General features: G+C 47.1%; 1 protein-coding gene across 2 annotated transcripts; it reads left to right on the top strand.

The window, feature by feature from the left end:
* Positions 1-7,478: 7,478 nt before the first annotated feature.
* PMP22 (peripheral myelin protein 22) lies at positions 7,479-35,414 on the top strand. Of its 2 annotated transcripts, none has more exons than XM_068530076.1 (5): positions 7,479-7,649; positions 11,741-11,852; positions 13,080-13,179; positions 26,533-26,673; positions 34,101-35,414. In XM_068530076.1, the coding sequence occupies exons 2-5, from the start codon at positions 11,775-11,777 to the stop codon at positions 34,262-34,264; spliced, it is 483 nt and encodes a 160-aa protein (XP_068386177.1). In that variant the 5' UTR covers positions 7,479-7,649; positions 11,741-11,774; the 3' UTR covers positions 34,265-35,414. The 2 variants fall into 2 exon arrangements, with proteins under 2 accessions (XP_068386177.1, XP_068386176.1); XM_068530075.1 differs by lacking the exon at positions 7,479-7,649 and adding an exon at positions 10,018-10,201.
* The last annotated feature ends 32,387 nt before the right edge of the window (positions 35,415-67,801 follow it).

The raw sequence follows: 67,801 nt of genomic DNA, 5'->3' as shown, positions 1-67,801 counted from the left end.
TCAGAGGGGCCTGGGGCTGATCTAGGAAAAAAAGATATGACCACAAGAAGCTGTAACACACAGCAAGCTTCATTAGGCTCTTGGACAGGGTTGCGTGAGAGACAAGGTCCGTCACAGCATGAGACTCTGCATAGGGACCACCATCCAGAAAGGGAAGAGGGAAAGGAACTCCTCAGGAGGGGGGGGTCCCGCTGAGGCTGCCCAGCTGCCCAGGGTCAGAGGACTGAAGGACCGAAGCGGTTTGGGGGTCTTAACAACCAACCACAAGGCTCTCATCAATAGCCTGCAGACGTGAGGTGAGGTTTCATGGGGTATGCAAAGCAGGCAGGTTCTAAATAACTAAAACTTTACTCATTCTGGCTATTTTCAAACTGATTGGCTGTGTAAAAATTGGCATTAGATGCCAGCAAGCTTTCAGGTAATGGGTCTCAGCCTACGCCCAAGATATAAACCACTGAGGGGCCAATACCCAGAGGCCACCTTCGGATCACTCCTATAACCCCGTAACTGGGTTCTGGGGTGTTCTTCTGAAGACCATGATGAGGCCACTCCGAGTTAAGATGCTGTGGTCCCCCTAAAAGGAGAATAAACGTATGACGGGGGAGAGCCTGAGTGGCGATTGGGAACCACGTCGCTCTGATGACCTCAGACCACATCCAGCCGATTCTTTACTCAGGATCACAGCCTCTGCGGAAGCTGTCTCTTCCCTGCTGGGGGGAAGTTAGCTGGCCTGCGGGCCTTAGCCGATGGCTGCTACCTTCACATCGCCTCTTCCTTTCCTGAAATGCCTGGAGCCAGTTTGAGGAAATGTCGTCTCTTCCATTTGTCTCCACTGATTGAGGCTAGAACGTCAGGGCCGGGGAGGGTCACGTAGCCCAGAGTTTCCAGTAGTGAGCTCCAGGGCAGAGTTTCCAGTAGTGAGCTCCAGGGAATCTAAGTCTCGGGAAGAAATCTGGGAACAAACGTTCCATGGTACCATACATTTAGAACAAGCTCCATCACATAGTTCCCTCCTAGGGATTCCCAAGACACGGTTATAAGTTCAGGGATCCAAGACTATAGAGAAGTGAGTATGTCATGTAGAGCATCCTTTGGGGAGACTCTTGAAGATCTATCACTTGGGAGGAAAATTCAAAAGGGTCCTGAGGTCTTCCAAGGATTTAGGAACTCACAGGGTACTGAAGTTCAGATATTAAGGGTATTTTGATTTCATTATGGTTGCACGGCATAAAGGACAGATGAGGTGAGAGAGAGAGAGAAAGAGAGAGAGAGAGGGAGAGAGAGAGATTCTGAGAAATAAGATAATAAGACGAGGGGGTCAGTTTAATCCCCTTGGTTGAATGAACCACAGTTTTCATCTGAACCAGGTCTGACCTTGCTTTTGCTGAGGGTTGTAGGGATTCTCAGATTCAAAGTCACATGCTAAACTAAAGAACTGTTGGCTTATTCAGGGTCCCTAAGGAGCAACCGAAGTCCAGGCCACTCCCCCCCCCCTTTTTTTTTTTCTGAGTCTCCTGATGTATTTACACATGAACAACATAAGGTTGCCAAACTCATGGTCCATGTAAATGCTTCCATTTGACCATCAACGTTGTAAGATGCACATTGTATTTCATTTGTAATTCAGCGGTGTCCTACCACCTCCGTGCCTGGGTGTGTTAGTCCCATCTGGAGACAGCACAAAAGATGAGGCGAGGCCTGGCCCGAGGCCCTGCTGACCCCTCCCTGGGGTGGGCCGAGTGCAAATTCCTCCACTGACACCAGAAAAGTCAGAGGCTCATCCTGAGGGAGGCACGAGGCTGAGATCTGTGATGATTAATCACGAATAACCCTGTGATATGCTCAGTTGCATGCAACCTTATTTTTCCCATTTTATGTTAGAAGTTGGAAACTTCTAAGGACAGACGTTGGCTGTCGTTCTCCAAGATTTGCAGTCTTTCATTTTTGTCGCTGTGGAACCTGGGATGAGTCTAAGGTGGCACATTTGATGGAATTTAGTGACGTATGGTCCAAGTTTACATTTGGGCTCCACCATCTGCAAGCTCTGTGCCCTTGGGCACTCGGTTAGCCTTGCGGGGCTGCAGGGGTCACGGCGGTCCACCCATCCTGGGATCGTTGTAGGTATTAAATGCGAGGTTTTAGCACAGCACCTGGGGAGTGCCGATCAATTATAGGGATGGTATTTTGTAACTCCCCCCTCCAACCACGCGTTGTTGACTTTTCCTCATTTCATTAAATCATCTTCCTCAACGTTATGTTTAATATCTACACGGCATTTCATCTGAGGACTGTACCGACTTTTGTCCCGTCGCTCCCCTATTGTTCGAGATTTAGGACATTCATGTCTTCCTTCGTTATAAAAGTGCTGAAACATATAGCTGCATTTTTTGTGTAGCACATCCACATTTCTAGATAGAATTTTAACGTCTAGATCAGAATTCTAAGGTAGTTGCCGCATGAAGCCCAGGCCTTATCACTGACGTCCCCTGGAGAGAAATTTCCTAGTCTTCAACAGTAAAGAGTCAAAATACTTGAAGCTTTGCCCGGTCCTGCCTTGAACCTCTGCAAAGGTTTTGACCTCGATCTGTGAACATCCTTGGCTTCCGCTGAGGTTTCACGCTGGGTAAGTGGTTTGAGGAGTCGTGAAGAGGAAAACCTCTGCTCTCAAGTTCACTTGAAGTGCAACCTCGTTCCTCCAGCTCAGAGGCACTCAAGGAACAGAAGCAAGCACCGTGGAGGCAGCGAGGCTTCGCGGGTGTGCCCCCCCAGGTCCCCTGCGGGATGGTCTGCGTGCACCCTTTCTTTAAAAAAAAATTTTTTATTGGAGTATAGTTAACTTACAATACTGTGTTAGTTTCAGGTGTACCTTTTTTGTTTTGTTTTGCTTTTTTTTTTTTGTTTTGCTGGTGATGAATGCCCCACAGCCGGGTGTGGTCCCATCTGCCTGAATCAAGCATTCCCTCGGCTTTTAGTGGACTTTCCTGTACACCTCCCTCAAAAACTACCAACATTGGCATTGTCGCACCTGGTCTCCACGGGGCTTGGAAAGTCCATCCACGCCTTTCCTAGCCCATCATCGTGATGTGGCAAGATTGTCCCCTTCCCCACCTCCGGGAGCCTCTCCCCACCCAGAGCGGAAAAATGTCCCTTAGGAGTAAGAGTTTTTAGGAGAGCTTCAGAGTTTTCAATCCCAAGTACAAATCCATCCAGACCCTCTCTTGCTTGAGTTGTTTCCACATCCTCTCTCTGCCAGCTCGTGAGATGTCAGAGAAAAGACCGCCTTCCCCCCTCCGCTTGCGTCTATGGAATCTGGCCTTCCTAAGCAACAGTGCATTTGGGAACAAAGAATTCTTTGTACTTTGTATCATGCCAGTGGCTCCGCATGATAAGTCTGTGCTTTCTCTCTCCCACAGGTGAAGGAGCTAAAGGTACAATTTATCCCATGATACGTTGTATATTTGTGTAATTTAGGGAACGGCCTTGGGCCAGCCAGAGTTTGTGTCTTGGGCCAACCAGAGTTTGTGTCTCGTATTCTGCTTTTCACCTGCTTCTCTGTTGCTCATTGAGAACATCTTCCAGGGACTTGGAGATGACATAATTTCAGACACGTCCAGTTCTAGCGGGATCTGCTCACGGAAGTCACACCGGCTTCGTTCCTTCCCCTTTCCCCTCTCCTCCTCCCCCTCCCTCCCTCGCCCCCTCCTCCCTCCCTCCCTTCCTTCCTTCCCTCCGCTCTGCCTTCTTTCCCCTCCTTTGCTTGCTCTCTTAATAATAAGCTGCTCAGAAGAGTCTGGGTGGGTCTGGACGGGGCAGTAGCCGGCCTTTGGAGGACCCTTTCAGTCCAGCTGAGTCCGGGCCTCGCCAGGAACGCCCACAACAGGCTGCTGGCTGTCATGAGACAGGAAAGTCCTCCCTGGTCGAGTAAACACTCCCCAGACATTGACCGAGTGCCTGGTGACAGGCCGATGCTCCAACAACCACTTCATCCACTGGACAAATGCCCAGTTGAGACTCACCTCTGTTTTTCCTTTGGGGAATCTGCATAATGGAAAAAAAAAAAAAATCACAGGTTTGGAAATCGGAGGAGCTGGTTGCAGGTCCCAGCCCCGGCAGGTACTCGCTGGCCCCTGGAGGAAACACTGTCAATTCTCCAAGCCTCAGTTTCCAGCTAGAAAAATGGTCACAATTCCCTTCAAATAAGACACTATATGAAACAGCATTTTCGCCACTGTAAGTGCAGAAAATAAGGGCTGCCTCTCTCACTTTCAGAATCTGCTCAGATTCTCCTCCCCGTAGAGGACAGTGATGGTCTTATGAAATCAAACTGTCAGCCACGTGCTGGTTCCACCCGGTGCTGGCCGCACGGGACGGTGAAACTGACACCTCCGAGGCAGGGTAAGTCAGGGCGCTGGAAAGGGGGGCGCACAAGACTGGGGCAGGTGGTGGAAGCTTTAGGACATTCTCTTCCTTTTTTTTTTTTAAAGTATTTGTTTATTTATTTATTTATGGCTGTGTTGGGTCTTCGTTTCTGTGCGAGGGCTTTCTCTAGTTGCGGCGAGCGGGGGCCACTCTTCATCGCGGTGCGCGGGCCTCTCACTATCGCGGCTTCTCTTGCTGCGGAGCACAGGCTCCAGACGCGCAGGCTCAGTAATTGTGGCTCACGGGCCCAGGGGCTCCGCGGCACGTGGGATCTTCCCAGACCAGGGCTCGAACCCGTGTCCCCTGCATTGGTAGGCAGATTCTCAACCACTGCGCCACCAGGGAAGCCCTCTCTTCCTTTTTTAATGAGAAAAGAAACCCGGATGTGTAAATGGATAAAACGTGTCAGTATCTTTGGTGAGAAAAGGGAATTAGATTATATAACATCTATGGAAGCGCCATGAAAAAGGTACAGATGTGCTATGAACATCGGACACCAATAAGAGACTCCAAACAGCCCTGGGTACCGAGCATGGGCTCTGCAGCCAGGTGCCTGGTTTGAATCTGGCCTCTGCCGTTTCTTCGCGGGGTGTCTTGAGAAAGTCACTCAGTGTCTTACTGTGTCTTGGTTTCCCTGTTGTAAAAAAAGAGGCTGATGGGGTGCCTGTTTCCAAAGGCTGTTGTAAGGATAAAATGATCTGATTCACACAAAATGTTCAGAATGACGCCTCACGCACAGGAAGCACCAAGTAAAGGTGAACTATTCTTGCTGTTATTACCTTGGTCAGTGACTTGTGGATGACTTACCTCTAGTGAGCTGAGGTAGCACTGTGCAGCCAGGTGTTGGGACGAGCTAGTCTGATGTGACTTCACTTTCTTTCCTCAGGGAGCTTGCCCAATTCTCATTTTCCCTAGCTAGAAGATGGGAGGAGATAATTAATAATAATAATAATAATAATCATAAATGTGATCTGGTGATGATTCTATTTATTATCATGGCAAGTAGCCCAGTGGGTACTCTCCATGGTCCTCAGGATACATTGCTCAGCACAGATGCCTGGAGTGGGGTCCCATCTGGCTGAAGAGGGGCCTCTAGAAGCGGGGAGAGAGGTCTCGGCAGGCGTTTTCCTCGGCTGACTGTGGGGAGGCAGAGACCCTGGCCCAGGTTGGTGGGACAGCGTGTTGCGACCCACGAAGGGGCCAGCAGAGCATAGCAGTGACCGGCTCCCATGCCTCGAAGCCTCCAGAAGCGTGTCAAACAGGTCACAGCCAAAGCCAGCGGGTCCTCAGGGCTTGGCTGCAGGGGGCCGTGTGGAAGGAGGCACAAGGCTGGGAGAGCAGGTCCTGGATGCAGAGCTCATGCAAGGATGGAGGGCTGATGAGATTGGCCCAATTCAGCCAGAAGCAAGATCCATTCCCCACACCCCACCCTACGCGAGCCTTCTTCCTCTGAATCCTTAGGGCTCGGAGCAGGAACGAGCTTCTCAGACATCTCCAGGCTTAGTCCTGGCCTGAGGGGCAGCGGCCTCTGTCATGCAGGCTTCAGAGTCGGATCATGGGGGCACCCAGGAAGGGGGCTGTCTGGGGAGGCCGGGAAATCATGCTCATCGGTCCCCATCACCACCGTGTCAGCGGAGGATTGTGGGAATCTCCTCTGTCTGTCTGTCTGTCTGTCTGTCTCACACGCACGCGCACACACACACACACCAAATATACACACACGCCCCCTGCTGTGCCTGGCAAGACTCTGACCACAGCTTGTGTAACGCTGCAGCCTGCACTAGGACTTACCTCGATTTGGGTTCCACAAGAGAAGGCAGCTGGAAGGAAGCCCGGGACCGCCTGACACCATATGACAATCTGGCTGGATGCTGGAACATCCGGGGGTCGTTAGAAATGACCCACACCTGAGCCCCCTCCCAGGCCACCGCGTCCACGGCTCTGGGCCCGGGCAAGGATATTCCCAAGCTCTCGGGTGATTCTAAGGAACAGCCGAGGCTGAGATCTGACATACGAAAAGAGGCTAAATTGTTTCCCTGGGCCTAGAAAGATGCTGGCTGTGGGTAGGACAGGGGGGAAGGCCAGCAGGCCACCTCCTGACTGCGGAGGCCAACAGAACGCAAAGCATCTGTGGCAGAGAGGGATGTCCCCGCATGCATGGGCGCTCCGGATGGGGGACCCTCGACATAAGAGGGGGAGAAACTGCCAGAACTCCAGGAAACTCATTCAATGAAACCAAGTCCCGTTGCCTTGAAGCTTCCACCCAGGAGGACTCGCTAGAGATGGAGGACGCTTTCCGAGCTTGAAGGGGGACAAGCTGCAAAGAGCCCGAGGAACACCTGCTTTCATTTGTCTACCTCTCCGCGGCTTTTCAATTGTTCTTCCAGTCTGTCCTGCCTGACAGGTTAGAATGTTCTCAACAGAGCTTTGCTTATTTGAGTTATCTCATGAAGGTCAACATTTAATCACGACTCGATTAAAGGCCCATGGAAGACAGAGCTGAAAGAACCCATTTCTTGGAGCTGGGTTCCAGTACCTGCCCATGTGGTGGGGCACAGAGGGGTCTAGCCAGACAGGGCAGGTAGCAGGGCCCCTCTGCTGTTGGGGGCTGGGACTGTGGACGTGATTTGGTTCCCTGCAGAGATGCTGTGAAGAGATGACCTGTGCAATGTCTGAGCCCCTTAAAATGATGTTGTTGATCAAGGATGAAACCTACCTGCACGCACGTGTTATACACACAGTGTATTTCATCTTTGCAGACTCCCCTGGGAGGGGAGGGGGATGGGACTGAGGCCTGGGGGACCTCTTTGTTCTCGCACAGGCTGCCCCTTGCGGTGAGAATGGGCACACCCAAAGCTCCTCTCCAGGCTGAGTCCAGGCTCTCCACGCCCCCCAGGGCCTCTAGGGATCATTGTGTTTACTCTCAAATACGCAAAGCTGGGCGCTGTCTCTTTAAATAGTAGAGGCTGAGAGGCTCTCAGGCCACCCTGACATATCCCAGCATTGGACCAGCCCCTGAATAAACTGGATGGACGCCGGGTCTGGCTTCAGTTACAGGGAGCACCGCCAGGGCACATCTCGAGGATCCTGGCTGGAAGCAGCGGGGCTAGATCTGCCAGCTGCCGGTCTCTCCACTGCCCTGTCCCCAGGGGGGGGGCCTTGCCTGGGCATCCGTCACGTTTGACTGCAAAGAGAGCCGCGTGGAGGAAGGGGTTACACTGTTTGGCCTGGTGAGTTGTCTTGGCAAACTATGCCTCTGGATGGTGTGTGCTTATGCTTTACAGAGAGCTGCCCAGCCCCACGCCCTGCCAACCACAAATGGAAAGGGTGGCAGGGGAGATGGCACGTGTGTGTTGGAATTCACCGGGGAGTCAGAGGATTTCTAAAATCCTTGGTTAAGAGCTGGATATATACTCTGGCTGGGGAGGCGAGAAGGACCCTCTGGGAGCATCTAGAAACCTCAGTGTACCCAGAGTGGAAGAGAGAAAGGGGACCAGATGCGCCTTCCCTGACGGGAAACAGCTCTGCACGCACAGCTGGCAGGTGACCTTGGATTGGTAAGCAGGTTAGGGAGAAACCTAACCTCCGCTCCGGAGCCCTGGCCGGGCTCTGGGTGTGGCCGAGCTGGTGACACCAGCCACACTGGGTGGTATCCTGTCTTCCACCCCTCGGGGCTGAGTAGGCAGGACACAGGCGAGAGGCAGTGAGGTGACCTCCAGGGACGGGTGTGTTCAGGTGTCCCGCAGTGTGGTATGACCTGGTTATTGATTAAAACATTGGGTTCAAAAGAAAGGAAGAAATGAGCTCTACCTGACCACGTGTGCACTTTTCTAGATGTATATACTTCATTTAAAAGTTTAGTTGGAAAAAAAGAAAGGAAGGGAAAGAAACTCCTGAGTTAAATATGCTAATATTTATAAAGTGCGTAGAATAGTCCCGGGTACATGGTGATCATGTGAATATTGGTTAAATAAATAAAAATGTCTGAATGGCATATGCAGGGGGGCAATAATTCCCAGGGCAAACCCGGCCTAGACCGTGACCCAGCAGGCGAGAGGTCACTCCCATTTGTAGGTAGAAGGTAGTCCTTCTACCTACATATGTGCTTTCAATCTATGGGATTGATAAGCAATTTTAGTTTAGGGGGTCAGGTTTTCCTTAAAAGGTTGTTGTGAGGATTAAATGTGAAATCATAATAATAATAGTGACAATTTACTGGGTACTGATCCTTTACTTTTTTCCAGACGCTATGCTAATTGCTTCACACACTTTTAATCAACACCATAACCCTTTAAAATGGCCACTCTCAGTCCTGTTTCCAGATGAGAAAACCGAAGCGCCCCAAACTTCAGCTAAGTGCCCAAATCCACAACCCTGAGTAAGCAGGGTAATCGGGTTCATCTGAGCCCAGTGTCAACGTGCCTATCCATTGGACCACACCACCTCTCACAGAGGTGTCATGGGCACTGAGCGAAAAATTTACAATGAGTCTTCTTTTTAATCTAAGGATTTTTGAAAGCCCATCGTTGGAAGATTTTTTTCAAATTATTTTTACTTGAAGAATGTACAATTAGCAACAATAAGCAGCTGCTTTCATATAGTAAAATAAGTAGCGTGGGAGTATTTGACTCATTCAGAGCGACGATGTTTTGTGACACAAACGCTGGCAGGTGGAGGTGTCTTGTGTATGACCTGCTGCACCCACCTTCCGGCTCCGGGTTCCTGCCTCAAAGCTGGACCCCCAGAGCGTCTTATTGGGGCGCGCCTATCGTGCGCCCGGAAGGGCTATCCTCTCTCCCCGTGACGCTGGGCGGACCCCGTTCAGGCGGCTATGAATCAGCTGATTTCCCTGGCTGCTCTTCCCCCACCTCAAATGGCCAACTCCCCACCCTGTGGCCAGGGACGCGAGCCGAGGCCGGGCGCCAAGCCAGGCAAACTCTCCTGGAGCGTTCCGGGTTGTGGTCTGGATTTCCCCAGCGACCCCAGGGCGCGCTGTCCTGCAGTGGGCAGGCCTCTCCCTCCTCCCCCAACCCTCACCCAAGCAGGCCCGCTAGATCGGTCCCGGGAATCCGAGGCACCCGGCGCACGGCCTGGGCGCAGACCTGATTGCGCGGGCGGGCTTGGCGCGGGTGCGCCCCGCTAGGACTGCAGGGCAGGCCAGGGACGCCAGGACCCGAGGGGAGGGAGGGAGGCCTGCCAGCGCTTAAGTGCCATCTCCCCCTACCCGTGGGAGGGGCGTCCAGGCTGGCTCTCCGCGCGGGCGCGGTCCGACTGCGTGCGCCCCAGAGCCCCGCGCTGGTCACCCACGGAGGCGACCTCTGGCGGGCTTTCCCACGTGGGCAGAGGGGCCAGTATATCGGTCAACTCTTGGTCTCCGTGAACTCCGCGGAGCCAGGGAAGCGGAGGTGAGAAAGCTCGCTGCCTCCTAGTTTCGAGGACAAGTCACCGCTGTTTTGCAGTCATCGACTTTCTCCTGGGGCGCAGTGAAGGCCGAGGAACTGACTCCTGCCCTGCCTCCCTCCTCACTGCCCTCTCCCCTCCCCGAGTCCCGCCCCCCTGCACAAGCTGACCCAGGGACACACCCTACTGCAGCGACGCAGACAGGGCGTTGTTCCCGTTAAAGGGGAACGCCGGGAGCCTCCCTCCGGCCCCTCGCTCGGCGCACGCAGCCCCGCAGAGCAGCTGTCTTTCCGGACGCCAGCCTCCGAGCGGACGCACGCAGTTTGTGCCCGAGGCCACTCTGAGGATCTCCGAGGATCGGGGACAGCTATCCCTTTGGGCTGTAAGTGCTTTTGGCAGGGAAAGTGGAGGAGATGGATGAGGAACGTGAGCATCTTCCGTAGACGGTGACAGAACGCGCGGAGCAGGGGGCCCCGGGCTGGCGCGGTCCCCGATCGCGGGTAGACCACCGCCTGTCTCGCGTCCTTCCTACGGGGCTTGTAGGGATCCATTGCGGGGTGCCTGGTGGTCTATAAGCCGCCGGGGACGTGGGTGCTGGTGTCCGGGTATGGGGCAGGGGCGGAGCACTTTTCGCCTCGCTGGACTCATTGGCAAAGCGGTCCCTGCGGTGGACATCTCCGGGGTACAGGACCCCCGTGCCCCCCCCCCCCAGCCCCCGCCCTCGGCATTAGGAGTCACTGGATTTAATTTAAACCTTCTGGGAGACATCAGAAAATCGTGCTTATTTCCTCCTGCACATTCCAGAGTTTCACTGAACGTGTTGCTTAAGGGGAGGAACGGAGAGGTTTGCGATTGGGTATTTTAAAGACCGAGTTATTGAAACGATGTCTCTGGCCCAAGATTCTGTCCTGAAGTAGCCCCCGAAACGCAGCTCATCTTCGCAGACGTGCAAATCCTCCCACAGGTCGGCGGGTCTCAGTCCCTAAGGTCTGCAAAATGTGGGGCTAGGACCACACCGTGGCGGAGAGAAGAGGTCCTGCCGGCTCCGTCCGGCTGCGCTTCTCCTGGGACCCAACCCGTTCCCTCCGCCTCTCCTTCCCACCGGACACTGGCTCCCCTCCATCCAGGCTCCTGGGCCCCGGTCCCGGGAGCGCAACGGCCCGGCCCGCAGGGCTGCCTGGGGAAGCGCGCGCGGTGGGCAGGAGGCGCCGGCCCCAGCAGTGCTCTCCGGCCGTCCTTTCCTCTCCGCTCTACCCCGCTCTGCGCCTTCTCTCCGGGGCCGCTGGTGTCGATGCCAAGCTGTGCTGGGGCCGGGCCGGCTCGCCTGCGCGGGAGGAACTGGGTGGAAACTTGGGAGTCTAACGGAATGCGGAGCGCCCTGGAGTCTGGGAACCCGGCTTCCCGCCGCGCGCTCTCCCTCCCAGCTCGCCGCTGGCGTCCCCGGGCCTCTCGCAGAAATCTGGGCCCCTTCCGCTCACCCCCGGCTCCACCCCACGGCGGAACGCGAGCTCTCGCCCTCCGCCCCCCTTCTCCTCGTTGGGCTGCCCCCGGAACCCCCAGGTGGGTGGAGGCGCGCTGCGGCCTCTGCTTGGCGCTCTGGAAAAACCTCGCCTCCCGGGGTGACTTCGACGTGCGTCGTGCGTACCACTTGTTTTGTTCCAAAAGCAAAAGATGTTCGGTCGCAGGCGGGCTCGACGGACTGCGGGGCGGGGATGCCGCGGTCGGCTGCTGCCCTCTCTCGGCGGTCGCCGGGCGGGGTGGGCGGCCGGGCGCGGCGCCAGGCCCGGGCCTTCCGAGCGCAGGACCCTCCCTCCGCGTCCCTCCCTCCTTTCCTCCCTCCTTCCTTTCCTGCCTCCGCTCGCTCGCTCGCGCAGGCCGGTTCGCTCGGCCTCACGTCCAGTTCGGCTCTCTCTCCGGCCAGGCAGAGACTCCGCCGAGCAGAACTCGCCGCCAGAATGCTGCTTCTGCTGCTGGGTATTATCGTCCTCCACGTCGCGGTGCTCGTGCTGCTGTTCGTCTCCACGATCGTCAGCGTGAGTCTCCGGCGGGCGGCGGGCGGGAGGGGCGCCCGGGGCTCACCCCGAGCCCGGCCTCCGGATGGCCATTCCAACCGTGCCCCCTCCAGTTTGCAGACAAAGCGTCTCCGACACCCCAGGGCCTTTTGCAGTTTCTGGCAATCCGCGCCTTTCCAAAAGTAGTTTTGCGAAAACCAGAGCAGATTCAGGGGGAGGAAGGAAGCGAGCGCGGGGCTAGGTTAAGCCGCGCAGGCCTCTCTTTAAGCCAAAGAATTTAGGTACAGATCCAGGGGTTCCCCCACCCCGCCCTTCATTTGATAAGCTTGTGTAGCATTTTCCTTAATGCAGGGTCGTTGAGGAAGGAAGTGGAGTATTTAGGGAGGTTTGTTTTTTCTCCAAATGGCATCCATCAGATGGGCGGTTTAGTTCATAGAACAGCCTTTAGGCCTTGAAATTGGAAAGTTCAAATTGACTTTTCCCTAAGAGTTCACAGCCCCAGGTCTGCTTTGCGCTGTGGACATGGCACCTTCTTAGAAAAGCCTCCTCCAGTACAGACAGGTCACTGGGATAACTTGTGTTGCAAAACCATCAGACATCAAGCTCATTAGCTTTTAAACTTATTTTCTTGAAGCTGAGCCCAGACTCGGGCAGTTATGCGACCGTGGACTTAACGTCTGTATATACAGCAAGTCCCAGGCGTGATGTTCTGGCCTGGTTCAAAGGTTGAGAAATAATTATGTTGGGGATTGGTGAGTTGGTTCATCATTTACCAGCATCCTCCCAACATCTTAAGTGTGCCTTATGGCGATCTTGTCCGGTTGATAGGAATTGTAAGTAAGGAAATGGGCTCAGAGTGGCTGCGGCTTTGGGAATGATACCCGGGAGATCGGGGGTGGGGGGAGACGGCTTGGATGAAGGTGTCCTGGGTTAAGTCCACGGCTCCTTCTACTACAGCACACACCTCGGCACAGAGCAACTTGTGTGTGTGTGGTACTTTTCCACTTACAGAGTGCTTTTCACTAGCAAAGCCCCGGCCCTCCCCTCTGGATGTCTGGGCCAGACCACCACCTCTCCGCTTTCTCAAGCACGACCCTGGGCTCTGGCTAGGCAGCCCCGGGGCAGGGCAGGGGCAGGCCCCGTAGACGGCTTGATGAGGTTGCTCTTTGCCTGCCCTTGGCCTTCTCCCTCCCCCTTTCCGTCCCTCCTCACGGACTCCCCTGATTCACCACGTCTGGTTCTTTCCAGCAATGGATGGTGGGCAATGGACACGCGACCGACCTCTGGCAAAACTGTAGCACCTCTTCGTCGAGCAACGTCCAACACTGTTTCACATCCTCAGCAAACGGTGAGAATGGTTTTTTGCTCCACAAGTTCGTCCTGATCTGTCCGCGGCATGTTTCTCTGTCCAGACCTGGAAGCACTTGTTCTTGGAAGACACAAGCTAGAGAGTTGTTGCCAGGGTGGGGTGGGACGTGGCCAAGCCGTCCCAAGGCAAAAGGGGAGGGGCAGTCGCTTCACTGGCTACACTGAGATCCGGGGGAGTCTTTGTGCATTCTCTCTACCTACAGAGAAGCCCTGGGGCACCACACCCCCTGCTTCCCATCACTTGTGTAAGGCTTCTTGTGAGCCAAGAAATGCGGACACACGTAAGCAGTGATGATGCAAAAGCGTAGGCAGACCCCACTGGGGGTTTCAATCCAATTAGCGTCTTTGGTTTGGTGGTAGAATATCCAGGAATGTCCTGTGTCTTCCTGGTGCAGTGACGGAGGGGCTGTCCTAAGGATAGATGGGCCAGCTTCTGGTCTCCAGTTATAGGATTTCCTCTCTGCCTCTTGGGCCTCAGGGGTGCCATTTAGTATCATAGCTGTTGAGTGATTCCTCGTTGCAAGATGGGGCATTGACGCTATTTGCACAACCCCAAGCTGAGCCCGGGAGTATTTCTGCTCTGTCCTTAGCATCTTTTCTGTGAGATATTGGAAACCAGGCTTTCTTGGGTTCAGGTTAAGGGGTTAATTGGCCATGGAAGCACACACCAGATACTTCCAGCACCGGAGGGAAGGAGGGCTCAGCGGGGACCTGGTGTCTTTGGATGTGGAGAGGCAGAGATAAATAGGATGCATTCTTGTGACTGGGAGGTGCCTGGTGGCAGCGTGGACCCTGGCAGGGGCCACAGTGCCTGGCGTTGAGGACGCAGTGGGCCAGGCTCTGCACGGTCTCATGTTCCAAAGGACATGTCCTGAGCCTGGAGAGGGAAGTACCTATAGATGTGACAGAGCTTTCCTGACATCTTGGGTTTAAAGACCAGCAAAGTACACATCTTGATGAGGCTGCAGCAGCCCCTAGATCAAGTATTTCTGTTGAAGATGTTACGCTCAGTGAGAGAAACCAGTTCAGATGCAGCTCAACAAAGCAGGGAGGGCAGTGGCCCTTCGTTCTGGATTTGCACAGTCCAGTTTCTTTGCTGGACTCTTCTCCTCGGGGCTCTGCACCCAGCAGTACTCAAGCTATCCCTGAAGCATCACCAACGAAATATCTCCAACCTCAGTATAAAGAGAGACTGCTCGAACTACTGTGGGGAGGATAGGCAAGGTCTAGAAGACCCTGCTTTATGTTTCCACTTTCCTGGGGGGAAGAAAAGAGAGACCCCAGTCTTTGTTGAAGGGAGCAGTCCTTAAACTTTTCTCTGAGTCTGTGAAGGATATTGAATTCAAACCACCCTAGAGGTTGCGTTGTGAGTTGGCAATCAAATAACTGAAACACTCAGGAGTGTCTGCGCATGTGGCCACAGCACTGCTTGGCCCCAAAGCCACAGCATCCGGTCTCCGGGGCAGGGTTTGGCTGAAGTTCCCTGAAGCTCAGGACGGGAGGCTCCCTGCTCGCTACTGACACCTGGTGGCCACGAGTGGTGACTCCGCCCACAAGGGCCGGCTTTCCCTGAGACCCGGCCCCCCCCAGGTGTCCACCTGGACATTGCCCAACTGGCATTTGGCCATGTGGGGTTGGCAGGGGATTCTCGACTCTTAGTCCCGGAAGGGGCAGTTTTGGCAGGCATACTCCAACCCGGCTGGGTTTCAAGAGGGATGAGTCGGCAGAGGCGCAGTGATCTAAATTGTCCTCCCTGCAGAACAGTGATGTTTGCCTGCTGCTGACCTGCCTTCTGCATCTTCTGCGGTCAGGAGTGGCTGCTCCGCCCTCGCAGCAGCTCTCAAAGAGGCACCGGCGTTATTCCTATCGCTCAGCCGGGCTCTCTGTGTCCAAGCTCATCTTCCCGGGTTCGGTGACAGTGACTTTGGGGTGTGCATCGCGGGTCTTTATCCAAATCCGCGCGGTTGCTTCCATGGGGGGGGTCCCAGATCGTGCTTCCCCTCCACATCTGCCTTCTCGTCTCTCTCAGGAAGGGCGTTCCGAGGAACTCTGGACAAGCTGGGTTTGTCTGCACTTGGGCTGATTCTAAGTCAGAACTTTCCATTTAAGCTTCCCCAGTGGTCGGTATCTCTGTTCTCATCTTCTGATGGGTCAGCTTGCGTTACAACCTCAGCTCTGATGGGGGTGAAGCCTCTGGGCCTCGTTTGCCTTTTCGATTGGGTTTAACCATTTCTGTGACAAACAAGAGGTGAAAAAAATACAGAATTAAAAAAATTAGACTGCCTTTACAGATGAACTCTGCTAGTTGGAAACCAGTCACCTTGGTCCGTATTTGCTCTTAGAATGTTTCAAACATACTTTTTATTTGAGTAATTGAAAGTAATTCGTTACTGATGCCAATTTGTGAAGAATACGTTGCAAGCATGTTATGTGAAAACGCGTTGGTTTACATGACTTGCTATGTTTGCTGAAGGGGCTTGTTTTCGCATGTGCGGGGCTGGGGCAGTGCACCTCTGCAAGGCGTCATTCGCTTTTTTTTCTTATATGGATGGTGCTTATTGCCACATTAACTGCACGGCAGTCAAACGTCTATGTTATACAGTTGGAAGGAAACAGATTAGATTTTTCCCCTCAAACTCTTTCTTGATATTAAAGTAGTTTTAGATTCCTTACTAAATGCCCTCAACTCTGTCTGCTTTTCCATTTTCTAAATGTATTTACACACCCTCTGGCCCCATCCTGATCCTGGCTGCAGGTAGAGGTGAAGGAGGCTTAGTGGGGGAATATCTATCATGACCTTGTTTTGAATGCCTTTCGGCCTGAGGAATATAAGGACTTGGAGAATATGGACGTTGGCCTTGACAGTCCTGAGCTCTGTGCAGGGGGATGAATCACCCAAGGAGTGGGGGCAGGCGGGCAGCACCAGAGTTCAGGGGAGGAAGTGGAAGGCAGGTCTCATGTGGGAGGGGGGATTTGATCCATCCTCCAAAGGATGGGCAGGATTTAAATAAATACAGGCAAGGAGGAGGCGATTCCCTATTGAGGCAATGATGACCTAAAGCAAGGGGAAGGCAATGGAAGGACATATTAGACCAGCTGGCTAGCGTTCCGACTGGGATTAAGATTGACTGCATAAAACAGTACATCTTTAAATGGTAGTGGCCTAAATAAGATAGTTTATTTCTCTCTCTTTCAAAAGAAGTGTGGAAGTAGGCAGCCTGAGATAGGTATGGTTGTTCCATGAAATTGTCAGAGCCCCAGGCACTTTCTAGCTTATTTCTTTGCCATCTCTCAGATTTGGTCCTCGTCCTCATGGACCAAAAAAGGCTGCTAGAGCACCAGCCATTTTGCTACCCTTCAAGCAAGGGTAGAGAAAGGAGGAGGAGAAGAATGTGTCCCCCTCCCTTTTAATGAAATGTCTCCAGATAGACCACACACTTCTGCTTTTATCTTTTCCTGGAAGTTCATCACAGAACCACACCTAGTGACAAGGGAGGCTGAGAATGGAGTCATTTGGCTTCATGGGAAGCATGGCTTCTCGATTCATAGAAATTTAATAGCAAGTACCTCCCAGTAAGCCTGGCTTGAAACTCTTCTCTTCAGGGCTTTGACTACCCTCCTCCATACCAATCATACTCTTTTACAAGAGCTCTGCTGTGTCCTATGCAGTTTCAGAGCAGAGCCCAATTACTTTAGGATTCTCCAAATAGCCCATCTCCGCTGTGTCCTGGGCCCCATCAGCCAGACAGTGACCCATATTGGAAACTTGATATTCCTTCGACTTCCCTCTCTTTCTTTCCACCTCCCAAGTCATTAACAAGTCTTACTGTTTCATGATGTCTCTTGAATCCTTGTTTCCGTCCTGTCCGGACCTCTCTTCTGACCTCCAGACGAGCATACACAGCTACCTACCTGACAGTTTGGCTGGGATGTCCAGAGGCACCTCCAAACCAGCCAGCCTTTGCCCCCCTCCACCCATTCTCCCTCTTTGATGGTTTCTAGAGTTTTAGTGGATGCCGCTTCACCAAACAGTGAGCTTCATGCTCAGAGTCTGCCAGGATGTGTTTCCTTCTCTCCCTTCCCAGAATCATCCTAGGTCCCACTGGTCACCCTTCATCCCCATGCCCGTCACCATGCCTGCAGTTACTGTCGGGGCCATTGCCGCAGCCTCCTAACTCCTGACCTGCCTTCCTTCCTTGTAACTCGTTTTGCATATTGACTCAAGGATGAAGTTTAAAAGTACAAAATACCTCATCATATTACTCTCAATTTAAAACCTCTCAGAGGTCCTTTACTGCTCTCCATCCTCAGATGAGCATCTTTGCCAAGGTCCATACCTGAACGACCTGCTCCTGTTTCCCATTAAGCCTCGCCTCCCATCTCTCCTCCCCTTCATCTTGGAATTTCAGCCTTCTCTCACTTCCTTGATCCTGAACTTCCCACCTCAGGACTCCCCCTGCCCTCCTTTCCCCCCTCCCTCTGTTCTTTCATGCAGGACTATTCACTGAACACCTGCCCCGTAGAAGATTCCACCGCGGACACCAAGGCTGCAAGAGTGGATAAGAGCTTCCGTTTTACTGGGCGGAACTGTCCATAAACGTGGATAATCAGGGGCAGTGATAGGAAGGATAAAGAGAATAAAGCAGGGTGATGTGTCAGGAGGGACGGGGGTGAGGAAGGGTGTCCTCTTGGAGAAATGGCCGCTTGAGGATGACCAGGAAGGAGTCAGCCACAGGGACATCTGGGGCAGGTTCTAGCCAGCGGGACCTGCCGAGGACAAGATCTCTGGGGCGGGAAGGAACCTGGCAGAGTTGAGGAACAGAGAGCACAGGAGATGAAGCAGCAGGCCAGCCTGCAGGGCCTTCTAGACCCCAGAAAGGAGTTTGGTGCACATGGATGGGCTTCTAATTTCTATGATTTCATTTAGACCTGCTCTGTCTTATATGCGTTTCTCAGATGTTTTATTCCAAGATGGAGTAACAGTCTTGTGCGTTTATAAGGCAGAATACATCAGAAATCTTCCAAAGTAGAAATGCACCTATCTATTTCCAGCAGCAGCAGCGACCTCGTGGCCGTTAAGTTGTGGGCAGCGTTAGACCAATGCTTCGGATTGAAAATTAGAAAAAAATAAGTCTTGCCGGTCTCAGGAGCCCCCGACTTGAGCCCTCGGTGCTCTCCTGTGTCTGTGTCTTCTGTGATCCCAGATTTATCTCGTTTATCCACTTGGTGGCATTGTCATTTCTGCAAGGACATCATACCATTTCCTCATCTGTGGCTCAGCTTTTGGTCAGAATTTAGAAAACGCAGGAGGCCCTCTGCACTTATGGGTTCATGTTGTGCAACTTAAAATCTCTGTGGCTCCCTGGGCCAACCCGCAAGCTCTGACCCAGTAATGGCTCTTGATTTTACAGGCCCTTGTGGGATGAGGAGGTCCTGGCAGGCCAGGGAGGTGCAGGGAGTGGGACGTGGTGTCACAATGATGCAGTTTCAACCCTTGGAGTCTCTCATCAGATGCCAGCATCCATGAGTTAATTCAGAAGGCTTGCTCAGACCTGTGTCTGTACCATATGGCCCTTGAAGCTCAGGCTTTGCTTTTTAAAAAATTTAAATTGCATTCCCAGGATTTTACCAGAGTCGAGAAAGCATCCCTTGTAGTTCAGGAGCAGGGATTGGCCGTGGGGTGGCCTGAGGGTGTGGATGTCGGTCTTTGGTGCCTGAGGAGAGGAAGTCTGGCACGAAGACTTCTGAGTATGTGCTCATCAGCACACACGTAGGCTCTGACGTTGGCGGGGACCTGGGAGGTCATCAGATTCATCCCCCTTCCCATCCCACTAGCTTCGGACTCTCTGCAACGTGCCCACCACATGCACATGCTACCAGTGATGGGGAGCTCACTGCCTTTCAAGAGAACCTCTTTCATTTTCAAAGAGCTGCCAGCGTGGTCCATTCATCCATTCTTCTTCAAATATATGGAGCGCATCCTAGGTGCTGGGCAGACAGAGCTCAACAAGAAAGACCAGTCCCTGCCCTGATGGATGGAGCTCACAGTTACGCAGGGGAGACGGAGGATAGACAATGAATGAGTCATTGTGGGCAGTGGGCAGCGCTCTGCAGGAGACAGAGAGAGCGATGGAATAGCAAGTCACCACTGGGGAGGAAGCAGCTGGTCACGGCAGGCCTCTTCCTGCCAGAGTCACGTGGACGGAGGCTTAAAAGATGGGAGAGACCAGCCGTATGAAGAACAGCAGGAGGAGAATTCCAGGAGGTGATGGAAAGGGCCAGGGTCCTGAGGCGGGAAGAGTTTGCTGTGTCCACCAGTGCCAGGCTGGCGTCGCTGAGTGTGCTGGCTACAGGCAGGAGAGGACGGGCCGACGGCTCGGGCCATGATGCTGAAGGGTTTGGAGCAGAAGAGTGGCGTGACTTGATTTGTGTTTTGAAAGCTCATTCTGGCCGTTACACTGAGAACGTAGAATGTCAGCAAAGCACTTGGATTTGGGAATCTGTGGCTCAGGGCAGAGGTCTGGGCTGGAAATTCAGATTTGGAGTCCTCCGTGTCTGCGGAGGGTATTTAATGTCGTGGTGCTGGGGAGTTGATGAGAGGAGAGGCAGAAGGAGCAGAGGGGTCCAGAGTGAGTCTCGTGACACTCCGGCAGCTGATGGGTACAGGAAGGAGTTGGCAGAGAGGTTGGGGAGGAGGGCCCGGTGATGCGGGGGAAATGCCATGGGATGCTGTCATTAACAAATTACATAGCTGAGGCCACGACTGTCCCCTGAATTTCCAGTCGTTTCTGGTTGTCTTCATTCATGCCTGGTGGGCTGGACCTGGATTTTACAGGTTGCAGGCTTGTCCTCAAGGACTTTAAACCCCCATCGTGTCCCCAGACTGACTCTTGAAATATTTGGAGGCTGCGGTTTTATCTCCCCGGGGTCGTCCTTTCTCTGGGTGATGCCTTCTTCTTGCAGTGGCTTTTCTGGTGCGGGTGACGGTCCTCTGCTGTCCCAGCTGGCTAACGTGTTGCCTCTGGATGACAAGCATTGGCCTCTTGCCGCTTCTCTGCAGATGGCTCGTGGTTTGGCTTGGCAGGTGGGTGAGCAGAGAAGGGGAAACTCTCTCCCTTTGCCGTCCCATTCTTCCTCCTTCCTCCCTGTGTTCTGTGGACGCCAAACCTAAAGGAGGGCAGCAGGATCATTGAATTTGTTAGATTTCAAACATGCTTTTCAACTTCTCAGCACCCCAGTGGACGGGTACCAGGAGTCCCTGCTTTTCTGCACTGGGTCTGCCTCTTCCAAGCTGGTTACCTGGGGCAGGTGCCCTGGTGGCCTAATAGGGTGAGCGTGGGGGTGGGACCTTGAATAGGCACCCATCGCATCCCAAGGGTCCTGGAGCCTCTTCCTCTTCAGGATATCATTGTGACAGCAGGTGCAGGGAGGGGAACCTTTGAGGTGGGCCTTGGAAATTGGGTAGAACTTCAGTAGGCACGGGGAGGAGAGAAGAGTGGGTGCTTTACTATGACTGGTGGGCTGGGGGCTCTTAATTTCCGTGATGCTTGGCTTCCTTTTTATATTTTAGGATTAAAAAGGAGAGGGGACCTCTGATTATTTTTATATGGAGGATACCTTTTAAAGCCAAAGGTCTTGAGCCCCCTCCCCGCAGGCATACCCTCCTTCCCTGTACATTTCCATCAGCACAGCTTGTGATCGGGCAGTTAAAATGCCTTTCTCCTTTCCACTGTCATTGTGTGTGGCCAAACCCCGCATGTCCAGGTGGCCTGTCCTTAACAACACCAACAAAAAAGGTTCTCCAATAAGTCAATTTGGAAAACACCATTTAAAAGTTACCCAGGCTATTTTTTTAATGGTAAGACTTCTCAGAGCCTTGAGTGCGTCATTGTACGTTTCAGTGTCGGAGGAGGGAGGTTAATATACTTGACCATGGAACCACTCCCTCTGTTTTTCTGTTTAATTAGCAGCAAGTCTTTGGGAAACACAGCCTAACCTGACCCTCCTGTTACTGGAGTTTTCCAACCAGGGAATAGAGGAAGGCTGAAACAGCTGAATATTTTCAGTAACCTCAGAACCTCAATGGCTGTATTATATTCCCTGTTCAAGTCTAAAGACTAGTGAGAATAAGACTTGTGGTATCAAACCACACATATAAATTAGACTCTGGAAAACTAGTTCCTGTGCCCATCAGGAAGCCTCTTGGTTAGGAGGGCAGTTAATTGAGTGATGGTGTCAGGTGCAGCCAGAGCGCCTTGAACTTCTATTCACTAGTCATCAGCCAGAGGTTCTGCTGGAGTTGAAATGCCCTCGTGATTGTGAGTTGAAAGAGCCTCCCCCGTGGTCTTCCTCATCCGCGTGAGCTCCTGGCCAGAGGGAGCTGAAAGCCCCTGTGTAGCTTGCCCCTCTGGCAAGCATCCTGCGTGCGTCACGGGCAAAGTTAGCCCGAGCCCTGGGCCCGATTTCAAAGCTCCCACTGGACTGAATGGGAAGAAGCTGGAGCCCTGGGCGAGGACCACGCGGGGCCCTGTATAGGCTCCCACCTGGGCGAAGCTTAACAGCCAAGGCCACCTGGATAGGAGGCAGGCCGCTCGGCAAGTCAGCCGTCTCTGGGATGACATTCATCCCGAGGAGGAAGGAAAGTGGCGGTTTGTGGGATGGCAGTGGGTAGCGAGGTTTGAGGGTGGGGATCGAGGCCTGGGGGGTCACGTGCTTTGGAAAGCAGCACAGCATTATGCAAATGGGTGGCACTTACTCCTGCAGTGGTGACTCACCCCCATGGCCTCTTTCCTCCTGGCTTGGCTTCCCCCAGTTTATGCTCTGACTCAACTGCCACTGTCCTTCCGTTCACTTTCCGGAAAACCTGTTCTCTCGATGGAGTCAGAGAGCTTTTATGAACTGCCTGAGTGGAATGCAAGGTGGGGAGGGGCTGCCAGGGGCGTGGCTCCAGGCTGGGAGTGAAAGATGCACAAGAACGCAGAGGGGCTGGTGCACTCAAGAGGCTTGCATCCCTTCTGAGCTCTTACCTCACCAGATCGTTGGCCCTGGGCTAAGAATACAGCTGAGGGGGCAGATGTATTTCCTTCATTGCTTAGCTGCCGCTGGGGCAGGAATCTGACCTTGGGTCATTGGGCATCTCCAGCTTTCCCTTCTGCGGGGGGAGCGGGTGTGCTGACAGCCACGGCCTGGCCCACGTCAGAGAGCTCTCAGCAGCCCTGTTACCTGACACGCGCATCAGAACAGCAGGTCTGCGACAGGCTTTTAATTCCTGTGCTTGGCACCAACGTTGGAGGTTACAACGCTGCCCCCGGGGATTCCACGAATAGTTCTCAGGCACTGAGCAAGGCCTGGAGAATGACAGTGGGTGCTGATCATGGGCTCTGCTAATGACCCTGAACTTGTGATTTGGGAGAAAAGAGTATCACTGCCTTGGGGCTTGGGTAGAAGTTCAGACTCACCACTTGGCACGGTGGCCTCACATTAAGGTTGATCTGTATGAAACAGGACTGCAGTCGACAGGGCTTTCCCTTCCGTCCAGGTCTCTCCACTCTAACAATTGTTTTCTGTACATCGGATGTGCTTGTCTGTAGCAGAGGTTGGCAAACGATAGCCTGCAGGTCCAGTCGGGTCCCCGGCCTGATTTTGTAAATAAGATTTTATTAGGTGAACAGGCCACACCCACTCATTTACATATTGACTAAGGCTGATTTTCTGCTAAGGTGGCAAACTTGAGTAGTTGCCACGGAGACCATATGGCCTGCGAAGCCTAAACTGTTTACAATCTGACTCGTCACAGATAATTTGCCAACCTCTGTGCTGAAGATTCCGTATGAATTGATGGCAGGGTTGTATTAAAACACTTTTTGGTGTTCCTGTTGGCACCTTATAATAATATGGCTCATGTGGACACGGTTGTCCCCGTTATACATTTACTTGGTGCGGCCCAGATGGAGATACCCCAGGAACCACCCCTGGAACAGTCTGTAGGTGCTTATTTACCTGCCCCTCAGCTCAGCCTTTGAATGGGGTTATTTGTACTGTACAGAGCTTTTATATCAACACTTTTATTTGATCGTTACAACAATCCTCTGAGATAGTTAATCCCACTTGTTACAGGAGAGGGATTCGGGGGCAAAAATATGCAAGTAGCCAGTTAAGCCGGGGGTACCCAGGCCTTTTCTAATGGAGTGCATGGCCTGAGCACGGCTGGGACCACAGCCTGTAGGTTTAACACACGTACTGTCAATATCATTCCTTGCTGAAGAAATTTTTACTTCTCATCTTGATTTCTTTATCCAAGGGATTTTCTGGAATACTATTTTAAAATTTCCGAATTTATTTTGGCTGGTTTGTTTTGAATTTCTACTTTCTGTTTGCCTTTAGCTGTGTTTACATCATGTCTGCTTTTTTTTGAGATTTATTGAGATTTTTTGGTTGTTGTCTGCTGCATAGCTTGCAAGACTGTCCCATGTGTGTTTGAAAATAATTTGTAGTCTTGGTTATAGGGACATAAGTTTTCTACATAGCTATTAAACTGAATTGGTTAATGCTGTAATACAAATAATCTATATCTTACCGTATTTTTGATCTAACTTGATTTATCTATTCTGACAGAGCTATGCTTAAGTCTTCCACTATGATTGTTAGCCTTATCAATTTCTTCTCATATTTCAGTTATTTTTTGCTTTATATTTTTTCCAGGCCATGCTATTATATGCATAGAGATTTATGACTTTTATTTCTTCATGATAAACTGGATCTTTCCTCACTATGAAATATCCCTCTTTGGCCATTTTCATCTTTTTCAATTTGAATTCCGTCCGCCTGATGCTATTATTACCGTACGTTTTTGTTAATATTTGCCTGGTGTCTCTTTTAAAAATCTTTTGATTTTCAACTGCTGTTGGTTTTAGGTATATCTCTTGTATCAGACTATAGATACGAATTACGTAATTCAAGATGGAATTCCACATCTTATAATGAGCGACCTGAACCCATTCACACATGCTGTGATTGATATAGTTGGACTTGCTCTCATCGTGTATGTGTATTACTTATTGTGCTTAAGGTTGAAAACTTTCTTCTTCAACTTTGTATCCCCAGAACAAACCAGAGAGCTTGGCTCAAAACAGTAGGCGTTCAGCCAAGACCCATTGAATAAAAACTTCCTTGATTTCCTGATTGTGATCTGATTTGAGGAACAACTTACGGAAAGCTAACTCAATTGTAATGAGGTTGGCACTAAAATTCAAGTTCCTGGTGAAAGGGTTTCGAGAAGAATTTCATTACATTATTAAATCTAAGGGACTTCTCCTACTGATGTAGATTTAACATGTATGATTTTGAGTTTTCTCTAAATATGAGGTCTGGCAGAAGTTCCTGTTGTTAATGATAGGTAAAGACTTAGGAAAAGATCTCAGAATCAGAGAAGGAAATCTAGGATGTCACCTGCACCAGCTGTGCCCCTTCTGGGGGTGTGCCTTGAAGGCCATTCCGCAGCAAAATAAAATCACTGTTTTAGTTCTAGATTTGGGGCTCAGATTTCTTTATGTTTCCAGCTTCACCTACCAGAGCGCTGGATAATTGCTTTATTACAAAAAATGATATTATGGTAGCATTGGCTTTGCTGCAGACCACTCCTCCAGAAGAACTGCTACGCTGGGCATAGTGGTTCAATTAGAGATATAAAAATGAAGTTGGGATGGCTCACAGCCCATCAGACATCCTTTTCTAACCTTAACTGACAAAGAAATTGCAAAGATAAAAGAAGCATATAGTCCGTCACGGTGGAAAGAACACTAGACTGGAATCAAGGGCCTCCCAGCTTTGGCTGTGCCAATGGGGCTCATCCAAACGTCTCCGGAAATCTCGGTCAGTACAAAGGGGTGGGTTAGTTGATCCCTCAGGCTTCTTCCAACTCTAAAACGCTTCCAGGCTCAGTCTGGAAAAATGTCTGTGTCTGTGAAACTCTAGTCACGGTTACCCTAACCAGCACCCTTAAAATTCTGCCTTGAGCTACTCGCAGCTCAAACCGGGTTCACCTTTGTGAGTTATTGGACTTCCCTGGCAGCCCAGTGGTTAAGACTCTGTGCTTCCACTGCAGGGACCTGGGTTCCATCCCTGAATGGGGAACTAAGGTCCCACATGCTGCATGGTGTGGCCAAAAAGAAACAAAAAAAAAGGGAACATCTTCACGAGTTATTGATGATAAACCATCCAGATTTCACAGCTTTTTCTACTGTGTTAAGCACTGGTGTGTGTTTTTCTAAGCCAATGCCCATTAATCCATTACTGAGTGGAGAGGATCAAACCTGGGTCTTCTCTAATTGATCTTTCTTGTTTAGAGCAGCGCCCACCCCAGAGATTCTCAGGTGCTTGGAAGGAAGGACGCGGGCGACAGGTTGGCGAGGCCCCTGGAGGTCTCCCGGGGGCACACTGCAAGTTCCCCTCTCTGGTGTTAAACCCAGGTTGTTGCCTCTTGTCCGTTCCTTCCTGAAATGACCTTCATCTGCAGTAGACGGTGAACTACAGAGTTCCCTTCCTTGCCTGAATTTCAGTTGGATGCCTGGAGATCTGATCTAAGGCTGGGGGTTCAGCAAAGGTGAGGAAGTGTCATCCGTGGTCCTGTCTGATGGTCGGACTGAGCACCCACGGCTCCGAGATCAGCCAAGAAAAGACACAGCGTGGCTAAGGGAGAGCAGGAGTTCGTAGCTAAATAAAGCATGCTCTTCCCATCAGCATTTACTTACGACTTTCTACAGATTTAGTCTTGGCTCCAATAGCATTTTCTTCTTCCCAGCCATCCCCACGGTCTCTCTGTCTCCTTGGGGGATGCTGATATTTTGAACAGTGGTTTGGAACTATTCTCAGAATCCAGGGGCTCCAAGAAGCCCTTCGAACCCCCGAGGGCACGGAGAGAGGAGGCAGAGGGCGGGGCTCAGAGCCCCTTGAACACACGCACATCTGTGTCAGTAACACATTTGGCTAAGAGACTGGAAGGGAATTCAATGTATTTTAACTGGAGTTTAACTCCTTGCGGTGGGACTAGGTAGTGTCCTAGAGCCTTTTCTTAAAACGTCTACGATTAAACACGTATTAATACCTTTTTTTTTTCCCTCCAAAAGGAAGCAGGAAACAAAGAATGACTTTTCAGAGCGGGAAAGTGAATAGTCTGAGTTCTGTTCACAGGAGGGACGCTGCTGCTGCCCGGGGCGGGGCCGGGGGGCGTGGCTTCCAGCTGTCCTGCTGCCCCGGGCCCCGCCCCCCGCGGCAGAGCCCCGCCTCCCCGCGCCCCAAGCCCTGGCTTTTCCTAACCCAGTGTCTCCTCCCTCAGAATGGCTGCAGTCTGTCCAGGCCACCATGATCCTGTCCATCATCTTCAGCGTTCTGTCCCTGTTCCTGTTCTTCGGCCAGCTCTTCACCCTCACCAAGGGGGGCCGGTTTTACATCACCGGAGTCTTCCAGATCCTCGCTGGTAAGTCGGAGCTGACCGAGTCCATGAGGGGGCTGGGCACCCCCAGACTGCAGGATGATCAGTCAGAAGGGCGTGGCTCCAGAATGACTGGCGTGCGGGAGTCCTCCCCGCGGGTGGATTTCATACAGCACAGGTGTGTGTGTGTGTGTGTGTGTGTGAATCTGGGAACTCTCCACTTCTCCATGGAACGGGGTGCATAGGAAACGGGACTAGGGGTTCTGGAAGGAGGGTCCCTAACCTGGGACGGAGCTACAGTTCGGACATATCATCAGAGGTAAATGCTGAGGATGTCGGTAGGGCACAGGACGGTCTTGAAGGTGGATTTCTGTAGCTCACTTTATGCCCCGGGACCATCCCTGCTTCAGCATGGAAATGGCCCCGATCTGCTGCCGAGGTTGCTCTCGGGCACCTGTCGCCTACCTCTAAGCAGTGATGGAGCCACCTGACAAATTCTTATTCTCCTTTACTCTGGCCCCTGGGGTCCACCAGGCTCCGACTTACTGCTGTCTTCCTTTCGGCATGTGTAACACGCCATCGGTTCCAGGTTATCGACACGCACCATGTGCAGGGTCCTAGACGTGATGATGCCTTCTAGCTCTTGTCTCTGGATTCTGGCCATTGTCTCACTGTGTTTCCTTCTATCCTTCTGTCCATTGATGGCCAGTTGACTGAGTCAGCAGAGCACTGGAGAGACATAGGAAGCAGATGTGGTGGATTCTACAGTCCAGACTAATAACTCATAAAATCTGTGTGTGCCAGAGTACGTCTGGGGACTGAGAAATGTTCTCACTTCTGGCCCCTGAGTGGGCAGGGGTGTAGCATCTCTTGTTTAGTTGCTGAATCACCACCGTGACTCATGAGCAGTCATTGGAGGGTTGAAAACAGCACACAAGTCCTGGATGGACGGATGGATAGACGGGTGGATGGATGGGCAGGCAGAGCTCATGGCTTACGTAGGTTTGTATGGCAAGACACAACCTGACGTTGAATGTCGATGACCCTTTTCTAGAAGCCAGAGACTTATGCTTTACTGGAAAAAGTAAGTAAACTAGAGAACCATTTCTCATCAAATACCTAAATACAACATGTCAATGTGCACAGTTTGGAATTTCAAAACCAAACAGTGCTTTGCTACTTGATTTTATCAAGGTTTTATTATATCAGCCAAGCTTCTGGGAGTGTTGCCAGCTTTGCTAAATTACTAATTCTTCAGTGAGATATCATTTCTGGGTACATTAGGAGCAGTGATCATTATTCACCCCATTTCCAGAAGTAACACAGAAAACTAGAATATATTCTGGGATTTCCTTTTAGGCTCCCTGTTTGCAGTTTGATATCAATGGTGATCCTCTCCATGGTATCAATGATTATATCCTCAAGAAAAAGTGATATAAAATACTTATATTTGATCTATACGCACTCGTTATTTTACTGATAAATAAACTGAGACTGGGAGAGGCTAAATGAACACGCAGCTCATGCAAGGACACTGGGTGCCCCCATTTCTTCCCATCCCACGTGGACTGAATATATTTAGAGATTCAGAATCCACCTGAGTTTTTAAGGAACGCAACATCCAAGGCAGAAACTCTGCTTTTGATATGATCTTTCATTGAACCTGATTGACCGTGGAAGATGAGTTCAAATCTACCCCATTTATGATTCCCAAGTTCCCAAACATCTGTGATGAATGAGTCTACACCATCAGAACTAGTGAGACTGAAAACATTGGACAGAGCGAACTTACTTTTGAAGGGGCATCTCAGGGCAGGGAGTGCCTCATCTTCATTTTTCCAACTGAGATATTTTAGCTTAAAATTCTCTAACATTGTCTTTTTAGCAAGGTCATTTTCGGTCAAGAACCAAAGTCCAGAGATAAGTACTTCGTTCAACCCAAACGCTCTTAGGTACTGAGATTTTGCTAATCTTCCAAAGTTTGTTTACTCATTCCTCCTCGTTTCACTGTTTGGATTCTTCTCCAAACTCAGTCCAAGCCTTCTAGGACTCTGCCATGAAAACCTCCGAATACAGAAGCACATGGTTTGTTCTTGCGTTATCCCCTTCAAATCTAGCTTCTTATCTTTCATGAGACCTAGTTTTCAGTTATCGGTTTGTCAGTTTAGCGGTCCATCTGTGAATAGGAAGTTGTCTGGAGGTTGAAGTGTTGATCCAGAGTAGCGGTTGTACTTTGTACGTCCTAAGAATGTTCTGTGCTTGTTCCCTCCGGTCAAAAGAACCCGAGAGAGCTAGACTTCTAGAAACCTCAGCTCTCTAGAATGTTGTGTTTGAACTCGCTGTAGGGTTTTCCCACTAAACTTGGGATTTAAGAGAGTGGGGACTTCCCTTAGAGATTCCCAGACTTCAGTGTCTGACAACCCTGCTCGTGTGTTTCCCATCTCACGGCCTATGAAGGATTCAGTAACCAGAGAGACAGTTAGGGAAGGGTTGTTGGGGATGAGGACTGGTGATAGCCTGAGAAATTACCCCTTAATGTCAAGGAACAAATCAGAAAAGCAAAAACAATCAGAAAACAAAAAGAAGAGTAGAAAGGAGGGAGGGAGGGAGGGAGGGAGGAAAGAAGGAAGGAAGGAAGGAAGGAAGGAAGGAAGGAAGGAAGGAAGGAAGGAAGGAGCCCTACCATCATGGGATGTGCAATCTACAAGTGGGTTGGCCACTGTAGCTGGGATCCACGCAGGGCAGATGCTTCTTCAAACACTGAAGCCTGTTGTGTGGAAGCCTCCAAAATATGCTGAGTGTCCCAGGGGCTGTCAGGGCTGGATTGTCTCTGCGTAGCTTCCTTCTGGAGGACCCAGCTGTGGACTTTTTAAACACACGCGTGAGCATGCAGGAAAGGCAGGTGAAAGGCGCTTGTGGGGCTGCCTGTCTCACTGCATCATCTCTTCTCCACTTATAATAAGCTGCGAGTCTCACCTTTGAGAACTGTCTTTTCCTTGATTACATACTTCTTAGGTTGGCTGCTTCTTGAAGACGTTTTGAGAGGCTCCGTCATCTAGCTGGGTACTCATCAATCTTAGCTGCACACCAGAATCACCTTTTTTAAAAAAGGGGGTGCTCTTAAAAAATGCTAGTGCTCAGGCTTCATCCCCAGAGAGTCTCATTTAAGAGTTCTTGGGCCGGGCTGCTCCCTGGTGACTCTGATTTCCATCCAGAGTTGGGCGCCACTGTTGCAGCCATTAACCTGCCCTAATCCCACGGTAAGTTCTTCTCGGATGATTTACGGAGCTCATCCTATCCACGAGCCATCAATTCCTCTAAACCCTCTTCTTAGAGAAGGGCCATCCTGATCCTATATCCGGATTTTGGAGTCATTCTTATTTTCAGGACCTGCAGCCAGCTGTTCCCAGGCAGTGCTTACCCTGGCCCTGGCTCTGTTGGGTTGAGTTACACTGGATGGGAAAGCATCAAGAAATTCACGGAGATACAGACTTTGTTTCGATTTATTTCATGAGTCACACCCAGCGGCGAGCTCCACGCACACCTCATAGAACGCCCTGAATGTCCCACTTGTTGGGTGACTGGATAATGTGTTCCCTTGGCAGAATTAAACTCAGGCCACCTGTGCAGTTTTTGCGATCTGTGTTTATTGTGATTACGAGGAACAGCAAGGATGGTAGGAGGAGACTCCTTTTAAAAGGGACTTTTACTTTTTCTGTTTGTTTTGTTCCTTTTCTTTCATACACATTGAGATGGATAGAGAGCATTTAGAGTGAAAATCTGGGGGAGGAATAAAAACCCAGTGCCCTCCCTGTTCTGAGTGGTTCAAAGACAGCTTAAGTCGGAGACCACGTTAAGAAACACCAGTTCTGGGCGAATCATCCCAGATGGGCATCTAGTAATGCTGTGGGTGATTTGCAAGGCTGCAGGAATCACACGGAGGCTGAGAATGGAAAGGGGGCTGGCGGCACAGAGGAGGCTCGGTGTGGGTGGGACAGAGGGCCCAGTGCTTTCCGGGTAATGGACCTTCCAGACTCTTCCTGCCCCACCTTGTTGCCTGAAGGGTGAGCTGGGGAGAGACAGGGGCCTCGCTCATGAAACCAGCTCCAGGGAGGCACTTCCGCTGCCCATCTCGGTGGTCTCCTCCAATGCTCACTTCCTAGCCAGCCCCACCCAGGCTCCTGGCTTCGCTCCAGGCTCTTAACTGAGCTGCTTTGGCAGAGGTCGCGGATGTACACTTATGTCCATTTGCTGACTCCCTCCCCTGCTTTCGATAACTGTTGCCATCTCTCTCCTTGAAACTGTACTTCCTCAGCTTCCAAGACCATTTCCCCCAGTTCCCTAAGTTAACCCACCAGGCAGTCATGCCAGAGCTGCCCACCCCAACCCCGGTCCACCACCGGCTCCTCCGTTGTGTGGCATCACACCTAGATATTGTGCTCATTTCTTTTCTCTTACTTGCAAACACCATCGCTGGGCAAAAGCCAACGCATGCACCTTCCTGCCCCCCATCTTGTCCCCACCTCTAAATCTGGGGCGGTCTTTCTGGACACACTTCTGATCCTGTTTCTCCTCCACAAAAGCTGTGCTTCCCTCCACGACCTCGTCAAGTGCCCTGATGGCCCTCTCTTCCAGCCTCCATCACGGAGACTCTGAGGGGGACCCGCTGGTGGTGTCCACGGGGCCCTTCGTCCTCCTTGCTGCGCTCATGGTCTCCCTTCTATCTGGGATTTCCTTCACACCTTTCTGCACCGGGTCACCTCTTCCACCTCTTTTAGACCCCGGTCAAGCCCCGTGTCCCCTTTCAGGATTCCCCAGGCCCTGATCGATCCGTGCTCTCAGGGCATCCGGTGTGTTTCTCTCTCCTTTCCTTGGAATCACATCCTTCTCTATTGGAAGTCTCTACTGACGTGTCTGTTTCTGGATGACACTCACCTTGAAGGTGGGGACCACGTCTTGTGGATCTTGGTGCACTCAGCGTCCAGAATGGCACCTGCACATGCCAGGTGCTCATTCCACGTTGACTGAACCGAACAGAATGGAGATGAGGAAGCCTAGAGAACCCCCTCCCTTCCTTCCTCTGCCTTTGGTCTCTTGGTTGCTCCCTTCTAAAGATGCTGGGCTCTGATTGTTCACCTGTGGTTGCTGTCACCACTAAAGGGGGCTCGAGGCCTGGTCTTCGGGGAGCATTTCTAGTGATGCAGACCCAGCCATGCTGAGGCGGGGGGAACTCTTGGGAAGTCTTGAGTGGCCAGCATTTCTGTGTTGTCTGGACAGGGTCAGTGCCGTTCCACGTACAGTTGACCTTCGCTCCCAGATGCAGGCCCCTCCCTGCTCATCTCTGGGGAGGGCGGCACACCTGTGCGTAGCTGGTGGCCTCGCTTACCTTCTCCACGGAGACCTTCAAAAACGCATCTCCACCTACTGGTGGCCAAGAACGCGCGTCACAATCCCTTTATTGGGAGAAATGTTTGACTTTTCGGGACTCTTGTATGGCACTACCTGCTCTGTATTCTGGGGCACGTCTGTTGCCTTGCATACAGACAGCCTTGTAATGATAGATTCCCTAAAACATCAGTCTCCCGACAACAATAATTATAAAGTGTGTATCCTCTTGTTGACTTTGCAAGCGTACAAGCGTATGGCTTCTTGAAGCGAAGCATAAATTCCTTTACTTCTGAGATTCTCCCAGGGCGAATGTCATATCGTTAAGCCGTTGAGTTAGTCACTGCACTTGTGTGTCCTGTCTCTCTCACTCCCTCCAGGTCATAGACAAAGTGTTTTTTCTTTGCTGTTTTCTCTTTGCTGGGGAAATCTGGACACAGCTGGTCCACACAGCTATCACTGCATTTCTCATGCCGATGCTGGCTAGACACACGCCCCATTTGGAAGATGATGGGCACCGTCTTGCCCTTCAGATGCTCTGTTTACATCTCACTCTCTCCCTTGCTCTTGCCTCGCCTTTGAGGCTCTGCCTTCATTAGGTAGGTCAGATATAGCCTAAGAGACAGGCAAGAATTAGCACTTTGGAGAGGTGAGCTATAGACCTTGAGGTCCAGCAGATCGAAACTGCAGTTTCCCTCCTGTGACCATTGGCCAGCTATGACTTCCCCGCGGAAACAGATGTCTTCCCATCTCCCGGGCTATCTGTAGGTGGCAGGTCCTGGAGCTGATGCCCCTGTGGTCCCAAGACTGTTGTGTGACTCTCTCAACGGGGGCCAATGGAGTGGGCGTTTTCTCTCTCTGACTTGCAGAAGGACAATCTTATCGGGGCAGTGAATGTTACACAGTCCCACTTCTGCACTTTGTTCAAACAGAGTCGCAGTGTCCAGTTAAATAACCCAAATAGCAGTGAGGTTAGATGTAGGTGGTCCGGGCCTTGGGGGACTCTGGACCCACAGGCATCCCACATGCTTGCTGGACTTATAATAGAGTCAGTCAGAGCCTGTGAAAGCCCCTGTGTTCAGGAGGGGACAGAGCAGGCTTTGTGCTGCTCTGGGCTGGGGTGCTCATGTCACTGCTGACCGTCACCGTGGGCATGGACCGTCACGCTTGAACTTGCCTGCTTTGTGACGCCTCAGGTGGAGGATTTTCTTGTCCCTCCACCAAAGGTTGTGTGGCAGACAAGGAAGGGGTTGCCTGCGGATCTGATACCCTTTCAGCTTTGTTTGGGCTTTAGACCAACCTTGGGGGACCAAGAACAGTTGAAAGGGACCAGGCACCATGCAGCTTGCCCGTGACCACCTCCTCTCTCTGCAGTGTCCTTCCTCCCTGTGTCCTCCCCCTTTTCCTCTCCATGTGTTCTTCTGTCTGCCTAGTGGCGGCCATGGGCATTGCTTGCTTGGTCTCTGATGTAGCGATCCTGCTAAGGAGGTCAGCATGGAGTTCTGCCCCTGTGCTCGGCGTGAGTGCCACTCAGGTAACGGTGAGGTGTCACTGTCCCTGATTTCAGAGAATGCCACAGCCCATCTGTGGAGTGGTTTACAGGCTTCCAGGGGCTCCCACACCCAGCCGTCCTTGCAAAGATATAGGTGGACTTCTCTTGCCACCCGAATTCTCGCTGGACCCCTCATGTCAACTGGCAATGTGTGACGGTTAAAGGAAATGAGGAGGAAAGAGGAGGGGAGACCTTGGAAGCCATGGTCTGGGTCACGTATATTGGACACAGAGAGCAGATCGTTTCCTGGGTTCCTGTACCTTTGAGGCCCTCCTGTCAGTTCTGGATCTGGTGGCAGATTCCTGCCTGAGTTGGATGTGCCCTCTCTTCCTGCAGCCCATGTCCTTCTCCCTAAGAAAGAGAGAAGGGTGCCCTGGTGTGTGTGTGTGTGTTTGTGTGAGGTGGGGTCGAGTCTGGGAGGAGAGCAGGGTGGGTGGGGCAGGTGCTCCGGGTCCCATGGAGTCTGGTATGGGGGTGGTGCAGGGTCCCCGCTCCATGACCCCTCCTGCCCCCAGCTGGTCCCTCTCCTTCCCAGGTCTGTGTGTGATGAGCGCGGCATCCATCTACACGGTCAGGCACCCGGAATGGCATCCCAACTCGGAGAACTCCTACGGCTTTGCCTACATCCTGGCTTGGGTGGCCTTCCCACTGGCCCTTCTCAGCGGCGTCATCTATGTGATCTTGCGGAAACGTGAATGAGGCACCGGGACAGGACGTCCGAGGGTCTGAGCGCACGCAGGGAGGGAGGAAGTAAACCAGAAGCCAGGAAAAAAAAGGAGCTAGCCAAAAAACCCAAACTCAAACCAAACCAAACAGAAAGCAGGTGCGGGGGGGGGGGTGGTTAGTGTTGATTGAAGATGTATATAATATCGACGGTTTATAAAACCTATTTATAACACTTTTTACATATATGTACATAGTATTGTTTGCTTTATGTGTTGACCATCAGCCTTGGGTTGAACCTTAAAGTAGCTAAGGAACTTGACATCCTAACCGTATAATCAAGCTCAGTTTTTTTGTTTGTTTGTTTTTGTTTGTTTTGCCCAGAAATAAAATAAGTCCATCTTGCCCCTTCCCTTTCGTCTGAAAGAAGATACCTCCCTCCCACTCCACCTCATTTAGAAAACCAAAGTGTGGATAGAAACCCCAAATGGCCCAAAGCCCTTTTACTGTGGGTGACCCAGTGTGTGACACACAGACATGCACTGCCCACGCCTCTGTGTGCAACCTTACCTGCACTCGGACAGAACCCCCAAACTGGAGCCCTCGGAGAATCACGGCTTGTGGCTTTGGAATACTTGCCCTTGAAGGGGGGTGTCCCGGTCACGCATCTAGGTGAGAAATTGGTGACAACAAACCTACGAAGTGGTGCTATGTATTTACCATTCCTTACGATCACTAATCATCTAAACGCCTCACTGGAAATCCAATTAACAATTTTACAGCATGAAGTCGAATGGAGACCTGAATAATTCTGTGTAAGATAAATGGTTTATAACCACGTTTGTGCCTAGCTAGGCTGCTGTTATTACTATAATAAATAACAAACCACCGCCTTTCTCACTCCCACGTTTTCCTTATGGTCGGAGCATCAGGACAAGCTTCTAGACCCCCGGGGACAGTGGGTTCCCGGGATGCAGCAGGGTCTAGACTGTCCTCTGCCTCCAAGGACTGTCTGGCAATGACTCGTACTGGCCACCAACTGTAGATGTATATACGGGGCCCTTCTGATGCTAAGACTCCAGACCTTTTTTTTTTTTTTTTATATTTTTTTCCTTAGCTTTTTCTGAGTTTATACCAACTGTGTGGACTAAGATGCATTAAAATAAACATCAGAGTAACTCACTGAGCTCTTGTGGGTTTTTGTGGGTGAGGGTGCGAGGTGCGTGTCGGAGCGGAGGGAAGAGGGTCACGGAGCCGCTGCTGGGCAGATGATCTGGGTTGCAGTTTGGTGCTAAGGGACCAAAATCATCACCTTTGTCCAGACTCTGGGGGCATCTTATGCCTTCCAGAAGCCTGTGCAAACGTCTGCTAACTGGAGAGCCTGGGCGTTGCAGCTGAAACAGACCCTGAAAGTGGGCCGGAGGAGCCTGAGTGTTATTTAGCTGAACCCTCTTTCTCGTGTTCTGGTCTCTGATGACCCGCATGGGGTCCAGAGCATGGCACACACTCACTTAATATATGGGATGTTGGCGTGAGCAGCGCGGGTCCCTAACCTTTGGGGGACAGATGTGATGCGATGGACCGTCTGCATGATGGTGACCTGAGGCCAGACCTTCATGGTGATCTATATGTGTAAATGTTTAGCATAGGGACGGGCAGGTAGAAGGCACTCTATAAATGAGTGTTTATCCCAAATGTCATGATAGAGGTGTATTACAAGGAGATATTGGCTGTTCTGGGGAATCTCACTACCTACACATTAGACTCTCCCGTGCAGGGCTCACCCGGAGATGCAGATTCCTTGTGTCTATGGTGGGACCCATGCTGCCTTGATAGGTTTCAAGAACCCTGCTAGTGATTACAGCGTTTCGCTGAGGGTGACAACCACTGAGCGTGTCCAGCGCTTCTCAGAGTTTAACTCGCTAATGAATTGACTGGGAGTCTTGTGAAATGCAGATTCTGGTGCAGCAGGTCTGGGTAGGGGCTGAGGGTCTGCATTTCCAACTTAGAGCTTGAGCGATGCCAGTGCTGCCGGCCCCGATCACACTCTGAGGTGGAAGGATCTAGAATGAGTCCACCTTCAGGCACCTCATGCTCTGGCGTCTTTGGACATCCGTGATGGAAGGGCTTCTCCCTTCCAAGGTTTCCAGCAGAGACCCGCTTTCTCTGTTTTGACTCGGATAGATTGGGTAAAGTGGCACAGATGGCCACAAGGTGATTGAAGAAACTGGGAATTTCACTTTACATGCTTGAACTTTGAAAATACACATGTTTATTTCATAAGGTTTCTTTTATAACATTTAACTAAAAATTAATAATCAAGAACAGAGAAGAACAGAAATGGCCCAAATCTCACCATTTAGGTAACACTTTTGGCATTATAAAAGTAATATACATCCAGGATCGTGACATGCGAAAGCCTCTTTTCCCCATCTTTTCCATAGTCTCTTGCCAAAAGTAGCCAGAAGACATAGTTTATGATTTCTGCCAGGAAAGAATGCAATGCCCCCACAGATACATCCATTCAAGTGTTTGTAAAATTTACACAAAATGAAGAAAAGTACTCACATTATTCTACATCATGCTGTTCTTTTCACTTAAGGATGTAAATTGGAGATCTTTCTATAGGGACATATACCTTATTCTATTTTTAGTGAGCTCTGTTTCAATCTTTCAAAATCTGCATAGTATTTCACTGTGTAGCTGCACATTTATTTACCAATCCCTCATTGATAAGCACTTTGATTGTGTCCTGGTTTTTATTATTACCCCAAATGTTTCAGTGAACATTCTTACACATGAATATTGGTGCATTTTAAGAGTACATCCAAGTGCTAAATTCCTGGTAAGGATATTACCAAGACAAAGGGCATGCATATTTTTAAAAAGTATACACGTGGCTGTGGTGGATCTCCCATCCGCGGGCCAGTCCTTCTGATCTGGGAACCCGTCTGCCGTAGTTTATTCTAAGTGTGAAAATACTTGCAGATCATATACCTGGAAAAGGACTTGTATTCAGAATATATATAAAGAACTCTTACACTCAATAATAAAAAGACAAATAATCCAGTTAGGATGTGGGCAAAGGACGCGAATGGATTTTTGTCCAAGGTATATATGCAAATGGCCAGTAAGCAACTGAAAAAATGTTCAACAGCTTTGGTCATCAGGGAAATGCAAACACAAACCACAGTGAGATACTAGTTCATACCCACTAGGTAAGCTCAAATCAAAAAGTCTGATAATAACACATGTTGATGAGGAGGTGGAGAAATTGGAACCCAGATACACTGCTGGTGGGAATGGAAATGGTGCAACAGCTTTGGAGAAGATTGTCAGTTCCTCAAAGGGTTAAGCATACTAACCCTATGACCCTATGACCCAGCAATTCCTCTTCTAGGTATTTATGCAAGAGACATGAACAAATGTGTCTGAGCAAGAACTTGTATGTGGATGTTTATGGCAGCATTATTTATAACAGTCAAAAGATGGAAACAACCCCAAAGTTCATCAGCTGATGAATGAATTCACAAAATGTGGTCTATCCACATGCTTTCTCCACAAAAAGTAATGAGGTACTGCCACATGCTACAACATGGATGAACCTAGGAAATCTTAGGCTAAGTGAAAGAATCCAGTCATAAAAGACTGCATATTACACGATTGAATTTCTATGAAAATCCAGAACTGGGAAATGGATAGAGACAGGTTTGTTTAGAGCTGGGAAAGGGCGGATGAGGATGTAGGGCTGTAAGAGCTAAAAAGTATGATGTTGGGCTTCCCTGGTGGCGCAGTGGTTGAGAATCTGCCTGCTAATGCAGGGGACACGGGTTCGAGCCCTGGTCTGGGAAGATCCCACATGCCGTGGAGCAACTGGGCCCGTGAGCCACACCTGCTGAGCCTGCGCCTGTGCCCCGCAACGGGAGGGGCCGTGATAGTGAGAGGCCCGCGCACCGCGATGAAGAGTGGCCCCCGCACCGCGATGAAGAGTGGCCCCCGCACCACGATGAAGAGTGGCCCCTGCTTGCCGCAACTAGAGAAAGCCCTCGCACGAAACGAAGACCCAACACTAAAATAAAATAAATAAATAGAGTAGCTATTAATTTAAAGAAAAAAAAAAAGTATGATGTTTCCTTCTGAGTGACGAAATGCTCTAATATTGACTGTGGTTATGGTTGCACCGCTTTTCACCAATGAATTGTATATTTTAAATGGGTCAATTGTATAATAGGAGAATTATATCTCAATAAAGCTCCTAAAAAAGAAAAGAAAAGGGACAGCTGTTTGCTCTAGCCCGTCCTAATTTTCTCATTAGGTCTGTTCTTTCTGTTTGGAAAGTAATCACCTTTTATTTTTTGTGCTTTCAGATGTATATTTTAAAGGGATGAGATTCTTATTCCTTCTGAGCGATATAAAGCAAAACAGGATATTGGAGATGAACAGTTAACATAGCTCTTCACTCACAGAATCTTGGGTTTTCCCAGAGGATTGTTTTGATGACATTTATTTTCCGTCCTTGAGCTCTTCTGAGAAATAACTGCAATCTTAGGAATTTGTAGCAATGCAGTTTTGGTTCAAAACTGCCCTCCTAGCAGCTGCTTTGTGCTTTGCACTCAGGAGGGTACCGTTTATGAAATGGCAAACGCAGGGAGGTGTCAGGCTGGTTTCTTTGCAATTATCTTCTCTCCAGGACCTTGAACCCTTTATGTCTTAGTGACTCTGAACTTCAATTTTGTCTCCCCAACTTTTCAAGGTGCTAAGAACGCCGTTAGCCTTCCTGCCCTTTGCAACTGCTTTCAGGACAGCTTTTCAATCTCTTGGTCTGTTGCTTATTAATTGGCAAATCTTTTAAGCAGAAATTTAGGAAAGGACATTGGGGTTTTCTTCTCACATCTGCTGCCTGAGTCCTGGAGATCTTGGTATCTCTTGATGCTGTCAAACAGATGAAAAAAAATAGAATCCAGATTTTCTAGTAGTTCTTGGCCAGAAGAAGTTATCTATTCTGTAAGCTGCTATGAGCCGTTCTACAAGGAGACCCTTTTATTTTGGAAACAAAAATTCAGTATTTATTTTGAAAGAGTTCATTTAAATGTATAAATGTCAATTGGGGGGAACATTGATAACTTCCCAGGCAGGCACACAGTCTGGATAAACTCTAATGATTCCACTCTTTGTTTACACTTCAGTAACATTTTTTGTTTTCATTATATAGGTCCTATACTTTTACCTTAACTCTGTTTCTAGGCATTTACATGCTTTATGGCTTTTGTGAATTTCTTTTATTCTATGGTGTTTTATTGCTAGTTATTGTGGACATGTTGGAAACATTGATTTTTCTCAAGTTTTATACTTGTTTCTTTTACTGAATTGCCTCATTATTTTCAATATTTCTCTAGTTGATTATCTTGGCTTTTCACATAGATAATCACAGCATAGCAAAAACAGAAAAAAAGAGGGATAATGTGCCTTTTCTTCCTTTTCCGTATTTACGGTTCTTAATTCTTAAAATTTTATTTATTTTCTAAAACTTCCAGAACATGCCAAATAATAGCTGTGATAGTAGACATCATTCCATCTTTTTTCTGAATTTAATAGGAATACTAGTGCTTATAATTATTTAGCAATAATTTATTTCAGTAAGTACATATTTCTGATTCTCAACTTAATAAGAATTTTAACCAAGAATTTATATTAAATGTTACCAAATTTTTTCAATCTTTATCAAGAAGACTATTTTTTTATACCTTTAAAAAAGAAAGGTGAATCCTATCAATAGTTTTCTTAATATTGACTCATTGATTTTGTTAATGGAATAAAGTCCACTTTTTGGAAAGCAGCATTCTTTTGACATATTGTTGGGTCATTTTTGCTAGTACTTTATTAAGGCTTTTTTGGTGTTTGTATTTGTAAATGAGATTGATTTTGAGGGATGTGTGTGTGTGTTGAGGATGGAAGTGTGGAATGAACTCCATCCGTATTAGTACAGAGAAACCATCAGCTTGTTTTGTTGGGGGACTGTATGGGGACACTGATTTTCTATACATTTGGCAGTTTTCAAGTCACGTGCACTTCTGTGCAATGACTGCTGAGAATTGTAAGACAATTCACAATCGATTGACCTACTGATTTGACATAATTGATCGTGACGTTTAGACTCTAACATTCACAATCTAATCAGTGGACTCTAAAACTGAACTCTACACGTTGAGAATTTCCAGTGGATCTTCTCTGGGATTGATATTGATCCTTTTCTTTTTGGAATTCCAGATGGAGCCAAGAAGAAGGTAAAAATAAGATTTTAAAATGCCCAAGCTTTATTACTGCACTCGGATTTAGAATATAAAATCTTCAATGGGCCAATCCATATGGGGCAGGCACGTAGGTTTAAGATTTGGAGAGGTATGGGACCACCTTGAGGCTCCTACACTGTTTATCAGGACCTAAATCTCTGAGAAATATACGAGTGAGTCCACATCTCTGAAGGATTGCAGACAAGAAACGTTTCCTAATTGAGTGAAAAAGCATTCCCTTTACTCTTTGTGCCCCTTTGGTTTCCATTAGGTATTTCCCAGGATAATTTTATTGCTTTGCCAAATTAAGAAGAACAACAAGAAAACTATTGTCTAAGAGTACGTCCCTATATTCGCACTATTCATCCTAAAGGAGATGAATATTCTTTTACCTTACTAAATCAGTGACTCAGCTTCAAAAGTACTGGAAAGGCTTTCATTACCCACGTAGACAGGGGATGTCAGTCTTGAAAGTTTATAAATTATGGGTACTTTTCTCATGTCACTCCCAAGTAGGTAATTCAATGAGTCAGTTACAATGTATGGGTTTCAAAGTAGATTTCCACAGAGGGAGCCCCTGCTTGAGTAATAGAATGTTCCTTTTACCTCCGTTAAAACTAACAAACTAAAGATTTTGAATAGAATTCATAATTTTTCCACCTCCAGCTCTGTTTGCGGTCAAATGCTCTACCACTAAGCTATACCTCCACACCACTCCAGCTCTATTTGTATACTAAGCACAAGAATTTTTTCGGCAGAAATGAACCAAAGGACTGTTTCTATTATGGCTGAGTAATATTCCAGTGTATATATGTGCCACATCTTCTTTATCCATTCATCTGTCGATGGACACTTAGGTTGAGAAGAAAGTGTATTCTGTTGCTTTTGGATGGAATGTCCTATAAATACCAATTAAGTCCATCTTATCTAATGTGTCATTTAAAGCTTGTGTTTCCTTATTTATTTTCATATTGGATGATCTGTCCATTGGTGAAAGTGGGTGGTTAAGGTCCCCCACTATTATTGTGTTACTGTTGATTTCCCCTTTTATGGCTGTTAGCATTTGCCTTATGTACTGAGGTGTTCCTATGTTGGGTGCATAAATATTTACAATTGTCATATCTTCTTCTGGGATTGATCCCTTGATCATTATGTAGTGTCCTTCCTTGTCTCTTGTAACATTCTTTCTTTTAAAGTCTATTTTTTCTGATATGAGTATTGCTACTCCAGCTTTCTTTTGATTTCTATTTACATGGAATATCTTTTTCCATCCCTTCACTTTCAGTCTGTATGTGTCCCTAGGTCTGAAGTGGGTCTCTTGTAGATGGCATATGTACAGGTCTTGTTTTTGTATCCATTCAGCCAGTCTATGTCTTTTGGTTGGAGCATTTAATCCATTTACATTTAAGGTAATTATCAATATGTATGTTCTTATTACCATTATCTTAATTGTTTTGGGTTTGTTTTTGTAGGTCTTTTCCTTCTCTTGTGTTTCCTGCCTAGAGAAGTTCCTTTAGCATTTGTTGTAAAGCTGGTTTGGTGGTGCTGAATTCTCTTAACTTTTGCTTGTCTGTAAAGGTTTTAATTTCTCCATCGAATCTAAATGAGGTCCTTGCTGGGTAAGTTTTTCCCTTTCATCACTTTAAATATGTCCTGCCACTCCCAGTGAAGGGGCTCCCTAGTGTGTGGAAACTTTTCCTCCTTCACAGCTCCCTCCCACTGGTGCAGGTCCTGTCCCTATCCTTTTGTCTCTGATTTTTCTTTTTTCTTTTGCCCTACCCAGGTACGTGGGGAGTTTCTTGCCTTTAGGGAAGTCTGAGGTCTTCTGCCAGCGTTCAGTAGGTGTTCTGTAGGAGCTGTTCCACATGTCGATGTATTTTGATGTGTTTGTGGGGAGGAAGGTGATCTCCTCATCTTACTGCTCCACCATCTTGAAGGTCCCCTCGTTTTTGTGGTTTTTATTAGACCCAGTTTGCCTTTGGTGTCCTAAATTCTTGCACTGAAATCCTCTAATTCTGCTTCACCCTTGAAGCTTGCTGACAACTGCAGGACTCATAATTAGGCAATTGTTATGCTTAATACACTAATTTTTTCCCCACTCTGTATTCTGTGCAGATTTTTATTATCTGGTATCAAAGGAAATTGAAGGATAGAATAAATAGGTCTCTGTTTATTGGACTCCTCCTGAGAGTCAATCTCATTTCTGATTTGACAAAAGAAAAATTTGCTGTTGTAAAACCTCCTTTTTTTTTTTCCATTGATTTTGCTCTTTTCTCCTGTAATCTCTTACATAATCTGCCCTTTGGGTGGAAGGAAGTTCTAGAGGTCTGTCGTGGAGAGAATAAAATGGGGTTTGCAAGAGGAAGGGTTGTTGAGTTGGGGGTTATTTTTGCAGGCAGCTCTCCCAGAAGGAGGGGTGGGAAGGCCCCTCTCACGGCAAGGTGCTCCTTACTTCGGACTGATGGAGCCGGGGAGACCTGAGTTTGCAAAAGTAAATGACTGTTTTCCAGGAGCTCTAGTGGCTTCCAGTGGTGAGGGACAAGTGGTCCAAAGGAGTGGGACCCCCTGGGACACATCCAGCTGTTCCCAAAGGCCACTGGCAATCACTTTCTAAACATGAAGTGTTAAGACACGGGGAGGAGAAAAGAGATGATTACCTCCCCTTTTTGCTGCTAAATGTGAATGTGTCCTTCACTTGTTGTAGGTGGGTTGCAAGTGTTTGAAGGATTAAACTGACCTTTGTTTTTTGCATAAATACTGACCACGGAGGAAGTGAGTGTATTCTCAAGTGGTCTCGGTCTGCACTCTCCTGCCCAGTAACCACCAGCCACGTGTGTCTACTGAACACTTGAAACGTGGCCAGTGTGATGAGGAACTGAATTTTTAACTTCAGTAATAATTTACATTGAGGGCTTCCCGGGTGGTGCAGTGGTTAAGAATCTGCCTGCCAATGCAGGGGACATGGGTTCGATCCGTGGTCTGGGAAGATTAGCCCCTGTCCGCCGCAACTAGAGAAAGGCTGAGTCCAGCAACGAAGACCCAATGCAGCCAAAAAGAAAAAATTTACATTGAATTTATGTACAGTGTTTTTGTATGTTTATTATACGTTGAAATGATAATACTTTAGATATACTGGGTTAAATATAATATATTTTTGAAATTTATTTTATCCATTTCATTGTACATTTTGGAACATATTTGAAAATATGTTTTAAAAATGCATCCGTAGTTCATTCCTCTTAATTGTGGACAAGTGTTCCAAGTGTTTGGCTACCACACTTTGTTTATCCATTCACTTGTTAATGGATATTAAGGTTGTTTCTGTTTGGAGACCATTATAAATAAAGCTGCTATGAACATCTGTGTGCTAGTCTGAATGAATACATATTTCCTTTGCTCTTGGGCAAATTCCTAGGAATAAAATGACTGACTTCTATGGTCAGGGTAAGTTTGTCTTTGTAAGAAACGGCAATACTGTTTTGCAAAGTGGTTGCACCATTTTATACCCCCACCCACAAGGCAGGTGGAGGTCAGTCTCCAATTTTAGCAATTCCGGGAGATAATAGAAAATATATGTTGGTCTCTGCCCCTGGCTCCTGGCACAGAGCTCCTAAAACCCTTGTAACCTCCTAAGTGATGAGAACACTGGGAGCAGCTCCCATTCCATACTGGTCTTTGACTTCTGTTTCTGACACAGAGCTCCTGAAACTCTTGGAACTTCCTGGGTGACAAGTGTCTTTTGTTCTAACGAGGTGACTCTGGGTGACTCCTGGATGAGGGCTGGTCACCAGAAAGACCAAGCCATGATTAGAAGCTTGGAATTTTCAGCCCCACTTTCCTGGTTCTCTTTAGAAGGAAGAGGGGCTGAAAAAGGAGTTAATGATCGCTCATGCCTATGTGAGGAAGACCCCATAAAATCCCCAAATTACAGGGTTCGGGGGAGCTTCCGGGTTGATGAACACGTGGAGATGCTGGCAGAGTGGGACGTGAGCTCCGCAGTGCTTCCTACGTACCCTGCCCTATGCACCTCTTCCCCGTGGATGTTCATCTGTATCCTTTATCATATCCTGTATCCTAAACCAGTAAACATAAATACACTGTCTTCCTGAGTTCTGTGAGCCACTTTAGCAAATTAATTGAACCCGAGGAGGGGGTCGTTGGCAACTCCCACCTCTAGCTGGTCGGTCAGAAGTCCAGGTTAAGAGCGTGTGTGCGTGTGTGTGTGTGTGAGTCTTGTGGGCCTGAGCCCATAACCCATGGGATCTGACACTATCTCTGGGTAGGTGATGTCACAATTGAGTTAAGTTATAGGACACCCAGCTGGTGTCACAGAGAATTGCTTGGTGTGCGGGGAAACCTTCATTCATTTGGTGACCAGAAGTGTCAGAAGCGAAGTGTTTGTGTACATTGTACAGGAGATGCCCAGGGAAGAAATACACAGTAGGGAAGAACTAGGTTTTTCCCTACATGGGGGGTAGATAACTGAGTTTTTCCTTCACACATGCTAATCAGTGTGTAGTAGTATCTCACTGTGGTTTTAACTCACACCCTCAAATGACTTATGAACATTTTTTGTTGTGCTTATTTTCAATCTGCACATTTTTGCTAAACTCCCTGTTCACATGTTTTTCTCATTTTTGAATGGGGTTGTTTGCTTTCTTATTACTGGGTTTTGATATATCTTTATTTATTCTGGATACAAGCCCTTGGTTGAATACAGGATTTGTAAATAGTTGTGACTTATCTTTCCATTCTCCTAAAGTGTATTTCAAAGAGCAGAAGTTTTTAATTTTGGCAAAGCCCAGTTTACAAATTTTTTAATTGTATGGATTATGTTTCTTGGTGTTTGCAGCTGAGAAACCTTTGCCAAACCTAAAGTCAAAATCATTTTCTCCTGTATTTTCTTCTAGAGTTTTATAGTTTTGGGCTTTACATCTAGGTCTATAATCCGTTTTGAGTTAATTTTTGAGTGTAGTGTGAGGTGTGGATCAAAGTTCCCTTTGTCTATCTTTCATTCTTTTTTTCTTCTTCTTCTTTTTTGTGGATATCTGGTTGTCCTGCCACCATGTGTTGAAAAGAATCTTTTCTCCACAAAATTTCCTTCGTGTCAGAAATCAGTTTTTCAGCATGTCTGGGTCTATTTCTAGATTCTGTTTCTATGATCTATGTGTCTATCTTGATGCTAAAACACACTGTCTTGATTCCTGTGGCTTTGTAATGTCTTGAAACCAGATAGTTTTACCACCCTAGTTTGTTCTGTTTCAAGTTCCTGTGGCTTTTCTATGTCTTTTGCATTTTGTGCTATTATTGTTGTATATTTTAATTTTACATTACATTATCAATCTCACATTACACTGTTATTGTATTTGTCTAAACAATGATCTTTTAGAATGTTTTTTTTTCTCCAATTTTTTTATTATGGTAAAATATGCATAAAATTTGCCATCTTGATCATTTTTAAGTATTCAGTTCAGTGGTATTAAATATGCTCATAAGGTTGTGCAATCATCACCCCCACAGCTCTTTTCATCTTGGAAAAGTGAAACTTTCTATCTAGTAAACACTAGCTCCCTATTCCTCCTCCTTCAAGCCCCTGAACACCACTGTTCTTCCCGTCTTTATGAATCTGATCATGATAGGTACTTCAGACAAGTGGAATCCTGCAGTGTTTGTCCTTTTGTGACTGGCTTATTTCACTCAGCATGATGTCCTCAAGGTTCACCCATGTTGTCACATGTGTCGAATTTCCTTCCTTTTGAAGGCTGAATAATATTCCGTTGCACGTGTAGACCATTTGTTGCTTATCCATTCATCCATTGATAGATACTTGTGTTGCTTCCACATTTTAGCTATTGTGAATAATGCTGCTATGAACATGGTGTACAAATATCTTTTTGAGATTATGCTTTCAATTCTTTCAGGTGTCTTTTATAGTGTTTTTGAGTATATATCCAAAAACTATATATATAGTTTTTTTAGCATTTTAAAAGGATTTTTAGTATTAAAAGATGCATATATGACTTTTTGGCTGGTATCAACTGATATCAACATTTCACTACTTGGGGTACAGAACTCAGCACAAGACAGCTATATGAGAAACAAAAGAAATATAAATGTCTAGGATCTTAGAGAGACTACAGACTAATGAGGCGGGGTAGACAGATGTATACCCAGAATCTCGGTGGCGTGCTTACAATTTGACCTAAGCTCAAAACAATATGGGTACATCCCAAAGTGAGAAATAATGGTGTCACCTACCACTTATTAAGTGCTTTACTGGGCATGAACTGGAGTGTTTCCACGCATTGTTTCTTTGATGACGCATGGAAAATGCATATGAAAATCTGAACTTACAAGATAGATCAATCAAAGGGTGACTATTTGCATTATAAAAGAATTCTTTGTGGTGCAAAAGGATTAGCATGGGGTTCCTTTAAATAGCATCTCCCCTGTGTATTAACGTGTTTATTTATAGATCATTAACTACTTGACAGAGGTGCCGCAGGGCAGAGCAGCTCACAGACAACTGGTCAGGTGGCCCTACCGGTGGAAGATCAATTAAATTTGAAGACAAAGTGTCTTTGAAATGATACACGAAGTTAATGGGGAAAGGGGATTCATTTGCCCCAATTTGTTTTGTCTCAGTGGGCAGCACATACATTGGGTGAACCACACACCTATGTGCTCTCATTCATGCTTTATCCAGGCAGATGTGTTCTCCACGCGGTATGGCTAAGGTCTGACATGTTCAGGGTCATAGCGATGTTTGGCCTCCTTTTGGTTGCGCTTTAATTAAGAGGTAAAATGATTAAAGTGGCAGATGTTTCTAGCCTGAGGACCTGGGCCCCGTTACATCAAGCAGATGGTCCCAAGTAGGAGACCATCCTTTAATGAAGAAGCATTTGCAATTCATGAGCGTTCATGATGTCCATTTCTCTCACTCCTCAGTGTTCAGCTTGTTAGGGGTCCCATTGTGTGGCCAGGGACCATGATGAATTAGGCAAACCCCTTCTGGTTTGGGACAGTGTCTTGCGCTGCTGAAAATTAAAAGTATTATCACCCAGAAGATCAGAGTGGGGAGTCCTCCTGCCCTCTCTCTTCTCTGCCTGGTGATCTGGCTGAGAGTAAACACCTACGTCACAGGCTCTATCAAGGTATGAATTGGCTTTAAGGACGCAGAGCGGTGAAAGAACTCGCTTGCTTCTCCGTTCGATTCCTGAAATGTTCACCTTGGGATTGACCCTGGTTGATCTGGGGCTCATTTTGATTCTTTGCCCAGAAAGACTGACAGGCAGAGGCTCAGGAAAAACTGTCATTTGCAGGCAAAATATTTTGGCTTGATACCACAAAACATGGATTCTGCTTTTGATGCCCAGTGTGACCTGGGGCAAATCACACACACACACACACACACACACAACCAGATAAACTTAACCAAAATAAGGGAAAACAAATACACAACAGTAGAAGTGAGACGGGGAAGGTGACCATAGATTCTAAGTGGATTAAAACAGTAAAAAGATGATTCTGGAAACAATTCCATGTGAATACATTTCAAATTGTTACGGAAACGGATGCTTTTGTAGGAAATTCAGAACTTGACACAAGGAAGAGACCTAAATAAAGCAATCACCGTGAGAAAATTTTTAAGCATTTGTTAAAGGACTATCCCATCCCCAAAATACGAGGCCAAGAGGGCACTAAAAAGCAGCTTTTTGACCTTCAAAGACTAGAAAATTCTTGCACTATTTAATGTGTTCCAGAGCACAGATAAAAATAGAAGGCTTTCCAGTTCATTTTACTAAGTTAGCCTAGCCACACGTATCAATCAGCTTTCCAGCAGGAAACAGATATCACACTCACACTGACTAATTTGAAGAGAGCTCAGTTAAGGTGTGGGAAGGATGCAGAAGTGCCAGATGGTAGTGCAGTCCTGTTCACCACCCTTGGCTTGAAGGGGCGGGGAGAGGGTCTTATCAGAACCTCCTAAGAGGGCCTGGCAGCAGTTATGATATTTGCTCCTTGGACCCAGTCTGCTTCCCGTGAACTTGCAGGGAAGGCTTGGGAGAATAGATGCCCTCACCCCCTTCTTCTCCCACCCTCCAATTTCCTTCCTGGTTCCTCATTGGTCAAACCCAACTGGAAGCCATAGGTCAATGGAGTCCATTGATGTGGTCCCTGGGGGTCAGCCTCCGAGGGCAGAGAGCAGGTGGAGGAAGGTGGAGGTGGCCCTAGAGGGGCCAACGGAAGTCCTGTCACACACCATGGTACTGCAATACCTTGAGGGCAACCTGAGAAGCATTGCACAAAGAACACAAGTGGAGAACAACCTAGCCTCTAAATAGAGATGCAAAAATATAGAGATGAAATACGAGCAAATTGAATTCAGAACTTTATAATGATACTATTAGCAAATAATGCTTTAGAGTTGGGTTGGCTGTTATTCTAATTTCATATATGTATATTTTTAGAACGCTTTGTTTTTGATTCTTCATGTTTCAAGGAAAATCCCCACTCTTTCCTTCCTTATTCTGTCCTTCCCAAGGGAGGAGAAATGACTTACTTAACTGATGAGTGTTGAAGAGGACACTGGGCCTGCTGGGTGTCTTTTGGAATGAGCTTCTCCATGGAATGTAAGCCTCCTCTGCTTCTTCATGGAGTAACATTACAGGAAAAACCTCTGGGCTTTAAGCTGGGCCAGTGACCACGGGGGAAATTTACTGAATTCAAGCACAAAAAATTAGCAAGACCATTTAGCTGTGCATCTAGACGGTGTCATCCAATCCAGTTTTTATCAGTAATCAAGCTAATATTTATCTCCATCTGATTCCTCTATCTTTTCATTCATTCTGCACTTTGCAGGAGAATGAACAGTGTTAATTTAGTGGCCTTTAAAAAGTGCTAACATCAAGGGTGTGGAGAAAAGGGAACCCTCCTACGCTGTTGATGGGAATGGAAGTTCGTGCAGCCATGAGAGAAAACAGTATGGAGGTTCCTTAAAAAATTGAACTACCATATGATCCAGCATTCCCACTTCTGAGTGTATATCTGAAGGAAATGAAATCAGTATCTTGAAGAGATATCTGCAGACCCATGTTCACTGCAGCATCAGTCAAAACAGTGAAGACATGGAAACAACCTAAGTGTCTGTCAACTGATGAATGCATATATAAGATGTGGTCTGTATATATGAAATGGAATAGTATTCAGCCATGAGAAAGAAGGAAATCCTGCCATTTGCAGCAACATGGATGGACCTTGAAGGCATTATGCTCAGTGAGATAAGTCTTTAAACAAATACTATATGATCCCACTTATATGTGGAAACTTAAAAAAAAAAAAACTGAACTTGTAACAAGAGACTGGATTGGTGGTCCCCAGAGGCTGGGGGTGGAGGATTTGGGGAGACGTTATTTAAGGGTACAAATTGCAACTGGCAGATAAATAAGTTTTGGAGATTTAATGCACAACATAGCGATGATAGTCAAAGATACTGCATTATAAACTTCAAAGTTGCTAAGAGACTAGATCTTAACTGTTCTCAACACAAAAAAGAAATGGTAGTTATATGACATGATAAGGGTGTTAGCTAATGTTGCTGTAGTATTCATGTTACAAAATATAAATGCATCAAACTTACACGATGCTATGTGTCGATTATATCTCAGTTAAAAAAGTAAAATAAAAGTAAAAAAAAAAATGCCAACACCATTTACCTCTAATCCTTCTTTCTGTAGACACTGCTCTGTCATCACCACCAAGCAGTCGTATAGACAGTGGGACTCTCTATAAATCGCCCTCTGGGTAGGGAAGAATCAGAAAGAGCAACAAAAAAAATTCATTGCCTTTTGAGCTCTGAAGCAGACCTTTAGAAATCTGTAGCCCAAATACAGAATTAAAAGCCACCGCTCTTCTGTGAGTAGAGAGAATAAAGCTTTGATTTTTCAGAAACTTGGCTCTCAGCGGAGGAATCAGACATGAAGTAGATATCATCTCTCGGAGCACGAGAAGAATTGGAGCTGAAGTAAGACTCTCTCCCCTGCCGGGACAAGGAGAGATCTCAACCATCGGTAAGAAAGGAAGAGTGAGAGGGTACTTGAGGTTGGAGGTGATGGGCAGGGATGGAAATTTTTACAGTATCATCAGAGGAGCTGAAGGAGGGTCCCAGAGCAGAAGAGGCCACTTCCGGCCCAAAGTGGAGTCACTGATGCCTAGCCCCGTGTCACGAAACCAAGACTTAATTACAGTTTCAGCCTCTCCCAGAAATGGAATCTTAAACCAGGGAATCAGGAATCCCCTGATCAGCACCAGTGAGGTCACCTGCCTGGTGGGCCCAGGCATCCCCTAAAGGGAAGTGACCTTGCAATAACCAATCTGCTTTTTGCCGAGTATAACTCCCTGTTCCCCCTCCTTCTGCCTGTAAAAGTCTTTGATTTTGTACAGTTCCTCGGAGCTCCTTTCTCTCTGCTAGATTGGATGATGACCAATTTATGAATCGTTGAGTAAAGCCAATAAGATCTTTAAAATTTGCTCAGTTAAATTTTATTTTTTAACAGGTCTAAGTCCAAACAAAACACAACAAAACATGCCCGTGTCGAGTGCAGTGGTTGAGGTTGACATGCAGCCATACGGTCTAGAAGGTGGCCTTGGGGTAGGGGGAGGGATAGATTAAAAGTTCGGGATTAACAGATACACACTACTATATATCAAATAGATAACCAACAAGGACATACCGTATAGAACAGGGAACTATACCCAATATCTTGTAATAATCTATAATGGAAGAGAATGTGAAAAAAGAATATATATATATTTACATATATATATATGTATAAGTGAATCACTTTGCTCTTCACCTGAAACTAACACAACATTGTAAATCAACTATATTTCACTAAAAATAAAAAAAAAGAAGGTGGCCTTGCAGATTCCAGGGCTCCTTTGGGGAAAGCAGGCAGAATTCCCTGCCCCAGCCCCCTGGTGGAAGGCCAGACATCTGTTAGAACAAGTGGTCCCTAGAACACACTTTGCGATTTGCCGTTGTGCTTAGTTCCTGGATCTGAGGCCAGGAGCTTGAATTTGGGCAAAAGAGCACACCTGACACCTTTGGGCAGAGAAGCTTTAAGCTGCCTGCACTTTCTCCTTCCTGGGGACTGAGTGGATTGTGTCAGCACCTGCCAGAGACCAGAGACTCTTGTTTTCTGATAACCTGATTGTATTTCTCAGAGGTCTTCCTGCCTCAGGAAGCTGCGACGCAAGAAATAAATGTCTTGGCCGTTCCTAAAGGGGCTCCCACGACCAGATGAAGACAGGAAAGGGGTGATGGTAAGAGTGCAGATGCACAAAACGACTAAAGCTTTCAAAGTACTTGCTCACGGCAGCGTTGAACTGGAGTCACTTAGAGCTGAGAAAAGTGGCATCCCAGAAGATTAAAATGTTTACCCAAGAACACAGAGCCATGGGGTGGCAGAGAGGGCATTCAGACCTAGGGTTTATGCTTCTGGCTGGTCCCAGTCTTCGCTTGCTCCGTCTCACTGGGCTGCAGTGATGGCTCGGGTCGTGATGAATGTCAATGAACTTTTAATGAGGTCTTAATCAACTGCTTCATTACTGGGACTCTCGGGGAGCCCAGCCATGGTCCTTTGGAGACAAAGGCTGGTATTCAAGCCAAAAGGACTTGAGATTGCTCACAGGTCCTGCTCCCTTTCAAGGACAGTGCTGTCTGCCTTTTCACCCCATTACTTCCACCGCCAGGAGGACCTTGAACCAAACAAAAGGAAACCCTCAGATCTACTTTGCATTAGCTCTTGACCGCCCTTGGCCTCAGTGCTAATGAAGGAACTCAATAAATTCCCTCCGAAAAGTTGCATTTTATTTGCATATGTTTAGCTGCCCCCAGTATCCCTAATTCCTAAGACTGATGTGACCCTCAGAAAACCACAGGAAGCCACATTTTTCTTCCCTCCCCTCCCCAGCTAACCTGTCTTGCTTATTGAGGCCCATCTAACAACAAAGTTTAGCCCCTGGCAGATTTTCCACACAACAGAAAAGCAGAGATTCATACGCCTTCATTTTGAGCTGCTAACTTAGCTTGAAAATCCCAGCTTGACCTCATTTCTTACCGTCTTTTCTCCTTCAAAGACCCAAATGTGGATACGCTCACAAATCGAGAGAACTACTGCTGGTTGAAGGATCCTTCTCGATAAGCTCTTGGTTTTCAAGCGTTTTACCAAATAACGTGGATCTGCCATGAGCATTTCGTCTGGGTGCCGAGATCAGACTTGAGGAAATTGTCATAGACTTTTTGTGTATTTTACAGTCATTCTCATCAGATGCCTTGAACATGGAGCCCTGAAAACGGCCAGCCTCTAAAATTCAAATATTGATTCAGTTCATCATGCTCACACAGAAGGAGCTGGGCATCCTGCTATTTCACTCTCTGAAGATTTTGTGAGCAGTAACGTCCGTAAGAGGATGGCCATTGTAGGTAGCATGAGTGGGATTACAAATATCTACTTATTGGAAGGATAGTAGGAAGCAGATTGTAATAATAATAATAACAACAACAACAACAATAACACTAATAATAATAATGGTTCCAGTGCATTTTCTTTCCTGTTTCACTTCTATTAACATTAGACACACAATTCAGCTTCAGCCAGAAAATGGCGCCAAGGAAGGATCACTTTAAAAGCCCACTCTGGTTGTCAGGTCCTTCACCCCTTTCCCCATCTTCCTTCTTAACCAACTCAAACCCAGGAGGAGGGAAATGTTAAAAAACAAAACTCAACTGAGTTAGTTTTGAAGATCTCATTGACTTTATTCAGCAGTTCACGAATCAGGCACCATCCAAGCTGGCAGATAGAAAGGCGCTCCGAGGACCTGTACGAAATATACAATCGCTGAAAGCTCTCTCTCGAGAGCCAAGTTGATCCAGTGCCTCAAAGTTTTGGTCCCCAAGTGCAAAGTTACATCAGTCATTTGCATAGTGAAACACATCCTCCATACCAATGAATTTTAAATTTCAAAGCAAATATTAACTGTATATTATTTATATGTTTCACCTCTTCCTATATAAGTGATTGTATTTTTGTCTATTCTGTTAAAAACAACAGGCCCAAAATGGAGTCACTTAGGCTAAATCCCACGTCACCCACCCAAGACTTAACAAGCAGACAACAAATGGCTTTATTACTTTATAAGAATGTTTTTAAATTTAAAAAATTTGTAACAATAGGTGTCTGTTTCCACAGCAAGTTTGTAATAGATTCATTCCTGTAATTAGCATTTATTTCGTCTTAGTTATAAGGCACAGAGACATGGAAAAGACACCCTTTATCCTGAAGGAGCTCTCAAACTTATGGGGAGACCTATAGTTCATTGTTAACCATTTCTATTATATACTTGTGTATTATGCAATTTTATAAAGCTATAATATAATGCATAATTCATTCGTCAGACGCTAGGGAGCCCTCTATGTTCATGTGTAGTATATAGATGCACACACAATAGAATTCATTCATCAGGGAAGTTTGGGAGGCCTCTCAGAGGGGAACATTGATGATCTCCGTTCTGAGATAGACATTCTGTCTACAGGTACGTTCAGAGCAGTACAGGGCGTGTGGAAGCCAACTCAGCCGCCGAAGCAGCTTCTGGAAGATGCAGGGGCAGATGGGCTGCAGTCCCCTGGGAGTGACAGGGGAGGGACCTGGGCTGAGCTGCCAATTAGGGGATCCCCTAGAGGTCCGATCTGTCCCTTTACATGTTCAGGTGCATTTGAAAACCTTATTTCTCCCTTAAGGAAGAGACAGGAGAAACTGTTCAGTGAGGTGTGGAGAACGCTGACCTGCGTGAGACCAGTAATGACAAGGAATCATAAAGAATCACTGGGGTCATCCTTAGCAGAGAACCAGCTGAGAGATTTCAAACCCAGGAGAAATCTCTGAAAGGTCCAGAGCTGAAGACAAAAGCCAAAAACAGGAGGTATTCGGGCTAGAAAGTCCAACACCTTTCAGAGCAGCAGTGACCACATTCCACTGCCCCCCAACCTCCATACCTGTGTCAGCTACAGATCGGCACCTGCCACTGGCACTTGCCATCTACCTCTACGAGGATTAAATCATGTGCTCTGCAGCTGCTGACTTTCACCAGCCCCCGAAAGGAGTTCAGGGTGGAGAGCAGAAATGAGGCCCTCTGTGCTCTGGGAAAACTGGCGGAACAGGTCTTCAGGTAGTTAGATATTTTCAGGAGCTGATTTTATGAGCCCAATTCTTGTATCTCCTCATATCTAGAAAAGCACTAAAATCCTTCATGGTGACGACTGCTCCTCGTGACTAGCAGAAACCTGCTGCAAAAAAATATGTGCTCGATTGCGTGTACTCTCCCCTTTGCCCAAATCACATATATCCTGACCTTCCCCCCTGCCTCTTTGGAGCAGTTGCTCAGAGCTCTCTGAAGTGCTGTCTCCCGGGCTGCAGCCCTCATTTTGCCCCCAAATAAAACTGAACTCACAACTCTCACCTTGTGCATTTTGTTTTAAGTTGACACCTGCAAGGGTTCCTTCAAAGCACACACCACGTGTAACCCAGGCAAGGGCTCGTACGTGACCTCACGAGGTGAATATCTGTAGCTCCATTTTATTTTATTTTATTTATTTATTTTTAATTTAATTTTTATTTTATATTAGAGTACAGTTGACTTACAACGTTGTGTTAGTGTCGGGTGTACAGCAAAGTGATTCACTTACACATATACATATATCCATTCTTTTTCAGGTTCTTTTCCCATATAGGTTATTGCAGAATATTGAGTAGAGTTCCCTGTGCTCTACAGTAGGTCCTTGTAGATTATCTGTGTAGTCCCATTTTAAAGAAGAAAAAACGGAGCTGCAGAGAAGTGAAATAATTTACCCAAGGTAAAACCTCAGTGAAGCCAAGACAACGACGGGCAATGGATGCTGAATTGTTCCTGGCACCTGTTTCTCATAGTTCGCAGTGGATAAACATGACGAGGTTCAGGACATGCGACCCCAAAACATGGCCCCTGGGCTTATGGAATATTTTTGACCAAAGGCATTTGAGAAACGGCAGGTACAGGAAGGGCTTTCTGACCTTCCCCTGAAGCATGTGCGAGGTGCCCTCCTGGTACCCGGAGGAGAGGAGGATCCTCGTCTGGGAAGATGGACGGAGCTGAGGAATCTGAAGGAACAGCCTTGCTAACCCGCCCCCCCCCCTCCCAGTTCATCCCTCCTAGCTCATACCCTTGGTCCCATCACATCTTCCCAGGACCCTCCACTTTTCACCAGAACTGGCACAAAATCGCTCAGGCTGTCCCGCCCCTTGGGGGTCTTCACTTCTGAAAGCTCCTGTGTCCCGTACAGCTCCTAGTAAATGCACGTGGATGCTTTTCTCTTGTCAATCTGTCTGTTGTTACAGAGACCCAGCCGAGACCCAAAAAGGCTAGAGGAAAAGGCTATTTCCACTGCCTGGCAAGCATCCCATTTAAATGCGACTCAAGCCCTCCTTCCTCCCCTTGGTTCCCAGTTCCAGCCCTATGGTCCTGGAACAGACCTGAACCTCTGTCTCTGCAAAGCCTTACTGGCTGAGGACAGCATGGCTTTGACTGATGGCTGAGGTTTGTACTTTTCTGTACCCGAAAGCTCACCCTTGGGGACTACCCATCCCCCGCCCTAGGCCCTTCCCCCGACCAGGTGTCCAGGCCCAGCACCCCAGCTTCTCCCATGGGACCTTGTTCAGACTGGGGCATCTTTAGTTCTTGCTTCTCGTTAAGTAATGAACGCTGTGACTCCATCTGCAAGTTGAGGTAGGATGTGCTTAGGGCCAAGGGCCTCCTTGTTTATTGCTCCTAAAGTCATCCTTCCGGGCCACAGGTGTCCTTGGAACACCTCACGTGCTCCTTGTATGGTGTCTGTGATTGAGGGGGCATCATGGCAACAGGTGGGTCCTCTTCCCTGCAGATCCCGAGGGAAAAGAGCTCTGGCTGCAGGGACGGGAGACCAAGACCAGGCCCTCTGTCTTCGGGTCCAGGTGATGACGGGCAGGCCGCTCCATCAGAGCCCAGGGCTGCTTCCTGCTCTTCTCTCTTCCTCGTGGTCAAAACCCAGTGTCAACGCAGAATTAAAGTTAACCTGATAGAAACACTGATGGGAAACACTGTTCTTCTTAGAAAGTCTCGCCCCTCTGTACTCCCTCCCCTCCTCCCCACCCCTCATTTCCCACTCACCTCTGCCACCCTCCAAGTTTATCTGTTGATCTGCCATCCCTCCCGCTGCCCTGAAGGTCACCCACAGGTTCCTGGCCCTCGTCTGCACTGCCCTGGGCAGGCTGGCTGCCCGGGTGCTCACAGCCACAGAGCTCACGGCCTTCTGGGGTGAGGGTGGGGTGCCACAGGCCAGGGTCGGCGGAGGGGGAGGCCCAGGGAACCCCACAGCCCACCTAGCCTCTCGGTGCCCTAGGCCTCCGCTTCCCACCCCGCTGGCCCCTCAGTGTCCATCGTACCTGCCGGTCCCTTCCCTTATGGCCTGGGGAGCTCCCTGCCCGGAGAAGACGTCCCCAGAGGGTAGAGACCATGCCCACCTTGTTCACCTGTGTCTCCAGCATCTAGCTAAGTGTCTGGCCCATCATAGACACAGCATATGTTTGTTGGCTGAATGAATGCAGTGAAGCTGTGTGTGTGTATGAGTGTGTGTGTGTGTCTGTGCTTGTGTAGAGAGGGAGGGGGTAGGGTGGGATAGAGAGTGAGGCTCCTTCTATGCTATGGGGAAGGGGCTGATGGTGTCATGCTGAGCACTTGGGGATAAAAGAAGAAAAGAGAAAAAACTAGAACCAGAACCAAATGGTCATTTAACCGCCCATCCCCCTATTCCTCCCGGCAGGACCCCCTCCCAGAATAGAGCTGAGCATGAAGCTTGCTGAGTCTTTTCCCACCTCCCTTGCAGCTAAGACTGGCTGGTGGGGCCCGGGGAGAAGCCTGCTGGGAGGGAGGTCTCTTGTAGTAAAAGAGACGCAGGCACAAAGGCCCCGCCCTTTCTGTAGGATTTTGTGTCTACAAGCGATGCCTGTGCTTCTTTGTGACCATGAGTCTAGCTGGGGTAGAAAAATAACAAGACCTGGTCTTTGAGGACAATGTTGAACCTACTTTGAACAAGTCTTGCCTTCAAATCCTATTGTTTGAAATAACAAATTATCTTATTTTTTCAGCCATTTTTCATACTTTCGGAAGAAAGTGTCCTCACTGATGGATTATTACAGCCACTTATGTGAGCAAATGGCCATTTCTGACTAACACAAAAAACTTTTTTTTTTGTTAAAGATAACTTGCTCTGCCATGATTGATTTTTAAAAATAATTTTTATTTATTTATTTATTTTTGGCTGTGTTGGGGCTGCGTTGGGTCTTCATTGCTGCGCACAGGCTTTCTCTGGTTGTGGTGAGCGAGGGCTACTCTTTGTTGCAGTGTGTGGGCTTCTCACTGCGGTGGCTTCTCTTGTTGTGGAGCACAGGCTCTAGGTGTGCGGGCTTCAGTAGTTGTGGCGCACGGGCTCAGTAGTTGTGGCTTGTGGGCACTAGAGCGCAGGCTCGGTAGTTGTGGGGTAGATATAATCCCCACAGCGAAGAGTATGGGTCGATATAGGCTAACTGGTGCGATTTGGGGGAGACTTTTAAATTTATTCATAGGTGTCCTGTGTCTGACTTACGGTTCATTTTTTCATAATTATTAGCTCACAACTTGAGAAGGGTGAGGACGGTCATTTAAAGTGTATTTTCATTTTCTGTATTTTCATAACATCTACAGACTAAATTTCTTGACTTTCTAGAAGGCGCTACAGCCACTGTAGACCATCAGGTAGGCCTGTGTATATTACTGTGAACCTCTGAGATTCTGTGAGTCACTGAGGGGCTTCTTGAACTCTTTTTTCTCCGTTTATCCAACTGAGAATCAGGAATGCCGGTTGTGTTACAAAAATCTGGCTAGGAGACATGGTGGACCGTGCATGAAGGTCTTGGAGTCTGGGACTTAGAGGTAAGTGTAAGGAGATCGTCACTACATAGTAGGTTCTAAGTACCATTAGCTAATAATGAGCAAATTCTCAATTGCCTTTTCTAAAGACCCTCCCCTGCTCCACATTTTAAAGGGAAATGAACAGTCATGAGTGTTAGCAGGATTTCCCTATTTTCTCCTGAAATTCCATCATATCCCAGTGGCAATACCGCTCGAGTCTAGCTGATCTGCTCAGCTCACTGACACAGAGAAGAACGTGGGTCGAAATTCATCGGGAAAATAGCCTTAAGGAAATTGCAGTCAGATGTCGGCCAGGGTCTTTTCCCCCCACGGGTGTAGTACCAGGCTGTGTCCACTGGGTGGCACGCGCGGCCACCGACTGCGCCCGGGAGGCCCGGTCTGGCTGGACTGAGTGGAAACAGATTTATAGGAAATGGAAGCGTTTAGCTCTGCACAGTTCACAATCAATCTGATGTTTTAAAAAATGTGCAATTTCCTCTGTTCCTGAACGAGCCTAGTTCTGCTTCTTAACATCGAAAAGAGACAGGCTGTAAAGTGGTCTCAAGAGATGAGAGGGTGAGTTTGAGAATAAAAGACCCCTGAAGGGTTCTGAGAGCCCGGGAGCCCAGGGTCTGCGTGAGGCTCTGGTATCGCCCAAGTCACTTTACAGCTCTGGGGCTCAGATGGAGCCAGGAGAGGGCGTGTGGTATCGATCTGATTTCCAACTCCCTTTCCATGGGAGATCCTCTGATGTATGGTAAGGAGGCTGTTTACACAGTCGTGAACGTGAGGCCAGGGTCTAAACCAGGATCCTGGTGGAAGGAAAGGACAAGAAAATTGTAAACGATGATTGCTTTCGGATACTGGAGCATACATGCGGGGTCATATTTCTTTATTTTCCTAAAGCTGAATCAAGCCAGACCTCCAGGAGGCCAGGTACCCCCCCCCCCCGGGGGGGAGAGAATTTGAAGGAGGCTCCCTCTTTCCTGGAGGACCCCCGCCCTGCCTGCGAAAAGCAGTCAGAGTTCATTCCTCAACGGTGGTGTCGAACTGCCCCGCAGGAGAGAGGCACAACACAGTTAGAGGAAAGACTTTGATGGTGTTTGGTGAGGGGATGCCATCCAGCCAGAGTGATGGGGAAAGCTTTTGGCATCATTAGTTTAAAAAATACAGAGAAGTGAGGAGGAGCTGCATTTGGAAGGAAGTGGATGCATTTCATTCATTCATTCCCTCATTTTTTATTGAAGGAGACAGGACACCAGGCACCAGGGGTGCAGATCTCCTCGAGGACTTTATAGTCAAGAGGGGCAGACAGGCAATTGGACAGATGAGCACTCGTATAAATGTGATCGCACAGTGCAGTAAATGCTCTAGGGGCTGCTAGGAAAGCCATGAAGGAGAGAGTGGTCAGATCCAATGTTCACAGCAGCACTATTCACAATAGCTAAGACATGGCAAAAACCTAGATGTCCATCGACAGATGAATGGATAAAGAAGATGTGGTACATATACACAGCGGAGTACTACTCAACCATAAAAAGAATGAAATAACGCCATTTGCAGCAATATGGATACAACTAGAGATCATCATACTAAGTGAAGTAAGTCAGAGAAAGATAAATACCATATGATATCACTTATATGTGGAATCTAAAATATGACACAAATGAACTTATTTACAAAACAGAAACAGACTCACAGACATAGACAACAGACTTGTGGTTGCCAAGAAGGAGGAGGGGTGGGGGAGGGATGGAGTGGGAGGTTGGGATTAGCAGATGCAAACTGTTATATATAGAATGGATAAACAATAAGGTCCTACCGAATAGCACAGGGAACTATATTCAATATCCTGTGATTAACTATAATGGAAAAGAATATCAAAAAGAATGTTTAGAGATTGGTTCAAGATGGCAGAGTAGAAGGACGTGCGCTCACTCCCTCTTGCGAGAGCACCGGAATCACAGCTAACTGCTGAACAATCATCGACAGGAAGACACTGGAGCTCACCAAAAAAGATACCCCAAAGACATCCAAAGACAAAGGAGAAGCCACAATGAGATGGTAGGAGGGACGCAATCACAATAAAATCAAATCCCATAACTGCTGGGTGGGTGACTCACAAACTAGAGAACACTTATACCACAGAAGTCCACCCACTGGAGTGAAGGTTCTGAGCCCCACGTCAGGCTTCCCAACCTGGGGGTCTGGCAATGGGAGGAGGAATTCCCAGAGAATGAGACTTTTAAGCCTAGCAGGATTTGACTGCAGGACTTCAACAGGACTGGGGAAAACAGAGACTCCACTCTTGGAGGGCGCACACAAAGTAGTGTGCGCATCAGGACCCAGAGGAAGGAGCAGTCACCCCAGGGGAGACTGAACCAGACCTACCTGCTAGTGTTGGAGGGTCTTCTGCAGAGGCGGGGGGTGGCTATGGCTCACCGTGGAGACAAGGACACTGGCAGCAGAAGTTCTGGGAAGTACTCCTTGCCGTGAGCCCTCCCAGAGTCCGCCATTAGCTCCACCAAAGAGCCCAGATAGGCTCCAGTGTTGGGTTGCCTCAGGCCAAACAACCAACAGGGAGGGAACCCAGCCCCACCGATCAGAAGACAAGCGGATTAAAGTTTTACTGAGCTCTGCCCACCAGAGCAACACCCAGCTCTACCCACCACCAGTCCCTCTCATCAGGAAACTTGCACAAGCCTCTTAGATAGCCTAATCCACCAGAGGGCAGACAGCAGATGCAAGAAGAACTACAATTCTGTAGCCTGTGGAAGGAGAACCACATTCACAGAAAGACAGACAAAATGAAAAGGCAGAGGACTTTGTACCAGATGAAGGAACAAGATAAAACCCCAGAAAAACAACTAAATGAAGTGGAGCTAGGCAACCTTCTAGAAAAGGAATTCAGAATAATGATAGTGAAGATGATCCAGGACCTTGGAAAAAGAATGGAGGCAAAGATCGAGAAGATGCAAGAAATGTTTAACAAAGTCCTAGAAGAATTAAAGAACAAACAGAGATGAACAATACAATAACTGAAATGAAAACTACACTAGACGGAATCAATAGCAGAATAACTGAGGCAGAAGAACTGATAAGTGACCTGGAAGACAGGATGGTGGAATTCACTGCCACAGAACAGAATAAAGAAAAAACAATGAAAAGAAATGAAGACAGCCTAAGAGACCTCTGGGACAACATTAAATGCAACAACATTCCCATTATAGGGGTCCCAGAAGGAGAAGAGAGAGAGAAAGGACCCGAGAAAATATTTGAAGAGATTATAGTCAAAAACTTCCCTAACATGGGAAAGGAAATAGCCACCCAAGTCCAGAAAGCACAGAGAGTCCCAGGCAGGATAAACCCAAGGAGAAACATGCTGAGACACATAGTAATCAAATTGACAAAAATTAAAGACAAAGAAAAATTATTGAAAGCAACAAGGGAAAAACAACAAATAACATACAAGGGAACTACCATAAGGTTAACAGCTGATTTCTCAGCAGAAACTCTACAAGTCAGAAGGGAGTGGCATGATATATTTAAAGTGATGAAAGGGAAGAACCTACAAACAAGATTACTCTACCTGGCAAGAATCTCATTCAGATTCGACGGAGAAATCAAAAGCTTTACAGACAAGCAAAAGCTAAGAGAATTCAGCACCACCAAACCAGCTCTGCAACAAATGCTAAAGGAACTTCTCTAAGTCGGAAACACAAGAGAAGAAAAGGACCTACAAAAACAAACCCATAACAATTAAGAAAATGGTAATAGGAATACTCATATCGATAATTACCTTAAACGAAAATGGATTAAATGCTGCAACCAAAAGACACAGGCTCACTGAATGGATACAAAAACAAGACCCATATATATGCTGTCTACAAGAGACCCACTTCAGACCTAGGGACACATGCAGACTGAAAGTGGGGGATGGAAAAAGATATTCCATGTAAATGAAAATCAAAAGAAAGCTGGAGTAGCAAACCTCATATCAGATAAAAGAGACTTTGAAATAAAGAATGTTACAAGAGACAAGGAAGGACACTACATAAAGATCAAGGGATCAATCCCAGAAGAAGATATAATAATTATAAATATATATGCACCCAACATAGGAGCACCTCAATACATAAGGCAACTGCTAACAGCTATAAAAGAGGAAATCGACAGTAACACAATAATAGTGTGGGACTTTTACACCTCACTTACACCAATGGACAAATCATCCAGACAGAAAATTAATAAGGAAACGCAAGCTTTAAATGACACAATAGACCAGATAGATTTAATTTTATTTATAGGACATTCCATCCAAAAACAGCAGATTACACTTTCTTCTCAAGTGCACATGGAACATTCTCCAGGATAGATCACACCTTGGGTTACAAATCAAGCCTCGGTAAATTTAAGAAAATTGAAATCATATCAAGTATCTTTTCTGACTACAACGCTATGAAATTAGAAATCAATTACAGGGAGAAAACCATAAAAAACACAAACACATGGAGGCTAAACAATACACTACTGAATAACCAAGAGATCACTGAAGAAATCAAAGAGGAAATAAAACGATACCTAGAGACAACTTACAACAAAAACACGATGATCCAAAACCTGTGGGATGCAGCAAAAGCAGTTCTAAGAGGGAAGTTTACAGCAATACAAGCCTACCTCAAGAAACAAGAAAAATCTCAAATAAACAATCTAACCTTACACCTAAAGGAACTAGAGAAAGAAGAACAAACAAAACCCAAAGTTAGTAAAAGGAAAGAAATCATAAAGATCAGAGCAGAAATAAATGAAATAGAAACAAAGAAAACAATAACAAAGATCAATAAAACTAAAAGCTGGTTCTTTGAGAAGATAAACAAAATTGATAAACCTTTAGCCAGACTCATCAAGAAAAAGAGGGAGAAGACTCAAATCAATAAAATTAGAAGTGAAAAAGGAGAAGTTACAATGGGCACCACAGAAATACAAAGCATCATAAGAGACTACTACAAGCAACTCTATGCCAATAAAATGGACAACCTGGAAGAAATGGACAAATTCTTAGAAAGGTATAACCTTCCAAGACTGTACCAGGAAGAAATAGAAAATATGAACAGACCAATCACAAGTAACGAAATTGAAACTGTGATTAAAAATCTTCCACCAAACAAAAGTCCAGGACCAGATGGCTTCACAGGTGAATTCTATCAAACATTTAGAGAAGAGCTAACACCCATCCTTCTCAAACTCTTCCAAAACATTTCAGAGGAAAGAACACTCCCAAACTCATTCTATGAGGCCACGATCACCCTGATACCCAAACCAGACAAAGATACTACAAAAAAAGAAAATTACAGACCAATATCACTGATGAATATAGATGCAAAAATCCTCAACAAAATACTAGCAAACAGAATCCAACAACACATTAAAAGGACCATACACTATGATCAAGTGGGATTTATCCCAGGGATGCAAGGATTATATGCAAATCAATCAACGTGATACACCATATCAACAAATTGAAGAATCAAAACCATATTATCATCTCAATAGATGCAGAAAAAGCTTTTGACAAAATTCAACACCCATTTATGGTAAAAACTCTCCAGAAAGTGGGCACAGAGGGAACGTACCTCAACATAATAAAGGCCATATATGACAAACCCACAGCAAACATCATTCTCAATGGTGAAAAACTGAAAGCATTTCCTCTAAGGTCAGGAACAAGACAAGGATGTCCACTCTCGCCGCTATTATTCAACATAGTTTTGGAAGTCCTAGCCATGGCAATCAGAGAAGAAAAAGAAATAAAAGGAATACAAACTGGAAAAGAAGAAGTAAAACTGTCACTGTTTGTAGATGACATGATACTATACATAGAGAATCCCAAAAATGCTACCAGAAAACTACTAGAGCTAATCAATGAATTTGGTAAAGTTGCAGGATACAAAATTAACACACAGAAATCCCTTGCATTCCTATATACTAACAACTAAAGTTCAGAAAGAGAAATTAAGGAAACAATCCCATTCACCATTGCAATAGAAAGAATAAAATACCTAGGAATAAACCTACCTAAGGAGGTAAAAGACCTGTACTCAGAAAACTATAAGACACTGATGGAAGAAATCAAAGATGACACAAACAGATGGAGAGATATACCATGTTCTTGGATTGGAAGAATCAATATTGTGAAAATGACTATACTACCCAAAGCAATCTACAGAGTCAATGCAATCCCTATCAAACTACCCATGGCATTTTTTACAGAACTAGAACAAAAAAATCTTAAAATTTGTATGGAGACACAAAAGCCAAAGCAGTCTTGAGGGAAAAAAATGGAGCTGGAGGAATCAGACTCCCTGACTTCAGACTATACTACAAAGCTATAGTAATCAAGACAATATGGTACTGGCACAAAAATAGAAATATAGATCAATGGGACAGGATAGAAAGCCCAGAGATAAACCCACGCACCTTTGGTCAACTAATCTATGACAAAGGAGGTAAGGCTATACATTAGAAAAAAGACAGTCTCTTCAATAAGTGGTGCTGGGAAAACTGGAGAGCTACATGTAAAAGAATGAAATTAGAACACTCCCTAACACCACACACAAAAACAAACTCAAAGTGGATTAGAGACCTAAATGTAAGACCGGGCACTATAAAACTCTTAGAGGAAAACATAGGAAGAATACTCTTTGACATAAATCACAGCAAGATTTTTTTTGATCCACCTCCTAGAGTAATGGAAATAAAAACAAAAATAAACAAATGGGACCTAATGAAACTTAAAAGCTTTTGCAAAGCAAAGGAAACTACAAACAAGATGAAAAGACAACCCTCAGAATGGGAGAAAATATTTGGAAACGAATCAACGGACAAAGGATTAATCTCCAAAATATATAAACAGCTCATGCAGCTCAATATTAAAAAAACAAACAACCCAATCAAAAAATGGGCAGAAGACCTGAGTAGACATTTCTCCAAAGAAGACATACAGATGGCCAAGAAGCATATGAAAAGCTCCTCAACATCACTAATTATTAGAGAAATGCAAATCAAAACTACAATGAGGTATCACCTCACACCAGTTAGAATGGGCATCATCAGAAAATCTACAAACAACAAATGCTGGAGAGGGTGTGGAGAAAAGGGAACCCTCTTGCATTGTTGGTGGGAATGTAAATTGATACAGCCACTGTGGAGAACAGTATGGAGGTTCCTTAAAAAACTAAAAATAGAATTACCATATGACCCAGCAATCCCACTACTGGGCATACACCCAGAAAAAAACATAATTCAAAAAGACACATGCACCCCAATGTTCATTGCAGCACTATTTACATTTAGTCATGGAAGCAACCTAAGTGCCCATGGACAGATGAATGGATAAAGAAGTTGTGGTACATATATACAATGGAATATTACTCAGCCATAAAAAGGAATGAAATTGGGTCTTTTGTAGAGACATGGATGGATCTAGAGACTGTCATACAAAGTGAAGTAAGTCAGAAGGAGGAAAACAGATATCGTATATTAACGCATATATGTGGAGCCTAGAAAAATGGTACAGATGAACCAGTTTGCCGGGCAGAAATAGAGACACAGATGAAGAGAACAAACGTATGGACACCAAGGGGGGAAAGTGGCGAGGGGGAGGTGGTGGTGGTGGGATGAATTGGGAGATTGGGATTGACATATATACATTAATATGTATAAAATAGATAACTAAGAAGAACCTGCTGTATAGAAAATAAATAAAATAAAATTCAAAAATTCAAAAAAAGAGAATGTTTATATATGTATACCCGAATCCCTTTGCTGTACAGTAGAAATTAACACAACATTGTAAATCAACTATACTTCCAATAAAAAAAAAAAAGAGGGTGGTCAGAGAAGTAACCAGGCTGTAACATTGACCCTGAAGTTTCCTGAAGCTTTTCTGTTCCCTCATCCAGGTGGTCTTTGTCTGACTCTGCTGTTAAATGTGTCAGGTATGCAGTCAATGACTGTATGCTGGTTATCTTTTTTTTTTTTTTTTAAATGAACTTATTCTACATACATTTCACAAACTATTAACTTATTTGTACATGTTCCCTAATGATATATGTATATTTTCCTCATTCTTTTTTTTTTTTAAATTTATTTATTTATTTATTTATTTTTGGTTGTGTTGGGTCTTCGTTTCTGTGCGAGGGCTCTCTCCAGTTGCGGCGAGCGGGGGCCACTCCTCATCGCGGTGCGCGGGCCTCTCACTATCGCGGCCTCTCTTATTGCGGAGCACAGGCTCCAGGCGCGCAGGCTCAGTAGTTGTGGCTCACGGGCCCAGTTGCTCCGCGGCATGTGGGATCTTCCCAGACCAGGGCTCGAACCCGTGTCCCCTGCATTGGCAGGCGGATTCTCAACCACTACACCACCAGGGAAGCCCCCAATCTTCTCTGTCTTAGGCAGGCTGCGAGGTCCTGGGGCTGTAGAGGTGAGTAACTCTGTGTATCAGCTACTGTCAGCATCCAGCCATAGACAGTGCTTCGGCTGTGCAGTCTACAGCTCACCACCCAGTAGCTAGGGACCGTGGGCAGGTTAATTCATTTCTTTAAACCTCAGTTTATGCATCTGTATAATGGGAACAGTGGTAGAATCGACCTGCAGATTATTTCGAGAAATGATATACATATTTTAAGTACAATGTATGTATGATGATATATTAAGTCCAAGGTATATGATGATATAAATGATGTGTTATAACTCATATAACTATTGTAATAAATGTGATAAATATTAAGTGCTTAGTGCAGCGATTAGTGCAATAAATGCTACCCTTCGTTGTAATTATTAATCTTTCAAGAGCTTACTATCATTTGGGGAGGTAAACTGATGATTGGCTGTTGGTACAAACTGCTAGCGGGGAGATAGGTACAGAAGGGTAGGACACCTGGGACAGAATCAGGGGCAGCCTTGGAAAGGAAATGACTCCTGAACTGAGTTTAGGAGTTTGTCAGACACCTCTACTGCCACAAAGAAAGAAAGAAAGAAAAAGAAAGAAAGAAAGATGATGGGAAAGGAACATTTGTTCCTCTCACAGCAGGCTGCCGTGGCCGGACAGCTGTGGGAAGACCCGTGTGTCTAATCTGCATGTTCCTGCGTTAAGATTGCTCAGCGCCTGGGCATCACATGGTCCAGATGGTTCCATTTACATGAAAGCAGAGGTGGGCCCAGCGGGAGGGTGTGTGTAATGGACAAACACTCCAGGGCATCTCTG

This window comes from Eschrichtius robustus, chromosome 20 (genome assembly GCF_028021215.1).
Source record: "Eschrichtius robustus isolate mEscRob2 chromosome 20, mEscRob2.pri, whole genome shotgun sequence".
NCBI classification, from domain to species: domain Eukaryota; kingdom Metazoa; phylum Chordata; class Mammalia; order Artiodactyla; family Eschrichtiidae; genus Eschrichtius; species Eschrichtius robustus.
This window is presented reverse-complemented; position numbering and strand designations above follow the sequence as displayed.

Bases quoted from the DNA above. Each gene is read 5' to 3' on its own strand.
- PMP22 (XM_068530076.1), top strand. From the start codon at position 11,775: ATGCTGCTTCTGCTGCTGGGTATTATCGTCCTCCACGTCGCGGTGCTC. The intron at 13,180-26,532 runs GTGAGAATGGTT...CTCCTCCCTCAG, and splicing joins TTTCACATCCTCAGCAAACG to AATGGCTGCAGTCTGTCCAG. The intron at 26,674-34,100 runs GTAAGTCGGAGC...TCTCCTTCCCAG, and splicing joins AGTCTTCCAGATCCTCGCTG to GTCTGTGTGTGATGAGCGCG.